Source organism: Pristiophorus japonicus, chromosome 3 (assembly GCF_044704955.1).
Source record: "Pristiophorus japonicus isolate sPriJap1 chromosome 3, sPriJap1.hap1, whole genome shotgun sequence".
Taxonomy (NCBI): Eukaryota; Metazoa; Chordata; class Chondrichthyes; family Pristiophoridae; genus Pristiophorus; species Pristiophorus japonicus.
In genome coordinates, this window is record NC_091979.1 from 196,958,100 (window position 1) to 197,030,188 (window position 72,089).

Genomic DNA, 72,089 nt, shown 5'->3' on the forward strand with positions numbered 1-72,089 from the left:
CATCAGCCATGCATCTGCCCACTCATCTAACCTGTCCAAGTCACCCTGCAGCCTCTTAGCGTCCTCCTCATAGCTCACACCGCCATCCAGCTTAGTGTCATCTGCAAACTTGGAGATATTACACTCAATTCCTTCATCTAAATCATTAATGTATATTGTAAAAACTGTGGTCCCAGCACTGAGCCCTGCGGCATCCCACTAGTCACTGCCTGCCATTCTGAAAACGACCTGTTTATCCCGACTCTCTGCTTCCTGTCTGCAAACCAGTTCTCTATCCACGTCAGTACACTACCCCCAATACCACGTGCTTTAATTTTGCACACCAATCTCTTGTGTGGGACTTTGTCAAAAGCCTTTTAAAAGTCCAAATACACCCATCCACTGGTTCTCCCTTGACCACTCTACTAATTACATCCTCAAAAAACTCTAGAAGATTTGTCAAGCATGATATCCCTTTCATAAATCCATGCTGACTTGGACCGATCCTGTCACTGTTTTCCAAATGCACTGCTATTTCATCTTTAATAATTGATTCCAACATTTTCCCCACTACTGATGTCAGGCTAACTGGTCTATAATTACCCGTTTTCTCTCTCCCTCCTTTTTTGAAAAGTGGTGTTACATTAGCTACCCTCCAGTCCATAGGAACTGATCCAGATTCGATAGACTGTTGGAAAATGATCACCAACGCATCCACTATTTCTAGGGCCACTTCCTTAAGCACACTGGGATGCAGACTATTAGACCCCAGGGATTTAATCAGCCTTCAATCCTATCAATTTCCCAAACACAATTTCCTGACTAATAAAGATTTCCTTCAGTTCCTCATTCTCACTAGACCCTCGGTCCCCTAGTATTTCCGGAAGGTTATTTGTGTCTTCATTCGTGAAGACAGAACCAAAGTTTTTGTTCAACTGGTCTGCCATTTCTTTGTTCCCCATTATAAATTCACCTGAATCTGACTGCAAGGGACCTACATTTGTTTTCACTAATCTTTTTCTCTTCACATATCTCTAGAAGTTTTTGCAGTCAGTTTTTATGTTCCCAGCAAGCTTCCTCTCATACTCTATTTTCCCCCTCCTCATTAAACTTTTTGTCCTCCTCTGCTGAATTCTAAATTTCTCTCAGTCCTCAGGTTTTCTGCTTTTTCTGGCCAATTTATATGCCTCTTCTTTGGATTTAACACTATCCTTAATTTCCCTTGTTAGCCACGGTTGAGCCACCTTCCCAGTTTTATTTTTACTCCAGACAGGGATGTACAATTGTTGAAGTTCATCCATGTGATCTTTAAATGTTTGCCATTGCCTATCCACCATCAACCCTTTAAGTATCATTCGCCAGTTTATTCTAGCCAATTCACGTCTCATACCATCGAAGTTACCTTTCCTTAAGTTTAGGTCCCTAGTCTCAGAATTAACTGTGTCACTCTTCATCTTAATAAAGAATTCTACCATATTATGATCACTCTTCCCCAAGGGGCCTCGCACAACAAGATTGCTAATTAGTCCTTTCTCATTACACATCACCCAGTCTAGGATGGCCAGTCCTCTAGTTGGTTCCTCGACATATTAATCTAGAAAACCATCCCTAATACACTCCAGGAAATCCTCCTCCACCGTATTGCTACCAGTTTGGTTAGCCCAATCTATATGTAGACTAAAGTCACCCACATTAACTGCTGTACCTTTATTACACGCATCCCTAATTTCTTGTTTGATGCTGTCCCCAACCTCACTACTACTGTTTCATGGTCTGTACACAACTCCCACTAGTGTTTTCTGCCCTTTGGTATTCCGCACTCCACCCATACAGATTCCACATCACCCAATCTAATGTCCTTCCTTACTATTGCGTTAATTTCCTCTTTAACCAGCAACGCTTCCCCACCTCCTTTTCCTTTCTGTCTATCCTTCCTGAATGTTGAATACCCCTGGATGTTGATTTCCCAGACTTGGTCACCCTGGAGTCATGTCTCCGTGATGCCAATTATATCATATTCGTTAATTGCTGCCTGCACAGTTAATTTGTCCACCTTATTACGAATACTCCTCGCATTGAGGCACAGAGCCTTCAGGCTTGTCTTTTTAATACACTTTGCCCCTTTAGAATTTTACTGTAATGTGACCCTTTTTGATTTTTGCCTTGGGTTTCTTTGCCCTCCACTTTTACTTTTCTTCTTTGATAAACCTTTTGCTAATAAACCAACTAGTTCTTAATAGCAATGTGTTGCTATGAATTCTTAAGCAAAGAACCCATGAAGCAAATACATTACATTATCACAACGAAGATGGGATTTTTTCATGGAGACATTTTTGGTGGAATTTCCCTTTATGAGCAGTCTAATGTAAGTGGAGCACAGCAAGGAGATATACCGGCAGTGTGATTCCTGAATGAGAGTCTGGTAATACCATTTTTTTTTTGTGAGTACTGAACACTGTTGAACTGACAAATAGAGTTTGTGGAAAGCCATTTCGAATCGTTGAAAAGAAATTCAAGATTACTGAGAGTGATTAATGGCTATTAAGCTAAAAAGGCAATATGGATGTGACAACGAGTTATGTCAGTAATTTGGGAGCCTTTGACAGGAATAAGGAATCATTTAGATCATAGAGTGAAAGATTTCAAATGTTTTTTAGAGCTAATGACATCAATGAAATCCCAGCAGGTGTGGCAAATTCACAAATCAGGAATCAAGTAGTGCAAAAGAAGATGAAAGATATTCTGTCAGTCATGATTGGTGCAGAGAATTATGGTATCTTCGTGAATTTGTTAACCCCGAGAAAGGTTAAGGATGCTTCATTCTCAGACATACTACAGATATTGGAGAATCATTTTGATCGACAGCTTTTAGAAATAGTGGAGAGCTATAAGTTCGCAATGAGAAACCAAAGATTTGATGAAACCATCAGTGAACACATTGTTGCCATAAGAAAATTATCTCTACATTGCAATTTTGCAGGATTCCTAGATAGGGCTGCTCGAGATCAATTTGTATATGGACTAATGGATAAACACATCCAATCAAAATTGTTAGGTATTGATGATCTCTCTTTTGAGAAAACTTGCAAGATCGCCACCTCCATGGAGATGGCACAGAAAAATATTAGGAGTTTCACCCATTACCGGCAGTAGTAGCAGTTCACAGTCACTGGACTGTAGATACGTAGAAGAGGGTGAGCCCTAGTCAGAAGGCGAGTTATGAACCCAAGAAGAATAGATGCCATAGATGTAATGGCAACCATATTGCACAACAATGTCGATTAAAGTGAGTAAGATGCTACCGGTGCCAAGTAAGGGAACACATTGCAGCCGCATGTAAATCCAAGGACAGGTCCATCAATAATCAAAGACTTCACTGGGTGGAAACCAATCAGAACAGTGTAGGTTTTGGTGTATATGCAATGAAGAGCAAGTCAAGATTTCAGAACGTTAGTACTGATTAATAATCAATGGACTAATATGACAATAGATACAGCGCCTGATAGCTCAACAATGAGTCAGGATGTGTATTACAAGATTTTCAGGGGTATACCACTAAAGGTGAGCTCAGCAGAGCTGAAAACATATTCAGGGGAAAAACTGCAAATGCTGGACAAATGGAGTGTTTCGTAAAATACCAAGGGGAACATGCAAGATTACCCATTATATAGCGAAATACGTCAATTGGCCGACACTTATGGGCAAAGATTGGCTAAGAGTATTTTGTTTGGATTGGTACAGCGTCTGTAGTACAGAAATGGTTAAGTCTCGGCTAGATACTCTGCTGGAGAAATACGCGAACATGTTTGAGAACTCATACGAGGGCATCAAGGGATACATTGCACATATTTGGATTACGTCAGATGTCAAACCTATTTTTTGTAGACCATATGCATTAAAATCGCAGATTGAGCGAGAGCTTGATAAGTTGGAGAAAAACTGAATTTTAGGCAGACAAAAGGGTACCGCTCTGTGGGGATTAAAAAATTACCCTGAATCGAACAGTTGATGATGAACAGTACCCTTTACCGTATGCAGAACCGGTGGGAGACAAAGTCTTGACAAAACTGGATCTCCTATCGTCAATGCTCAACTCAACGTTGACAAGGATAGTCAGCAGAGAACATAAGAACATAAGAAATAGGAACAGGAGTAGGCCATTTGGCCCCTGGAGCCTGCTCCGCCATTTAATAAGATCATGGCTGATCTGACAGTCAACACACACACAGGTTTATATTCACACACTAAGTTGCCCTACAGTATCAAATTCTCACCAAAGATATTTCAGGCTACCATGGATCCGATCTTACAGGGAACGAATCACTGTTTATGCAATCATGATGATGTGTTGATAGCCACCAGCACAGAGAAGGTAAACCTGGAAATCTTAGAAGTATTCAGACGGTTCAATGACCATAATCTGAAGCTGAAGAGGAGTAAATGTGCATTCATACAGCGTGAGGTGGTTTATCTGGGATTGCGGTTTGATGAAAATGGTCTCCAACCAGTTAAGGAGAAAGTACAAGCCATCATGTTGGCTCCGGAACCGAAAAACGTTACGATCTTTTTTAGGCATGGTCCAATATTATGCTTGTTTTCTTCCTGGACTAGCAACGGTGCTCGTACCACTCCATTATTTATTAAAGAAAGGAGTGTGTTGGATATGGAGCAAAGAGCAACAGAATGCATACGACACATGCAAGCGACACTGGAACAGTAGTGCTCTTCTCGTCCATTATAATCTGACTCGTGAACTAAGACTAGCATATAATGCCTCTGGGTATGGTGGGGGAGCAGTGATCAGCCATGTTATAAATGATGGGCAGGAAAAAACGGTTGCCTTTGCATCGTGTACCCTCAACAAAAGTGAACAAATAATGCCCAGATTGAGAAAGAGGTTTTGGCGATTATATTTGATATTAAAAAGTTTCATCAGTTTCTTTATCCACTTTGGTGGTAAAAACAGAGAGACAGACTATTATCTGAATGGTGACAGATTAGGAAAAGGGGAGATGCAACAAGACCTGGGTGTCATGGTACATCAGTCATTGAAAGTTGGCATACAGGTACAGCAGGCGGTTAAGAAAGCAAATGGCATGTTGGCCTTCATAGCGAGAGGATTTGAGTACAGGGGCAGGGAGGTGTTACTACAGTTGTACAGGGCCTTGGTGAGGCCACACCTGGAGTACTGTGTACAGTTTTGGTCTCCTAACTTGAAGAAGGACATTCTTGCTATTGAGGGAGTGCAGCGAAGGTTCACCAGACTGATTCACGGGATGGCGGGACTGACATATCAAGAAAGACTGGATCAACTGGGCTTGTATTCACTGGAGTTCAGAAAAATGAGAGGGGATCTCATAGAAACGTTTAAAATTCTGACGGGTTTAGACAGGTTAGATGCAGGAAGAATGTTCCCAATGTTGGGGAAGTCCAGAACCAGTGGTCACAGTCTAAGGATAAGGGGTAAGCCATTTAGGACCGAGATGAGGAGAAACCTCTTCACCCAGAGAGTGGTGAACCTGTGGAATTCTCTACCACAGAAAGTTGTTGAGGCCAATTCACTGAAGGAGTTAGATGTAGTCCTTACTACTAGGGGGATGAAGGGGTATGGCGAGAAAGCAGGAATGGGGTACTGAAGTTGCATGTTCAGCCATGAACTCATTGAATGGCGGTGTGGGCTCGAAGGGCCGAATGGCCTACTCCTGCACCTATTTTCTATGTCCATGTCTATTTAGGGATGCCAATTCAGTCTAGTAACCGATCACAAACCATTACTAGCTATTCTAAGCCCAAAGGCGGCAATTCCATCAATGGCAGCTTCCAGGATGCAAATATGGACTATTTTATTGTCTCAGTATGATTACAAAATCGAGTATCGCGCATCAAAGCAGAATGCAGTGGCGGATATCCTTTCAAGGTTGCCTCATGAAGATTCTGAAATTGGCCGCGAACAGTCAATCTTCACTCTAGATGTCACTGATGAGGGTTTCCTGGTCACTGCTTCTGTTATTGCAGAGCACACACAGAAAGATGCCATGTTACAGCGGCCTATGAGCACACCCTGCGAGGGTGGTCTGAAGATCAGACGCATTTAGATGAGGCGATAAAGCCCTTTTATCATCGTCAGCATGAATTATCATGTGAGCAGGGATGTCTAAAATGGGGCCTGAGAGTAGTCATTCCCAATGCACCACAGGCCACAGACTTGATGGAACTTCACGGTGAGCATACTGACATCATAGGCATCAAAGTGGTGGCCCGAAGTTTTGTTTATTGGCCTGGGTTGGATAAAGACTTAGAAGTATTAGTAAGTATGTGTATTATCTGTCAAGACTGCAGGACCATGACAGCTAAAACACCACTGCAAACATAGACTTTGCCAACGAGACCATTCCAATTATTACATTTTTGATTTTTGCAAGAGGGGCAGCGATAATTTTCTGGTTCTAATTGATAGTCATTACAAATGGCTGAAAGTACGGCATATAGGATCATCTACGACTACATTGGATGAGTTTTAGCATGTCATGGCCCGACCAAAGAAATGGTGTCAGATAATGGGCTGCAATTTCGGTCCATACAATTTGCGAATTTTGCCAGACACAACAGTATCAAACACACGTTGGTAGCACCATATCACCCTGCTTCGAATGGTGCAGCTGAAAGGTCAGTCAGGATTGTCAAGGAGGCTTTGCGGAAACAAGTTCTACAGACTGGATCATCGGTGAGCATGAAGCACAGCTTAGCGAATTTTCTTTTCAAATACTGAACTACGCCTCATTCTACAACAGGGGACACACCTGCTGAATTATTGATGAAGTGTAGGCTGAGGACGAGTTTCCGTTTACTGAAACCGAACTTGTCTGATAAGGTGCAGAAACGTCATTATCATCCCAGTACTAAAGAGCGGTGCTTTCAGGAGGGTGATCAGGTCAGAGTTCTCAGTCCGTCGAAAAGGGCAAATCCACGCAAATGGGACATTGGTACAATTATTCGGGTATGTGGCACCACTTGCAGTACTTGGTCAAAATTGGTGAATATATCAGGAAGGTTCATGTGGATCAAATGTTGCTAGCGAGTGATGCACCTTCAGTACCATGAGTAGATAATTATGAGCCTGACTTGGATGATGATCAGAGTCAGTTGGCAGGTATAAGTACTTAACGGACACAACGATCACAACATCCATATCCCACCAACTCAGATGCAGCCGACTGAATGTGGTTCTGCGGGTATGGGACAATCTTCCAGAGACTCTATCTTCTGGCGGGGCGGTGGAGTTGAGGTTCAGTTGAGAAGATCAACGAGGAAACGCAAACCAACTAGACAGGATATTGATAACTGGGACTATCAAGATCCTACGAAGAAAGCTAACACGAGGATGGATGTAAGGGTTCCAAGGAAACTCAAGAGGGCACAGGAAGATACAAGCTACTCGCCCCGAAAACAGTAATTCCCCAAGACAATCTCCGGAGTCAAATAAGAGTGTAGAAAATGGGCATAGCCAGCCAACTGCAAAGAAATGGAGTTCGGAGCAGGAGGAAGCTAAATGCTTACAACAAGATACACAGACTCATCAGTCGAATTTGTAAAATTGTAATCATGATAAGTAGTCCTTTGAAATATTGCATAAATACCATGCTTCTAAAAAAAAGGAAACCATTGAGCACCTGTGAGTATGCTCATCGGTGTGTCGAGGAGGCTCAAGCACGTGGGACGATCCCATCCAAACTGACTCCCGTCCGGATGGAATTCCTCATCTGCGCCAAGCCCCGAAAACTCCCTTGGGAGCCGGCGCCTCACAACTTCAGCCGCCTCGGGGAAATCCCCTCCGTGCCTTTCAGTTCTGCGCGGAGGGGTTTCTTGTACAGGCTGCTCCTGCACACTCTCCACCTTGCCATCCTCGTCTGCTGTCTGGACACGCCATAGCACACCATCTTGTCGTCCGGAGGAGGAGGGGGACCACGATGGAGTGCACTCTACGTGGGAGTCCTCCCACTATTTATTGTGGACTTGGCCTGGAGGGTGGTGCACGGAGCAGTCCCATGCAACAAATTTTTCAGTCGGTTCACGGGCTCCCAGGCCGCCTGCAATTTCTGCGGTCTGGACGAGTCCGTGTTCCATGTTTTTATAGAATGTACGAGGTTGCAGCCCCTCTTCCATTATTTAAAGGGGCTGCTCCTCAAATTCTGGTTGCACTTCAGTCCCACACTCCTGATCTTTGGGCACCATGTGTGGAGGGGAGCGGGTAGGTCCAAAGGCCTTCTCGTAGGACTGCTCCTGGGCACGGCCAAGGTGGCCATCAGCCGGTCCAGGCAGCGGGCGGTCGAGGGGGTCGTTCAGCCCGACTGCCTGCCTCTCTTCCGCGGTTACATCTGAGCCAGGGTGTCCTTGGAGATGGAGCATGCGGTGTCCATGTGGGAACTCAGGGACGCTTCCGGTGTCCCTGACGACTACGTGTGCGGGAAGTGTGTCCACCTCAAGCTCCTGACGGTCGGCGTTACGGAATTGGAGCTGAGGGTGGATTCACTCTGGAGCATCCACGATGCTGAGAATGACGTGAGTATCACGTGTAGTGAGTTGGTCTTACCGCAGGGAAAGGGTCCACAGCCAGATAGGGAATGGAAGACCAGCAGGAAGAGTAGTGCAAGGAAGGTAGTGCAGGGGTCCCCTGTGGTCATCCCCCTGCAAAACAGATACACCGTTTTGAGTACTGTTGAGGGGAATGACTCATCAGGGGAGGGCAGCAGCAGCCAAGTTCATGGCACCATGGCTGGCTCTGCTGCACAGAAGGGCAAGAAAAAGAGTGGGAGAGCAATAGTGATAGGGGATTCAATGGTGAGGGGAATAGATAGGCGTTTCTGCGGCCGCGACCGAGACTCCAGGATGGTATGTTGCCTCCCTGGTGCAAGGGTCAAGGATGTCTCGGAGCAGGTGCAGGACATTCTGAAATGGGAGGGAGAACAGCCAGTTGTCGTGGTGCACATTGGTACCAACGACATAGGTAAAAAAAGGGATGAGGTCCTACGAAACGAATTTAAGGAGCTAGGAGCTAAATTAAAAAGTAGGACCTCAAAAGTAGTAATCTCGGGATTGCTACCAGTGCCACGTGATAGTCAGAGTAGGAATCGCAGGATAGCGCAGATGAATACGTGGCTTGAGCAGTGGTGCAGCAGGGAGGGATTCAAATTCCTGGGGCATTGGGACCGGTTCTGGGGGAGGTGGGACCAGTACAAACCGGACGGTCTGCACCTGGGCAGGACCGGAACCAATGTCCTAGGGGGAGTGTTTGCTAGTGCTGTTGGGGAGGATTTAAACTAATATGGCAGGGGGATGGGAACCAATGCAGGGAGACAGAGGGAAACAAAAAGGAGGCAAAAGCAAAAGACAGAAAGGAGATGAGGAAAAGTGGAGGGCAGAGAAACCCAAGGCAAAGAACAAAAAGGGCCACTGTACAGCAAAATTCTAAAAGGACAAAGGGTGTTAAAAAAACAAGCCTGAAGGCTTTGTGTCTTAATGCAAAGAGTATCCGCAATAAGGTGGATGAATTAATTGTGCAAATAGATGTTAACAAATATGATGTGATTGGGATTACGGAGACGTGGCTCCAGGATGATCAGGGCTGGGAACTCAACATTCAGGGGTATTCAACATTCAGGAAGGATAGAATAAAAGGAAAAGGAGGTGGGGTACCATTGCTGGTTAAAGAGGAGATTAATGCAATAGTTAGGAAAGACATTAGCTTGGATGATGTGGAATCTATATGGGTAGAGCTGCAGAACACCAAAGGGCAAAAAACGTTCGTAGGAGTTGTGTACAGACCTCCAAACAGTAATAGGGATGTTGGGGAGGGCATCAAACAGGAAATTAGGGGTGCATGCAATAAAGGTGTAGCAGTTATAATGGGTGACTTTAATATGCACATAGATTGTGTGAGCCAAACTGGAAGCAATACGGTGGAGGAGGATTTCCTGGAGTGCATAAGGGATGGTTTTCTAGACCAATATGTTGAGGAACCAACTAGGTGGGAGGCCATCTTAGACTGGGTGTTGTGTAATGAGAGAGGATTAATTAGCAATCTCGTTGTGCGAGGCCCCTTGGGGAAGAGTGATCATAATAAGGTGGAATTCTGCATTAGGATGGAGAATGAAACAATAAATTCAGAGACCATGGTCCAGAACTTAAAGAAGGGTAACTTTGAAGGTATGAGGCGTGAATTGGCTAGGATAGATTGGCGAATGATACTTAAGGGGTTGACTGTGGATGGGCAATGGCAGACATTTAGAGACCGCATGGATGAATTACAACAATTGTACATTCCTGTCTGGCGTAAAAATAAAAAAGGGAAGGTGGCTCAACCATGGCTATCTAGGGAAATCAGGGATAGTATTAAAGCCAAGGAAGTGACATACAAATTGGCCAGAAATAGCAGCGAACCCGGGGACTGGGAGAAATTTAGAACTCAGCAGAGGAGGACAAAGGGTTTGATTAGGGCAGGGAAAATGGAGTACGAGAAGAAGCTTGCAGGGAACATTAAGGCGGATTGCAAAAGTTTCTATAGGTATGTAAAGAGAAAAAGGTTAGTAAAGACAAACGTAGGTCCCCTGCAGTCAGAATCAGGGGAAGTCATAACGGGGAACAAAGAAATGGCAGACCAATTGAACAAGTACTTTGGTTCGGTATTCACTAAGGAGGATACAAACAACCTTCCGGATATAAAAGGGGTCTGCATCCCAGAGTACTTAAGGAGGTGGCCTTGGAAATAGCGGATGCATTGACAGTCATTTTCTAACATTCCATTGACTCTGGATCAGTTCCTATCGAGTGGAGGGTAGCTAATGTAACCCCCCTTTTTAAAAAAGGAGGGAGAGAGAAAACAGGGAATTATAGACCGGTCAGCCTGACCTCAGTAGTGGGTAAAATGATGGAATCAATTATTAAGGATGTCATCGCAGTGCATCTGGAAAATGGTGACAGGATAGGTCCAAGTCAGCATGGATTTGTGAAAGGGAAATCATGCTTGACAAATCTTCTGGAATTTTTTGAGGATGTTTCCAGTAAAGTGGACAAAGGAGAACCAGTTGATGTGGTATATTTGGACTTTCAGAAGGCTTTCGACAAGGTCCCACACAAGAGATTAATGTGCAAAGTTAAAGCACATGGGATTGGGGGTAGTGTGCTGACGTGGATTGAGAACTGGTTGTCAGACAGGAAGCAAAGAGTAGGAGTAAACGGGTACTTTTCAGAATGGCAGGCAGTGACTAGTGGGGTGCCGCAAGGTTCTGTGCTGGGGCCCCAGATGTTTACATTGTACATTAATGATTTAGACGAGGGGATTAAATGCAGTATGTCCAAATTTGCGGATGACACTAAGTTGGGTGGCAGTGTGAGCTGCGAGGAGGATGCTATCAGGCTGCAGAGTGACTTGGATAGGTTAGGTGAGTGGGCAAATGCAAAGCAGATGAAGTATAATGTGGATAAATGTGAGGTTATCCACTTTGGTGGTAAAAACAGAGAGACAGACTATTATCTGAATGGTGACAGATTAGGAAAAGGGAAGGTGCAACGAGACCTGGGTGTCATGGTACATCAGTCATTGAAGGTTAGCATGCAGGTACAGCAGGCGGTTAAGAAAGCAAATGGCATGTTGGCCTTCATAGCGAGGGGATTTGAATATAAGGGCAGGGAGGTGTTGCTACAGTTGTACAGGGCCTTGGTGAGGCCACACCTGGAGTATTGCGTACAGTTTTGGTCTCCTAACTTGAGGAAGGACATTCTTGCTATTGAGGGAGTGCAGCGAAGATTCACCAGACTGATTCCCGGGATGGCGGGACTGACCTGTCAAGAAAGACTGGATCAACTGGGCTTGTATTCACTGGAGTTCAGAAGAATGAGAGGGGACCTCATGGAAACGTTTAAAATTCTGACGGGTTTAGACAGGTTAGATGCAGGAAGAATGTTCCCAATGTTGGGGAAGTCCAGAACCAGGGGTCACAGTCTGAGGATAAGGGGTAAGCCATTTAGGACCAAGATGAGGAGAAACATCTTCACACAGAGAGTGGTGAACCTGTGGAATTCTCTACCACAGAAAGTTGTTGAGGCCAATTCACTAAATATATTCAAAAGGGAGTTAGATGAAGTCCTTACTACTCGGGGGATCAAGGGTTATGGCGAGAAAGCAAGAAGGGGGTACTGAAGTTTCATGTTCAGCCATGAACTCATTGAATGGCGGTGCAGGCTAGAAGGGCTGAATGGCCTGGTCCTGCACCTATTTTCTATGTTTTCTATGTTTCTATGTCCACCTTCAAGGACACCCTGGCCTTCCGTGAGTGGTCGGCGCCGGTGGGACTGGAATGCATCATCAATCCCGGCAACCAAATTTTAATTTGATTTTATATGTTTTAAAGTTTAATTTGTTTTATTGCCGGGTTTTCGTGTCCTCCTCCCCATTTTAGCCAGGGGACACTTGTATAATTTGTGGTTTCAGTGCCAAAATAAAACACAAAAAAACAAAAAAAACACAAAAAAGGGTACTTGAAAACTGTTTGGCGTGTCGTTCCCCCCCCCCACCACCCGCCTTTTTAATCAGGAGGCACTTTATTTAATTGTTTATTTTGTCTTCAACTAAAAGAGTTGTAGAGCTGTTGTCCGGAGGAGGCAGGGTTCCCCAATGGAGTGCTCTCTATGCGGGAGTCCTCCCTCTATTTATTGGGGACTTGGCCTGGAGGGTGTTGCACGGAGCAGTCCTGTGCAATAAGTTCCCGTGTGTAGCCTTGGTGGCGATAGGGTCTGGGGGCTGCGCCTTAGCGCGGTTTGCTCTTTCAGGCTCGTGGCGGTTGGTACCATCGGGTGCCTGAGAGGTAGAGCTGATCGGGGGCAGGGTATCGATATTGTTGCCGTTGCCCACCTGAAATTGCTTGCTCTGCAGCTTGTATATACTAGCTGCTTGTGGCCACACATCGCACAACGTTTCATTACTTATTGTAAATTACCATTAGCTCCGATCGCAATCGCGCGACATTACCTTGCTTATTGCATGTACACAACTCTGATCATCAATTACACATTTTACATCTAACTCACAGTTGCTGTTACATTGCTTGAGAGTGTGGAATTGTCCCTTTAAGTGTGGTGAGTTGCAGGCCTCCTTTAAGAGAGCCTTGCTATCTTTACCCCAATCATCATCTTCACGTGTTGCTCCATCAGCGCTGCACCTCGTGATCCGGCCGCCGCTATCTTTTTCTTCAGCGCCTCACCTCATGGTTTGGGCGGCATCTTTTTTTTATCAGCGATGTCGACTGCTGTGATCCTCTTCTCCCCGGGTTCCTCCACGGAAGCTGGGAAATCGTCTCTGCGTCCGATTCTCTTCCTCCGGAGTTCTGCCACTGGAGCCTGGAAGGTGCGTTTGGGTCGTCTCAGTGGGAGACTTGTAGGTTACCTGTACAGGTGTGCCAACCGTAGTATAAAAGGCAGGCCACCATGTGTGATCCTCATTCTGGAGTTATATTAAATGGACTAAGGTCACTACAGTTCAAGCACAACACACTGTCTCGTCGAGTCATTATTAGAGCATCTGAAGACATAACAAGATTCATTGATGACAGTGGAGTCCTCTGATGACTGAGGGTAGGTTGGTTGGTCACTGATTGTGTCTTCCACAGACTGCTCCGGTTCATCCGTGTGCTGCAGCTTTATCTGATCAACATGTTTCCTGCATGTTTGCCCATTCTTCAGCTTAACGACAAACACTCTGTTACCCTCCTTGGCCGTAACAGTACAAGCGATCCATTTGGGACCTTGACTATAATTCAGTACATACACAGGATCATTAATAGAAATGTCGCGTGACACAGTGGCACGATCATGATACCCTTGCTGACTTTGACGTCTGTATTCAACACGATTATTCAAGTCAGGGTGGACGAGAGAGAGCCTGACCTTGAGACCTCTCTTCATCAATAGTTCAGCAGGGGAGATCCCGGTAAGCGTATGGGGTCTTGTCCTGTAACTAAGCAATATGCGTGACAAGCGAGTTTGCAGTGAACCTTGAGTTACACGTTTCATGGTTTGATGGTTTGGACCGCACACTCTGTCCATTGGATGGGGGTTTGAATGGTGCTGACCTCACATATTTGATACCATTGAGTTTCATGAACTCTTGAAACTCCACACTGGTGAAGCAAGATCCGTTGTCACTTACAACGATGTCAGGCAGACCATGCGTAGCAAACATGACACAAAGACTCTCAATGGTCGCTGTGGATTTACTGGATGACATTATTGTACACTCTATCCACTTGGAAAAGGCATCCGCTACAACTAAGAACATCTTTCCCAGGAAGGGACCTGCAAAGTCGATGTGGATCCTGGACCATGGTTTAGATGGCCACAACCCACAGATTCAGCGGCGATTCCGCTGGTGCTTTACTAAGCTGCATGCAAATGTTGCACTGACGCACACATGATTCCAGATCAGAGTCAATTCCAAGCCACCATACATGAGACCTGGCAATGGCTTTCATCATGACAATACCGCAATGTGTGCTATGTAGATCATGCACAAATTTCTCTCTGCTTTTCTTGGGCACAACAACACGATTACCCCACAGTATACAATCTGATTGAATGGATAGTTCGTCTTTGCGACGGATGTAAGGTTTGGTCTCCTCACACATTTACTTGGGTATGGCAGACCAATCACCACTAAGGATACAATGTTTCACAACCGATAATATTGCGTCCTGGCTGATCCAGATCTTAACTTGTTGGGCTGTGACAGAGGTTCCTTCACTTTCAAAAACATCCATGACTAACAGTAGGTCTGCCGGTTGAGGCTTTTCCACCTCCGGTGTGGGCAAAGGCAGACGGCTCAATGCATCAGCACAATTCTCGGTGCCAGGTCTATGGTGAATGACATAATCATAGGCAGATAACGTCAGCGCCCACCTCTGGATGCGGGACGATGCATTGGTATTGATACCTTTGTTTTCCGAAAACAATGAAATGAGTGGCTTGTGATCTGTTTCCAGTTCAAACCAAAGACCAAACAGGTATTTATGCATCTTTTTAACCCCATACACACAAGCTAATGCTTCTTTTTCTACCATGCTGTAGCTATTTCCGCCTTTGACAAACTTTTTGAAGCATAAGCAACAGGTTGTAATTTGCCCGACTCATTAGCTTGTTGGAGCACGCAACCAACTCCACAGGTCAATACTAGACACTTACACGGATCATAACGTACCAGCAGCTTGTTGCAGAAAAGCAGATTAGTAGCTTTCTCAAAACCTCTATCTTGAGATGCACCCAAACCTAGTTGTTGCCTTTTCTTAACAGCATATGCAGTGGCTCTAATTAGATGCTCAATCTAGGTTAAGAAATTATCGAAGTAGACCAAGGAATGAACGCAGCTCCGTCACATTCTGAGGCTTTGGTGCATTTTTGATGGCCTTGATTTTCGAGTCCGTAGGCCTGATACTGTCAGCAGCAATTTTCCTCCCCAGGAATTCGACTTCCGGAGACATGAAGATGCACTTCGAGTGTTTCAGTCTGAGTCCCACTTTGTCCAGACGATATAGAATCTCTTCCAGGTTATTCAGATGTTCGGCGGTGACCTGTGACCAGTATGTCATCTTGGAACATGACGGTTCTGGGGTTGGACTTCAGTAGTCTCTCCATGTTCCTCTGAAATATGGCTGCAGCTGAGCGAATTCCAAAAGGGCACCTGTTGTCGATAAACAGTCCTTTGAATGTTGATGCACGTAAGTTTCTTCGATGTGTCGACCAGCTCCTGTGTCATGTAGGCCGACGTCAAATCCAGTTTTGTGAACGACTTCCCCCCCACCTAGCAGTGCAAACAAGTCATCAGCCTTCGGTAACGGGTATTGATACTGTTTCGAAACTTGGTTGATCGTAACTTTGTAGTCTCCACAAAGCCTGACAGTGCCATTACTTTTCAGCACAGAAACAATGGGGCTGGCCCATTCGTTAAATTCGACCGGTGATATGATCCCTTCACGCTGGAGTCTGTCCAGTTTGATTTCGACCTTCTCCCTCATCATGTACGGAACTGCCCGAGCTTTATGATGGACGGGTCTTGCATCCGAGTTCACGTCGATCTGCACCTTGGCTTGAAATTGCCGATGCCTGGTTCAAACAGTGAGGGGAACTTGCTCAGAACTTAAGCGCATGGAGTATCCTCCTCCAACGATAACACTTTGATATCATTCCATTTGATTTTTTCTAACCAGTTCTTGCCGAACAGCGTTGGACCATTATGGAATAATCCATAACGGTTAATTATGAACCGCACCATCATACGACACCATGATTACTGCACTGCCAATCACCATTATGAGTTCTTTAGTGTACGTACGCAACTTGGCATTGACTGGACTCAGCTTAGGCCTCACAGCCTTCGTGTCCCACAGCCTGTCGAATGTCCTCTGGCTCATTTTTGATTGACTCGCACCCGTGTCCAATTCCATCGGCACACCATTAAGTTTTACATTAAACATTATCGGTTGGCTCTTTGTTAGCAACAAATACTGTCCATACACTTCCTCTTCTGGTATCTCGGATTGCATATGCGGATCCGCACTAGACTGATCATCATCCTCCACATGGTGTGTCACAGCACGCTTGCTCAGTTGCGGACACATGCGTTGGAGATGCCCCACTCTCGAACAGCCTTTATAAATATACTGTTTAAACTGACACTGATGATGCCGATGATATCCTCCACGACGCCAACACGGTGATATCGGATTCATTCCCATTGGCGGACTTTGAACAGCCACAGGTTTCGCGTACACAGTCGGGTAGGCCCTGCCATATGCAGCTCTGCCAAATGACGATACTATCTTGTTTACAATACTTGCTGATTTCTGATTTTTCAATGATATCTGCCTTAAGCTTTTGTCCGTCGTCATGCATGATTGGGCAATCGTGATGGCCTTGCTCAAATCCAGCAGCTCCGCCGCCAGTAGCTTACGCAGGATCACCTCGTGGTTGATGCCGATTACAAAGAAGTCCCGCGGCATGTCTGCCAACGCAGTTTCGAACTTACACGGTCCAGCTAGACGTCTTAGGTCGGCAAAGAATTCCTATACATCCTGGCCCTCCCTCAGAACGAACGTGCGTCTAGAATCGATATCTTGAGGTGATGATGCCTTCATCTGGTTTGAGATGGTCATGCACCAGAGCACACAATGTTTCATAGTCCTTGTCCGTTGGACTTAAGGGCGAGAAGAGATTCTTCATGAGTCGCTAAATTTTCGGACCACAAACCTTGAGGAGGACCGCCCGGCGTCGAACTACATCTGCCTCTTCCTCTATTTTGTTGGCCGTGAAGTACTGGTTCAAGCGGGCTACAAAATCTGCCCAATCTTCTCCCTTCACGAATCACTCCAGAATTCCAATTGTGTTCATTTTTGCATGCGAAGGTTCTTGTTACCTCGTCGCCAAATGTTGTGTATGCAATAACTCAATAGACTGAATACTGTAAACTCCGAACAGGTACAAACCTGGCTCTACTTTATTTGGGCCCAAAGTGATTACAAGATGGCTGGCCTTTTATACCTGGGCCGCACACGTGTGCGCACAGCCCAATGACCTCCGACAGCGGCACCATCTGGTGGCTAGTAAACCCAAGCATACATACATGACAGTTGGCAAGGCTCACATCCATCTCTTCTGTCAAGAGTACACGAAGGAGTCGATCAAGAGGCGGAGACCAGGGTGGGGCGCCTGGAGAAGGAGATGCTTGACGTGGTATCCCGTCTCGGTCAAGTCATCGAGGACCGGCCCTGCGGACGGTGTACGAAGAGAAGAAGGGCACGCTGAAGGACCTGCAGCTTGTTGGGTCCTGAGGCGCGTTCGTGAGGTCGCGTATCCAGTTCCTCCGGGACCTGGACCGCTGCTTCCCCTTCTTCTACACGCTGGAAAAAAGACAGGGGGTCCATAAGCAGCTCTTGACACTGCTGGCCGACGAGAGATCTCTGATCTCGGATCCGGAGGGCATCAGTAACAGGGCCCAAGACTAATACGGGGCTCTGTTCTCTCCGGATCTATCCAGTGAGGAAGCACGCAGAGTTTTGTGGGAGGACCTGTCGAAGGTCGGCCCGGAGGGCGCCGAAAATCTGGACGCTTCGCTAGGCTTGGTGGAGTTGACCAGTGCCCTCGACCAGCTCTCGAGGGGAAAGTCCCCGGGGCTGACCAAGGAGTTCAACAGGGCTTTCTGGGACTTCCTGGGGGGCAACTATGCGCGGGTCCTGGGGGAAAGTCTGGCGACCGGGGAGATGCCCCTCAGTTGGCGCAGGGCAGTCATCATCCTGCTGCCTAAGAAGGGCGATCTCCGCCTACTTAAGAACTGGCGCCCAGTCTCCCACCTCAGCACGGATTACAACATTTTTGCCAGGGCTATGTCTGCTCGCCTTGGTGCCGTGCTGGACCACATGATCCACCCCAACCAGTCCTACACGGTCCTGGGCTGGACAATCCACGATAACATCCATCTGGTCTGGGACCTGATCCACCATTCCCAGAGGGCTGGTCTGTCGGTCGCCTTCCTTTCCCTGGATCAGGAGAAGGCATTCGACAGAGTGGATCACGAGTATCTTTTTGGGACTCTGTGCGCTTTCAGGTTCGGGATGCATTTCGTCGGCCAGATCCAACTTTTGTATGCCACCGCGGAGTGTTTGATTAAGGTTAACGGGTCTTTGACGGTGCCCCTTCGCTTTGGGAGAGGGGTGCGCCAGGGATGCCCCATGTCCGGCCAGTTATATGCCATCTGTGTGGAGCTTTTCCTGCGCTTCTTGTGGAAGAGGTTGACGGGACTGGCTCTGCAAGGGCCAGGCGTAGAGGTTGTCCTCTCGGCCGATGGCGTGCTCCTCATGGCCGAGAATCCCCTTGACCTGCGGAGGATTCGTGAGTGCCAGGAGATTTATTCGGCTGCATCCTCCGACAGGATCAACTGGGAGAAATGTTCCAGACTCCTGGTGGGTCAGTGGCGGTGGATTCCCTGCCGGAGGAGTTCAGGCCTTTTGCCCGGAGCACGACCCATCTCCTCTATCTGGGAGTCTACCTTAGCTGTGATGAGGAAGCCTGGCTGACGAATTGGCAAGAGCTGGAGGCCAAAGTCACCGCTCGACTAGGGCACTGGACAGGACTGCTCTGAGTGCTGTCCTACAGGGGTCGAGCGCTAGTCATAAACCAGCTGGTGGCCGCTATGCTGTGGTACCAGTTCGTCACTTTGACCCCTCCCCTTGCGTTTGTCACCAAGATACAGAAAAAGCTGGTGGACTTCTTCTGGAACAACAGGAAGCACTGGGTCTCTGCCGCGGTCTTGAGTCTCCCGCTGAGGGAGGGCGGTCAAACGTTGGTGTGCATCAGCGCCCAGCTCGCGACTTTCCATCTTCAGACCCTGCAGAGATACCTATACATCGAGCCCCCTCCTAGATGGTGTGCGCTGGCGACATATTTCTTTCGCCAGCAGTACTGCCTCAATTACGACACGCAGCTCCTGTTTGTGAACCTGGGAGGTGTCTGGACCGCCATGCAAGGGTTTTTACCAGGAACTCGTCAGGGTCTGGAACAGAGTCGCCAAGCACAGTTCTCCCCCGTCTGGAGTAGTGGCTGTCCTTCGGGAGCTGCTGCTCAGGAATCAGTACCTCCACAAGCGCAGTTTTAGGTGGCAGGTGGATGAGAGGGCTGTGTTTGGCAAGGTGAGCAGGGTTAGGGACCTGCTCGATGATGGAGAAGCGTGCTGGATGGTGCCAGAGGAGCTGGCATGGAGCCTATCCTGGGCTGACATCCGTCACGCAGCCAATGCCATCGAGTCGCTAAAAACAGCACTGGGCCCTGACTCCATTAGGTGTGTCGAGGATGCTCAAGCACATGGAGCGATCCCATCCGAATTGACACCTGTCCAGACGTAATTCCTCATCAGCGCCAAGCCCCGAAACCTCCTTCGGGAGCTGGGACCTCACAACTTGAGCCTCCTCCGGGAAAACCCTTCCGTGCTTTTCAGTTCCGCGTGGAGATTACTTTACGGGCTGCTCTTGCACACTCTCCACTTTGCCATCCTCATCTGCCGTCCAGACACGCCATGGCGCACCATCTTGCCGTCCAGAGGAGGCGTGGTTCCCAATAGAGTGCTCTTTATGAGGGAGTCCTCCCTCTATTTATTGGGGACTTGGCCTGGAGGGTGTTGCATGGAGCAGTTCCGTGCAATAAGATTTTAAGTCGGTTCACGGACTCCCAGACTGCCTGTAATTTCTGCGGTCTAGAGGAGTCCATGTTCCATATCTATGTTGTATGTGTGAGGTTGCAGCGCTGCCTCCACTGTTTGAATGGGATGCTCCTCAAATTCTGGTTGCACTTCAGTCCCACGCTCCTGATCTTTGGGCACCCTATGCGGAGGGGAGCGGGCAGGTCGGAAGGCCTCCTCGTAGGACTGCTCGGGCATGGCCCAGGTGGCCATCAACCAGTCCAGGCACTGGGCGGTTGAGGGGGTTGTTCAGCCCGACTACCTGCCTCTCTTCTGTGGTTACATCTGAGCCAGGGTGTCCTTGGAGATGAAGTACGTGGTGTCCACCGGTATGCTTGCGGCCTTCCGCAAGAGGTGGGCACCGGAGGGACTGGAGTGCATCATCACCCCCAGCAAACAAATTTTAATTTGATTTAAAGATTCGTTAAATTTTAAAATGTTAATTTGTGCGTTGTAGTGCCCTTGCCAAAAGGGGGCATTTGATTTACGTTTGAACTAAAATAGTTGTAGAGCTGTTGAGTTGGGAGTGGTTTAGCCAGTCATGTGATGTTCACAAGGCTCAATAAAATCCCAACCTGTTGTGTTCGGGGGATCCATGATGAGGCATGCGATTGTGAGCCTGGTGGATGAACTGCTGCCACAAGAGGAGGAAGAGAAGCTGTGTTGCTGCCTGCTACCACAGAGACTGTGAGTCTCCAGGAGAAGAGCAAGGGGCCTGCTGACATCAACACCTGGGGAGAGGAGGAGAGGGAGAAGCACCTCTTTCTTATAACCAGATAATTAACTTACTGAGCAGAGGGAATGAGAGAGGGGAAGAGAAACTACCATCTGGAAAACAACATCATCTGTGTGGAACGAGGGAGAGCCATTTGCAACATCAACAGGTTGGTGTTTTGGTGCACTCTCCCAAAAGACTTTGATTTATAGATGGGGGGCAGGAAAGAAGATGAGAAGGCGGCCAGAACAATGTGGTGTGTGTGTGTGTGTAAGTGTGTGGGGTTCTTCCCAATAACTAGGCCCACACACCACTGAAGCACCTTTCCCCCATTGCCTGGCCCAGGACAGCTGGAGCGACCTGGGTGAAGTTAGCTCCCTTAAATAACATTGTTAAGACCTGGTGGAGGACGGTGCCTGGGTGGTTCCAGCTATCCCAGGTGAAGACACCTTCTCCCCCCGCCAGAAGACCATCTATAAAGATATTGTTTGTTTGCCATCAGGAGATTGCACCCCTGCGAGCACCCACCCAACACTGAGGGACGACCCTGCCCTTACAGCCTCCCTCCCTCCTCCTCTCTCTGAAAAGCACCTCTTTCTTCTAACCAGTTAATTAACTTATTGAGCAGAGGGGAAAAGGCCCCTCCCCCATTGTTAAACAAGCAGGGGAGAGGTGTGCCTCATTTAAGAGCTCCCTCTCCTCACTAAACGAGGTCAATTAAAACCGACAGGTCTGTGACTTGGGGTGAGTGTAGCCCTGAAATGGACTTGATATGGCGTCCAGCTTCACCGGTGGCAGGGCCAGCAAAGACCTATACACACGTGGCAGCCACGGCCACTGCAGCTCCTGCTGCCCTGCCACCATTTAGACTTATCACAAAAAAGAATGGGATCAAGAGCTACCCTCACCCCAACATGACCAACATGACCATCGAGGAGTGCGTGAAGGCAATGGCTGGGGTTGTCGGCCCCTCAGCCATTGTCGCCGCCTCCAAGATGTACGGGAAGGCTGTGTTCTTCCTGGGGTTGAAGTGGGCGATGTCCCTGGTCCTTAGTAAGAGGCTCACGGTGGGCGGGACGTTCCTGCCGGTGGATCCTCTCGAGGCCACCACGCAGAGTGTCGTCAAATGAACGTCCTGCCCTTTGTTCCCGGTGAACTTCTCCTCCCCCACCTACGTCAATTGGGAGAGGTGAGGTTGGAGATAACGCCGATACCACTCGCCTACAGGGAGGCTAGCCTCCATCATGTGTTCTCTTTCCGGTGCCGGCTGTTTGTTCAGCTGGCCCGGGAGGAGGTAACGGAAGGGATCTTAATGTAATACATGAGGGGACTGCCTACCTTGTCTTCTGGACGTCGGACGGTATGCAGTGCCACGCCTGTAAGGAGGTGGGGCACGTCCGCAAGAACTGCCCCACCTCCAAGGTCGCAAAAACATCTACGCCACTCCTCTGCCCACTATCATCTACGTGTCGGGAGATATAGATTTGCGGGCGACGTCGGGGGCCAATGCCATCACGGCCTCCAGCGGGGGGGGGAGGGAGAGCGTCTACACAGAAGGAAGGCACGGAACAAGATAAAACATCCAAGGGCAAGTCCCCTCAGTGGGTCAAACAGCCTCATCACTGCGCTCAACCCCAATACACCACCGGTGAGCACGGGGCCAGTGGCCACACCCGCACACGCGGAGATTTTGCTACCCGTGGTTGGGCACGGAAAGAACCAACAAAAGGAGGGAGCAGAGGTGGTGGCATCGACAGACGTGGAGATCTCCCTGCCTCTGCATCCCTCCAGACAAAAAAGGAGGCACCACTCCGGGAAAAAGAAGGAGGACCACGATCCCTCCGTGCAAGAGGAGTTGGTGCCTGGCACGTGTCTCGCGTCCCCCACCACTGGTTCCAACACGCGCCATGGGCAGGAGTCATCTGTCCCTCGGGAGGGTGAGACATCCAAGGCTGTCCAACCACTACCTCCCGGGGATGGGGACTGCAGTGCCACCAGAGACAAAACGAACAATCGTCGCCGGGTCGAGCGTTCTGGGGAGTGAGGCAGGCAAGGCCGAAGAGACTGTCATGTATTCAACTGTCATTGTAACCCATGTATAAGCTGACCTAAGTTGTACACCTTGAGAACATTGACCACAAGGGGCGAACTTGTGGGAGACACTCCTAACCTGGACTTTCAGGTATAAAGGGGGAAGCTCCACCCACCTTCATCACTTGAGGTCTTGGTAATAAAGGTAACTAGTCACAGAGTGACATTCTCTCAAGTATGGGCCTCGTGTGCATTTATACTGTATAGTAAGGACATATCATTGGCGACGAGAAACTGGGATTTAAACCACGCGAGCATGGCCACTAGCAGCACAGAAGAGAGGTACTGTGTTGGTGATGATTGGGACGACTTTATTGAGAGACTACAGCAAAGTTTTGTCACTAAGGAATGGTTGGGACAGGATTCGGCCGACAAACGCAGGGCTCATCTCCTGACGGTTTGTGGCTCCAGAACGTACTCCCTGATGAAGGACCTTCTAGCACCAGAGAAGCCGGTGAACAAGACGTTCGAAGAGCTCAGTAAGTTGATCGGGGAACACTTGAAACCGGCGAGCAGCATGTACATAGCGAGACATCGGTTTTACATGCACTGGCGGCGAGAAGGGCAAAGCGTTCCAGACTTCGTGGCAGATCTCCGGCGACTGGCGAGCCGATGTAAGTTCCCAGATGCATGCAGGGCGGAGATGCTGCGAAGCTTTTTTATTGAGGGCATCGGGCACGCTGGGGTTTTCAGGAAACTGATTCAGATCAAAGACTTGACCCTGGAAGCGGCGACTCTGATAGCCCAGACATTTATCTCAGGGGAGGAAGAGACCAGAATGATGTATGTCAAAAATCTTGGCTCAAATGCGGCAAACAACCAGGGAGTCAACATTGTTAACGCAGCACACAGTTCTCCAGGCAGACAAGGGCAATCGGACATGCCCCAGCATGTAGTCGAATCAAAAGGGGAATTCAACAGAAACAATGGCTAGCTGAACGGCGATTCATGCCATCGCAATGGACAATGCGGCTAGCAATGGGGCCATCAACACCTGTTAATGGTGTGCTTAAGGACAGTTACAGAGACAGTCAGAGACGATCGACTGGTAATGAACCTTTTGTTTCCAACAATGGGGCCTCCAGCTCATGCTGGAGGTGTGGAGGCAAACACCCAGCCACAGCTGCAGAAACTGCAAAGTCAGCAGTCACTTGACGCATATGTGCAGGAAGCTTGCAGCCAGGTTGATGTAGGAGGAGCATGGGCCCAATGTAAGCCTTACGAGGCCAAATGAATACTGGTGGAAATCGCTGGAAGCTGAATTTCAGCGAGTTCATGTGGAGCACATATACAGTTCATATACCAGGATGCCACCGATAATGATGAAAGTGCTCCTCAATGGCATCCCAGTATTAATGGAGCTTGACACGGAGGCCAGCCAGTCCCTGATGAGTATCAACCAGTTCAAAAGGTTGTGGGTGTCCAAGGCCAGGAGGCCAAAATTATTGCCGATTGACGCACAGCTACGGACATATACAAAGGAGATCATTCCGGTGCTAGGCAGCGCCACGGTAGTCGTGACCCACAAAGATTCGGAGAACAGGTTGCCACTCTGGATTGTCCCAGGGGACGGTCCTGCACGACTGGGGAGGAGTTGGCTTGCTGTCATGAACTGGAAATGGAGCGATGTCAATGCAATTTCTTCTGTGGAGCGAGTATCATGCTCACAGGTCCTGGACAAATTTGACTTATTTCAACCCGGCATCGGCACTTTCATGGGGGCCAAGGTAGTGATTCACATAAACCCGGACGCCAGACCAGTACATCACAAGGCCAGAGCAGTGCCGTACGTGATGTGGGAAAAGATAGAATGCGAATTGGACCGCCTGCTGAGGGAAGGCATCATCTTGCCAGTCGAATTCAGTGACTGGGTGAGCCCGATCCTGCCGGTGCTCAAGTCAGATGGGTCGGTCAGGATATGTGGCGATTACAAGCCCACCATCAATCGGGTGTCACTCCAAGACCAGTGCCCGCTACCGAGAGCGGAGAACCTCTTTGCAACGCTATCCGGTGGCAAACTTTTTTCTAAATTGTAACTGACCTCAGCTTACATGACCCAGGAGCTGGCGAGTGAGTCGAAGAAGCTGACCACCATCACGACACACAAGAGTTTGTTTGAGTATAACAGATGTCCGTTCGGGATTCGTTCGGCCGCCGCGATCTTTCAACGAAATATGGAAAGCCTCCTCAAGTCGATTCCAAGGACGGTGGTTTTTCAAGACGACATCCTCATCACGGGTCGCGATACTGAAGAACACCTCCACAACCTGGAGGAGGTGCTACACAGACTGGACCGGGTAGGGCTGCGACTGAACAAGGCGAAGTGCGTCTTCTTAGCTCCAGAGGTAGAATTCCTGGGGAGGAGGGTAGCAGCAGACGGGATCAGACCTACTGCATCCAAAACGGAAGCAATCCAGAGAGCACCCAGACCCTGTAACACGACGGAGCTGCATTCGTTCCTGGGGCTCCTGAACTATTTTGGTAACTTTCTTCCCAAATTGAGCATGCTGTTAGAGCCGCTACATGTGCTCCAACGCAAGGGTCGCGATTGGGTCTGGGGGACAGCCAGGAAAGTGCTTTTGATAGAGCACGCAATTTGTTATGCTCCAACAAACTGTTAACGTTATATGACCCGTGTAAGAAACTTGTTTTAACGTGCGATGCGTCGTCCTATGGAGTCAGGTGTGTGTTGCAGCATGTGAATGCCAATGGTCAGTTATGCCTCCAGAAGTCGGTCCCAGGCAGAAAGGGGCTACAGGATGGTAGAAAAGGAAGCGCTTGCATGAGTATATGCAGTAAAAAAAATGCACCAGTATCTGTTTGGCAGGAAATTTGAGCTGGAGACAGATCACAAACCCCTAACGTCCCTTTTGGCCGACAACAAGGCCATAAATGTGAATGCATCGGCCCGCATACAGAGGTGGGTACTCACGTTAGCCACCTATTACTACACAATTCAGCACAGACCGGGCTCTGAAAACTGCGCCGATGCACTCAGCAGGCTCCCACTAGCCACCACTGAGGGGGCAACCGAGCATGCTGCTGAGATGGTCATGGCTGTTGAAGCCTTCGAAAGCGAAGGCTCACCTGTGACAGCCCGTCAGATTAAAGTCTGGACAAATAAAGACCCGCTACTGTCTTTAAGAAATGTGTCCGGAATAGGGACTGGGCAGCCACGTACGCGGCATGCCGTGAGGAATTTAAACTGTTTCTTAGGTGCAAGGATGAACTCTCGATTCAGGCCGATAGCCTACTGTGGGGAAACCAAGTAGTCATGCCCCAGATGGCAGAGAGGTGTTTATCAGAGAACTTCACAATGAGCACCCGGGCATTGTCATGATGAAGGCAATTGCCAGGGATAGATGCAGACCTGGAACTTTGTGTTTGCAGGTGCAACACGTGTGCTCAGCTGGGCAAAGCACCCAGGGTAGCCCCCCTTAGCCCCTGGTCCTGGCCCGCCAAGCCATGGTCACGCATCCATGTGGACTACGCAGGTCCTTTCATGGGAAAAATGTTTTTGGTTGTAGTAGACGCCTACTCCAAATGGATTGAGTGTGCCATTTTAAATTCAAGCACATCCTCTGCCACGGTAGAAAGTCTACGGGCAATGTTCGCCGCCCATGGTCTACCGGATGTCTTGGTCAGCGACAATGGCCCGTGCTTCACAAGCACTGAATTCCAGGACTTCATGGCAGGCAATGGAATCAACCATGTCAGAATGGCACCGTTCAAGCCGGCCTCAAACGGCCAGGCAGAACGAGCAGTGCAGATAATCAAACGGGATGCTCAGAATCCAAGGGGGTTCCCTACAAATGCCTCTTGTTGGCCAATAGATCCCGACCACACTCGCTCACAGGGGTTCCACCCGCAGAGCTGCTAATGAAAAGGACGCTCAAAACCAGGTTATCCCTTATACACCCCACCATGAAAGAAATTGTTGGGGGCAGGCGTCAGTCACAATGTGACTACCATGACAGGAATGCGAGAGCACAATGTATTGATGTCAATGACCCTGTTTTGTCCTTAATTACGCTGCAGGGCCTAAATGGCTTGCAGGCACTGTGGTTGCCAAAGAGGCGAATAGGGTTTTGGTAGTTAAACTTACCAATGGACAAATCTGCCGCAAACACGTGCATCAAACGAAAAGGAAGTTCAGCAACCCCATAGAAGAAGCAGAGGAAGAACACGATGTAGAGTTTACTCCACCACAGGTGACCGAATACCAGAACCAAGTGGAGGAGAGCCCAGTCACTGTGGGCAGTCCGGACAGGCCTGAGGCACCGCAAACAGCAGACACTCAGGCCAGCACCCAACAACCGAAGCCCCAACTCAGGCGCACTACAAGGGAACGTAAACCACCAGAGAGACTTAACCTGTGATCCCAATAAGACTTTGGGGGTGAGGTGATGTCATGTATTCAACTATCATTGTAACCCATGTATAAGCTGACCTAAGTTGTACATCTTGAGAACATTGACCACAAGGGGCGAACTTATGGGCGACACTCCTAACCTGGACTTTCAGGTATAAAAGGGGAAGCTCCACCCACCTTCATCACTTGATTTATACTGTATAGTAAGGACAAATCAGAGACCAAGTCTGAGCCCGCCCAGTCAAACCTTAACATCTCCCAGGAATTGCTCGACCTGGCGGAAAAACTTTCCCAGCAACCCCCACACGCTGGGTCGGAGGGTGGTGACGGGAGGGTGAGGACCCCCTATTTATGTCTCTGACATTAGTGCCGGGTGGGTTGGAGGAACTGGAGAGATTATTCTCCCCAGTTTCTCCATGCATCCCGGTGCCTGGGGAGGAGGTGGTCCCCCGTCTACTGCCGCCTCCTGACCCGACACCCCAGGAGGAGCTCAGGGAGGATTCCTCTGCGTCGATCCTGTGGGTGGGATTATGACAGAGGTAGGGAAGGATAGTGTGGCAGGGCCGTTCGCCGCACCCTGTGTGGCCGAGCGCAGTGATGGGTCTGTTTGGCTCACTGAGGGGACTTGCCCTTAGATGTTTTGTCTTGTTCCGTACCTTCCTTCTGCGCAGACGCTCTCCCTCCGCCGGAGGAGGACGGGAACTCGGTGGTGGGTGAAGGAAGAGGATTTAGAGTCCATCGCCAGTGAGGTGGTGGATCACCCCTAGCCTGCCGCTGAGTCCCCCCTCATTACTGCCAAGTAACTCCGGGAATTTATGGCTGAATGCCAGGGTCGCAGCAATAAAGTCCAACTGGCCCTGGACAAATGGTCCGAGTCATCGTTGCTCATCAGGTCCATCCGCGCACCCGTCAAAACCATGGGCACTGACAGGGCATTATCCCAAAAAGACAGCCGTGAGCTGCGCCGGCTCAAAACGTTCCTCCCTAGTTTGCTGAGGCAGTGGAGGTAATCACACAACTCCACTCCCTCCCCACAGTAGGGTTAGGTAGAGGTTGCACTCTGCTCTTGCCATGAAGATAACCATAGCCAGCCTCAACATCAACAGCGGCAGAGAAGCACACCGCAGATTTAATAACTTTTCACTCCTTAAGGAGGGGAAATATGCGGTGTGCTTCCTGCAAGAAACACGCACCATTCCTGGAGACGAGGCCACGTGGCTCCTGGAATGTCAAGAAGAGGTCTGCTTGAGCCACCTCACCGCCACTTCTTGTGGGGTGTCTATCTTGCTGGCTCCACATTTTCAGCTGGAGATCTTGGGGGTTAAGGAGCCTGTGCCAGGCCGCTTGCTCCATGTCACGGTTCGCCTGGGGGACGTGCCGTTCCATTTAGTGAACGTGAACGCCCCTCAGCCCAGTGTGCAGTAAGTGCGCTTCTTCGAAGAAGTGTCCACTCTTTTAGGCTCCATCGACGTCGGCGACTGCATTATCCTCGGGTGGGATTTTAACTGCACCCTCGAGGCGAGGGATCGCTCCGGTGCCCCACAGAACATGGCGAAGATGGAGAAGTTGAGGGATCTGGTCGGGTCCTTTGACTTGGGGACGTCTGGCGAAATCTCCATCCTGACTCTAGCACCTTTACTTGGGTGAGGCCTGAAAGAGGATGGTCCAGAATCGACAGCCTGTACATTTCCCAGGAGTACGTCTCCTGCATTCTGGCGGCTTCCATGCAGCCGACGCCGTGCCCGGACCACCATCTGGTGTGGGCGGAGCTTGCTTCACTCCGTGCACGGGTGAGGTCCATATACTGGCATTTTAATAAATTGGAGGATGAGTGGTTCCGGAATTCGTTCCATCGGTTCTGGGTCAACTGGAGAAGGAAGCAGGGGGGCTTCCCCTCCTTGAGGCAACGGTGGATGTGGGCAAGGCTCACGTCAGTCTCTTCTGTCAAGAGTACGCGAACTTGAGCATCGTCCGGAAATCCCCTCCATGCCTTTCAGTTCTGCGCGGAGTGGATTCCTGTACAGGTTGCTTTTGCACACTCTCCATTTTGCCATCCTCGTCTGCCATCCGGACACGCCATGGTGAACCACCTTGCCGTCCGGAGGAGGTGAGGCTCCCCAATGGAGTGCTCTCTACACGGGAGTCCTCCCTTTATTTAGTGGGGATTTGACCTGGAGCAGTCCCGTGCGCTAAATTTTAAAGTCGGTTCACAGACTCCCAGGCCAATTTCTGTGGTCTAGAGGAGTCCGTGTTCCACGAGGTTGCAGCCCCTGTTCCAATATTTGAAGGGCATGCTTCTCAAATTCTGGTTGCACTTTAGTCCCATGCTCCTGATCTTTCGGCACGCTGTGCGGAGGGGAGTGGGCAGGTTGGAGGGCCTGCTCGTAGGATTGCTCCTGGGCATGGCCAAGGTGGCCATTAACCAGTCCAGGCAGCGGGCGGTCGAGGGGGTTGTTCAGCCCGACAGTGTCCAATGGTACACTCGCGGCCTTCCGCGAGAGGTGGGTGCCGGAGGGACTGGAGTGCATCATCACCCCCAGCAACCACATTTTAATTTGATTTAAGTTTACGGTCAAAAGTGTAATTATTTTATTTGTCGGTCTAGGTGCCCCTTTAATAAGGGGGCACTTGAATTATAGTTCCACCTAAAATATTGTAGAGTTGTTGAGTTGGGAGTGGCTTAGCCCGTCACGTGATGTTCACAAGACTCAATAAAACCCCAGCCAGTTGAGTTCGGGGGATCCACGATTAGGCAGGTGGTTGTGAGCCTGGCGGATGAACTGATAATGTGTAGTGTTATTGTTAAACCTTTTGCTAATAAACCAACTAATTCTTAATAGCAATGTGTTGCTATGAATTCTTAAGCAAAGAATCCATGAAGCAAATACATGACAGTCTACTAATATCGCAATCAGTAATCTCTGGGTTTCGGACTTGCCTTTATAGAGCACCTTATCTTGACTCTGAAGCATCTCAAACTGCTTCATGTACAATGAATGAATCTGACATTCAGTCACTTTTATTATATAGGCAGCCATTTCATAAATCCCATAAACCGCAATGAGATGGATGGCCAATGAATCTTTTGTCTTATGGTGTTGGTTGAGGGAGGAATGTTGGGTGGGAGATCGAATAGTGCAACTGGATTTGTAGCATCCATGTGAATTATCAGATTATGCAGACGGAATCTGGGTTTAGTGTCTTATCTGAAGGATGTCACCTCCGACAAAGCAACTCTCCCCCAGGACAACATTGGAGATTATGGGCTAGAACCTGTACATTTTTAGCATGCTTAACGGCCACTTAACGCCCATTTTACCGCTGAAATGACGTATAACGCCCAGATATCACCCATTTACCCACAAAATGGAAACTGACGGCCATTTTTTGGAAAGTTATCGCCGAGTGTTAACGCCGGGAAAAAATATTTCTGCCCGCCCACTTTTTTTGGGCAGAATCATCAGAATGGGCGAAATCAACGTCCATAATATCGCCCAGCGTTAATGTCCGCACTGAAATAATGCCGAGATTCAATATTAACGGCCACTCATTTTTTTTGTCGTGAAGAGCATATTTACTGAAACTAACGCCCAGCAGATCGGCCAGCGTCAATTTCACCACTTCGCACACATATCGCCCACAATATCGCTCGCCCAAAAAACATCCACAAAAAGTGGAACTATTCTGAACGAACGGCAGCGGTGTTGCTGGCATTTTTTAAATCCCACTCTTATGTGAGGAGCTGCTATCTGAGCGATTTGCCTGAAAGAGCGTTGATGTGAGTGACAATGCTGACACACTGCTGTGTGTGTGCAGCTCAGACGTCAATGGTGCCCATCACCTTGGTGCCAGTTAAAGTTTACGTTTATTGATAAGTTGTATTTAACCCTTTCATGTTAAGGAATCAGCAGTGTGTAACAGTGCAGCTGTCTGATACAATGCGCAACAAGGTTATGTTCAATAACAAAAATTTTATACCAACATTGGTCTGAAATCATAAGCATCACAGGCAATAACACCCAACCCCCGCCCACACCCCACTTTTTCCACCATTGACATTAAACACATGGTCAACGTGTCCAGCAATAGAGAATAGAAAGGCAAAGCAGGAGCGTAGTCCCTAGCCCCCACACATTACAACAAATTGCATACACCCAGATGGAGATATAACACAGCCATCACCTGCGCACATGCACCTCCATTTCCTTCCCCCCTGGATGGGCAGGGGATGCCGAGGGGGCAACATAAGAGCATAATAACATAATAAATAGGAGCAGGAGTAGACCATATGGCCCTTTGAGCCTGTTCCACCATTTAATAAGATCATTGCTGATCTGATCATGGACTCAGCTCCACTTCCCCGCCCACTCCCCATAACCCCTTAAACCCCTTATCATTTAAGAAACTATCTATTTCTGTCTTAAATTTATTCAAAGTCCCAGCTTCCACAGCTGTCTGAGGCAGCAAATTCCACAGAATTACAACCTTCTGAGAGAAAAAATTTCTTCTCATCTGTTTTAAGTGGGTGGCCCCTTATTCTAAGATCATGCCCTCTAGTACTAGTCTCCCCTATCAGTGGAAACATTCTCTCTGCATCCATTTTGTAAAGCCCCTTCATAATCTTATACGTTTTGATAAGATCACCTCTCATTCTTCTGAATTCCAATGAGTAGAAGCCCAACCTACTCAACCTTTCCTCATAAGTCAATCCCCTCATCCCCAGAATCAACCTAGTGAACCTTCTCTGAACTGCCTCCAAAGCAAGTATATCCTTTCGTAAATATGGAAACCAAAACTGCACGCAGTATTCCAGATGTGGCCTCACCAATACCTAATATAGCTGTCCATGCTTTTATACTTGATCTCTGTGATGTAGTTGCAGCCATGCTCTGTACCATGTAATAGCCAACAGATAGGGAAAGCCCGGGAGGCACACATTACTGCACCGCGTGCTGCCTCCCTATATAAAGCAGGCTCCCACTGCAGTGCTCACTTTTGGAGTTTACATTAAACCTAAAGGTCACAGGGTGATCAGCTCCAGCATGGGCCATGTGTGGTTTATTATAGTGATAAGCATACGTATCAATCCCCTTTGCAATAAAGGCCAAGATACCATTGGCCTTCCTGATCACTTGCTGTACTTGCATACTATACTTTTGTGTTTCATTCACAAGTACCCTCAGGTCCCACTGTACTGCAGCACTTTGCAATCTTTCTCCATTTAAATAATAACTTCCTCTTTGATTTTTTTCTCTGATGCAGAAGCAGGATCTTGGTCTTTGCTCTCATCTATCGTTCTCAGTGGTGGTGCGGAACCCAGGGGTGGAGTGCCGCGCTCGGGGACCACTGGGAGGCCTGTGGCAGCAATGTTCCTGGCTATCGCCTCCAGGGATTCCGCCATCCGTGGAATGTACTCGGTCATGGTGCCGGAGATGGTGGCCGACTGTCGGGATATGCCCCCCAAAGCTTCGATGAGCTGGTCACCAATGTCCACAGCTCCTCCTGGACAACTGTACCATCTCTCCCTTATCATGTGGCGTTCGTGGAACAGACCTGCCGCGTCAACGAGACCTTTGCAGGGTCGGCGCCGTCCTGGGGACAAATGGGATGCCCTGTGGCGAGCTGCTTGGGGCCGGTACCTCCAGAGTGGAGGCGGGAATGATTGGAGGACCACTAGATGGCCTTGGGGTGGAATGGCTTCTGGAGTGTGGCGATGCGGGTTCCTCGAAGTCCACGCTCTCATCCGTGGAGAACAGCCCCAGCAGATTGACGGGCAAGAATCGGAGCTCCTCAGTACCAGATGTAGTAGGATCGACTGCCGACTCCTGCCCTGTGCCCCCACCTTCTGGCCTCTGTGGTCTTGCCTTGGGATGTGCTGCTGGCTGAGCTGCAAAACACAAATGAGGTTATTAGAGGAGAAGGGGGTGCTAGGGTCACAAGGTGAGTCCAGCGCTACACACAGCATATGCACGACAAAAGCACCACTGCTATCAAAATCATCACAGACCTCACATTTCATGACCATCAACACATTTGCATTCCAATGATTTTCATTAGGCCAGCATTATTTCTATGACAATTTTAGAAATCATCTATCGTATATGATTGTTCGGATATGAGTCTATTGACTTTACATTACGCAATGGTGTAAGCTTTACTCACATGGCATCACTTCAGGGTCTGTAGATGCATCCGTGGCTGCCCGGGTGTGCTTCCCCACAAGTGCAAGCACCAGCAACTTCCATGTCAGTGATGTTGCTGGGGACTGGTGGCCCCCCACCCATTCGCCTCTGCACAGACCTCATCGTCGATAGCTTCTTCTGTAAAAAGGTGACAGGATGACATGGCATGAGATCATTGTGTGATATCATTGCTAGCTACTGTCACAGAGACTGATACAACACATAAACGACAGATGTAATCATGATTATTATGATAATTATCACTCTTAACCGTGACTGCAGGCTTTGAGTAAAACATTCCCGGTAAAAGTGAAAGATCTCACATCTGATGATAGTCACTCATGATTGCTACAAATCAAATTATATAAATACATAACTACATGTAAATCAATGCAATACTTACTCTTACAGAACCCACAAGGTCGTTCCATCATTTGCAGCATTGATTGCCCTCGCGCACCTCGTTCATTGCCGACGAGACCACCTCTGCTATCTCGGTCCATATCGTCTGGTATGCCTTTGGGGTTGGCTTCCCACACCCTCCCTGTGTCAAATCACCCCAGCGTAACTCGACCTCCTGCAGGAGGGAGGCATTTGCCTCGTCCGAGAACTTCCTGGCTCTTTTGCGCCCTCCAATGTGCTCCTCTCCCACCTCATGCTCTCTCCAGTGTCAGTCGCCACAGCATGCTGTGATGCCTCCTCCTCTTTCTCCATTTCGGTCAAACATGTGGCTGGTAACACCTACATTTTGTTTGCCTACTTGCTGTGACGCTCTAAAGACTCCCTCCTTCCTTTCAATGCAGCCACACCACACCCAGACACGCCTTCAGTCCCTCTGAGCTCCCTCTCTCTCTGTCTCCTCTTCTGCGCATGTCATGATGATCCTTGACCTCCAGAATTACGGGAATCGAGCGATGCCATACCGTTGCTAAGGACAGCCACACTTTACGGCAGAAGGTCAAAAAAATTTAACGCCACTGTCCATTTTATATCACTCATGGTAAAGCCCATTTTCAAAAGTGCAAACTAGGTGCTTTGAGAATGGGTGAGAAGCCGGCAATCTGAAACCCCTTTTTTAATGCCAATGGCAGAAATATCGCCCAGGCAATAACCACAAAAGTGCAGTTCTAGCCCTATGTGTTGATTTTGAACGCCCCACCTTCAAAAGTGAATGTGCTACCAGCCAAGCCAACAGTACAATTATCTACCACTTGAAACATTGAGTTTTCAACAGTGAAGGACATAAGAGAGAAAGAACTGGTTGTCAGACCTCTTTGAAACCTTAAATCCCAAAAGATGTTTACCTATAGACTCCCGCACAATTATATATGTTTTCATTATCAAATATCAAATATGTTTCTATTTATATCTTGTTCAGTGGGTTGTTTTGATGAGTTATTGTTTCAAACAATAGTGAGGCTCTTTCAGTTGGATGATAACCATGGCAACTGTTGCCACTGAAGGCAGCTGCCAGGTAACAGGCATGTGACCAAACCAGAGGCCTCATCCAACAATGAAGGAAAGGTCAGCTCTCTTTAATATCAGGCTAGACCTCACATCAGTGTATTCATAAATTCACTATGGAACAAACCAATAAAGGAAAGAAAAAAAAATCAAAGAGTTACTTACCATGCATGGAAAAGCTTTCTGACTTCAAATAGGAGATGTTGTTTTGTTTCAAATGGACTTGCAAATGGAAAGGCCCAGTTTCTATCAGACTGCTGCTAGGGTCAAATAAAGTTTGTTATTGTGGAACTGCCGAGTTTTAAGAGTTGCCCTGACAGTATCAGTAAGGCAGGTTTGACCCAAACCCTATCTCCAATCCTGCCCCTGCACTCTAGAAAGAAGTTTTAGGTTCAAGCTGGGGTTGCCAACTCTGGTTGGATGTAATCCTGGAGGTTTCATTACATGACCTGCAACTGCCCCGCCCAGTAAATCAGCCTTTTTCCCCTTAATATTTTTATAGCTAATACATTAAAGTGTTCAAAGAAAATGAAACAAATACACCATTTTTTTAATGCCCCAATGATTTTTCTCCCGTGGTACTTGCAGCAATGCCCTGTGTTATGTTTAGAATAACTCCACAAGACTGTACATCTTAAGCTCAAAGTGTTGTGACCTTGGTCTCTTTATTGTAACTCCAGAGTGAGGAAGCAGCATGGTAGACTGCCTTTTATACCTGCTTGCCCAGGGTGTGCAGGTAACCCTTGGGTCTCCCACAGATGCGCCTCCTGGTGGCAATCTTACACATTGGTAGTGTTTACATACATAACATCATTCTCCCCCAAAGTCTTATGTACAAGTTATTTACAAGTTGAGGCGATCCGGGGCTCTGCGTTCCTGGGTTGATTTCCTGAGTTGAAGTCCTGGCATGAGTGAGTCGGTCGGATCATTGCTGCACTGCGGTGTGGCCGATCTGATTGGACTGTTGGGCATGGTGGGTTCATCCTCGTGGTTAACTGCGAGGTCGATTGCTGATTGGGTGTGTGTGGGTGGATCAATGATGGTAATGTCCTCTTCAAACTGTTCTTGATTGTCAGTGAACCGCAGTTTGTTCTGATCCAAGTGCTTTCTGCCTCTTTGTCCGTTCAAAAGTTTGATAACAAACACTCTATTCCCCTCCTTGGCTAACAAAGTGCCAGCAACCCATTTGGGACCATGACCATAATTAAGAACAAACACAGGGTCATTGACCTCAATGTCACGTGATACAGCCGCGCGATCGTGGTACATGTTATGCCGGTGATGCCGGGTTTCTACATGATCATTGAGATCCGGGTGGACTAAGGAGAGCATGGTTTTGAGTGCTCTCTTCATTAGCAATTCTGCCGGGGGAACCCCGGTAAGCGAGTGGGGTCTCATGCGGTAGCTGAGCAGAATCCGAGATAACTGGGTCTGCAGGGAACCGTCCGTCACGCATTTCAAGCTCTGCCTAATGGTTTGGACTGCCTGTTCCACTTGACCATTGGATATGGGCCTAAACGGCTCAGACCTGACCTGCTTGATGCCATTGTGGGTCATGAACTTGTTAAATTCTGAGCAAGTGAAGCATGGTCAATTGTCACTAACAAGGACGTCGGGCAAACCATGGGTGGCGAACATGGCCTGGAGGCTTTCAATGGTGGCTGTGGACGTACATGATGACATTATTATACATTCAATCCATTTAGAGTAAGCGTCCACTGCTACGAGGAACATCTTTCCTAGAAAGGGGCCAGCAAAATCTACTTGGGCCCTGGACCACGGTTTGGAGGGTTATGACCACAGACTCATTGGGGCCTCCCTTGGTGCATTGCTCAACTGTGAGCAAGTGTTACATTGGTGTACCCATGACACCAATTCCGAGTCAATGTCGGGCCACCAAACGTGCGACCTGGCGATAGCCTTCATCATGACTATGCCTGGGTGGGTAGAAATATAGAAACATAGAAAATAGGTGCAGGAGCAGGCCATTCAGCCCTTCTAGCCTGCACCGCCATTCAATGAGTTCATGGCTGAACATGAAACTTCAGTACCCCCTTCCTGCTTTCTCGCCATACCCCTTGATCCCCCGAGTAGTAAGGACTTCATCTAACTCCCTTTTGAATATATTTAGTGAATTGGCCCCAACCACTTTCTGTGGCAGAGAATTCCACAGGTTCACCACTCTCTGGGTGAAGGAGTCTCTCCTCATCTCAGTCCTAAATGGCTTACCCCTTATCCTTAGACTGTGACCCCTGGTTCTGGACTTCCCCAACATTGGGAACATTCTTCCTGCATCTAACCTGTCTAAACCCGTCAGGATTTTAAACGTTTCTATGAGGTCCCCTCTCATTCTTCTGAACTCCAGTGAATACAAGCTCAGTTGATCCAGTCTTTCTTGATAGGTCAGTCCCACCATCCCGGGAATCAGTCTGGTGAATCTTCGCTGCACTCCCTCAGTAGCAAGAATGTCCTTCCTCAAGTTAGGAGACCAGAATTGTACACAATACTCCACGTGTGGCCTCACCAAGGCCCTGTACAACTGTAGCAACACCTCCCTGCCCCTGTACTCAAATCCCCTCGCTATGAAGGCCAACATGCCATTTGCTTTCTTAACCACCTGCTGTACCTGCATGCCAACCTTCAATGACTGATGTACCATGACACCCAGGTCTCGTTGCACCTTCCCTTTTCCTAATCTGTCACCATTCAGATAATAGTCTGTCTCTCTGTTTTTACCACCAAAGTGGATAACCTCACATTTATCCACATTATACTTCATCTGCCATGCATTTGCCCACTCACCTAACCTATCCAAGTCACTCTGCAGCCTCATAGCATCCTCCTCGCAGCTCACACTGCCACCCAACTTAGTGTCATCCGCAAATTTGGAGATACTACATTTAATCCCCTCGTCTAAATCATTAATGTACAATGTAAACAGCTGGGGCCCCAGCACAGAACCTTGCAGTACCCCACTAGTCACTGCCTGCCATTCTGAAAAGTACCCATTTACTCCTACTCTTTGCTTCCTGTCTGACAACCAGTTCTCAATCCACGTCAGCACACTACCCCCAATCCCATGTGCTTTAACTTTTCACATTAATCTCTTGTGTGGGACCTTGTCGAAAGCCTTCTGAAAGTCCAAATATACCACATCAACTGGTTCTCCTTTGTCCACTTTACTGGAAACATCCTCAAAAAATTCCAGAAGATTTGTCAAACATGATTTCCCCTTCACAAATCCATGCTGACTTGGACCTATCATGTCACCATTTTCCAAATGCGCTGCTATGACATCCATAATAATTGATTCCATCATTTTACCCACTACTGAGGTCAGGCTGACCGGTCTATAATTCCCTGTTTTCTCTCTCCCTCCTTTTTTAAAAAGTGGGGTTACATTGGCTACCCTCCACTCGATAGGAACTGATCCAGAGTCAATGGAATGTTAGAAAATGACTGTCAATGCATCCGCTATTTCCAAGGTCACCTCCTTAAGTACTCTGGGATGCAGTCCATCAGGCCCTGGGGATTTATCGGCCTTCAATCCCATCAATTTCCCCAACACAATTTCCCGACTAATAAAGATTTCCCTCAGTTCCTCCTTCCTACTAGACCCTCTGACCCGTTTTATATCCGGAAGGTTGTTTGTGTCCTCCTTAGTGAATACTGAACCAAAGTACTTGTTCAATTGGTCTGCCATTTCTTTGTTCCCCGTTATGACTTTCCCTGATTCTGACTGCAGGGGACCTACGTTTGTCTTTACTAACTTTTTTCTCTTTACATACCTATAGAAACTTTTGCAATCCGCCTTAATGTTCCCTGCAAGCTTCTTCTCGTACTCCATTTTCCCTGCCCTAATCACACCCTTTGTCCTCCTCTGCTGAGTTCTAAATTTCTCCCAGTCCCCAGGTTCACTGCTATTTCTGGCCAATTTGTATGCCACTTCCTTGGCTTTAATACTATCCCTGATTTCCCTTGATAGCCACGGTTGAGCCACCTTCCCTTTTTTATTTTTACGCCAGACAGGAATGTACAATTGTTGTAATTCATCCATGCGGTCTCTAAATGTCTGCCATTGCCCATCCACAGTCAACCCCTTAAGTATCATTCGCCAATCTATCCTAGCCAATTCACGCCTCATACCTTCAAAGTTACCCTTCTTTAAGTTCTGGACCATGGTCTCTGAATTAACTGTATCATTCTCCATCCTAATGCAGAATTCCACCATATTATGGTCACTCTTCCCCAAGGGGCCTCGCACAATGAGATTGCTAATTAGTCCTCTCTCATTACACAACACCCAGTCTAAGATGGCCTCCCCCCTCGTTGGTTCCTCGACATATTGGTCCAGAAAACCATCCCTTATGCACTCCAGGAAATCCTCCTCCAGCTTATTGCTTCCAGTTTGGCTAGCCCAATCTATGTGCATATTAAAGTCACCCATTATAACTGCTGCACCTTTATTGCATGCACCCCTAATTTCCTGTTTGATGCCCTCCCCAACATCACTACTGTGTAGGTCGTGTATAAACGTTTCCCTGTCTTTTTTTGGCAAAATTACACAATTCCCCCAAAGGAGGCAGTCCGAATGGATGGACATTTCATCCTTGCGTCGGTGGAATGGCTTAATTTCATCTTGCATTTCCCCTGGGACCGCCGACCAGCTCCTATTAAGAACGCAGCTTTTTAATAGTGATAGCACTGGGTCCTGGCTAGTCCATGTCCTGATCTGGCGAGCCGCGATGGGTGACCCCTCACTCTCAAAAGCATCCATTACAAGGAGCAAGTCTACGGGTTGCACCATTTCCACCCCGGTGGTGGGCAATGGTAGCCGACTGAGGACATCCGCACAGTTCTCAGTGCTTGGTCTGTGGCGGATTACATAATCATACGCAGATAATGTTAGTGCCCATCTTTGGATGCGGGACGAAGCATTGGTGTTAATATCTTTGCTTTCTGAGAACAACGAAATGAGCAGTCTGTGGTCAGCTTTGAGTTTGAACCAGAGCCCAAATAGGTATTGGTGCATTTTCTTAACCCTGTAAACGCATGCTAATGCTTCTTTCTCAACCATACTGTAGGCTCTTTCAGCCTTAGGTAAGCTTCTAGACAAATATGCAATTGGTTGCAGTTTGCCTGACAAATTGGCTTGCTGTAACACACAACCGACCCCGTACGAAGATGCATCACAAGCTAGTACTAAACATTTACATGGGTCATACAGTACAAGTAACTTGTTAGAACATTGCAGGTTTCTGGCCTTGTTAAAGGCTGTCTCTTCAGATTTACCCCAAACCCAGTCGGCACCCTTGCGTAGCAATAAATGCATTGGTTCCAGCAAAGTGCTCAACCCTGGTAGAAAGTTACCAAAATAGTTGAGGAGTCCCAGGAACAAACACAGCTCCGTCACATTCTGTGGTCTGGGTGCATTCTTGATGGCCTCCGTCTTAGAAACATAGAAACATAGAAAATAGGTGCAGGAGTAGGCCATTCGACCCTTCGAGCCTGCACCACCATTCAATATGATCATGGCTGATCATGGTACTTCAGTACCCCATTCCTGCTTTCTCTCCATACCCCTTGATTCCTTTAGCCATAAGGGCCACATCTAACTCCCTTTTGAATATATCTAATGAACTGGTCTCAACAACTTTCTGTGGTAGAGAATGCCACAGGTTCACAATTCTCTGGGTGAAGAGGTTTCTCCTCATCTCGGTCCGAAATGGCTTGCCCCTTATTCTTAGACTGTGACCCCTGGTTCTGGACTTCCCCAACATCGGGAACATTCTTCCTGCATCTAGCCTGTCCAATCCCGTCAGAATATTATATGTTTCCATGAGATCCCCTCTCATTCTTCTAAATTCCAGTGAATATAAGCCTAGTCGATCCAGTCTTTCTTCATATGTCAGTCCTACCATCCCAGGAATCAGTCTGGTGAACCTTCACTGTACTCCCTCAATAGCAAGAATGTCCTTCCTCAGATTAGAAAAATAGAAACATAGAAACATAGAAAATAGGTGCAGGAATAGGCCATTCGGCCCTTCGAGCCTGCACCGCCATTCAATAAGATCATGGCTGATCATTCCTTCAGTACCCCTTTCCTGCTTTCTCTCCATACCCTTTGATCCCCTTAGCCGTAAGGGCCATATCTAACTCTCTCTTGAATATATGCAATGAACTGGCATCAACAACTCTCTGCGGCACAGAATTCCATAGGTTAACAACTCTCTGAGTGAAGAAGTTTCTCCTCATCTCACTCCTAAATGGCCTACCCCTTATCCTAAGACTATGTCCCCTGGTTCTGGACATCCCCTACATCGGGAACATTCTTCCTGTCCAGTCCCGTCAGAATCTTATACGTTTCTATGAGATCCCCTCTCATCCTTCTAAACACCAGTGAATAAAGGCCCAGTTAATCCAGTTAGACCAAAACTGTACACAATATTCAAGGTGTGACCTCACCAAAGCCCTGTACAACTGCAGTAAGACCTCCCTGCTCCTCTACTCAAATCCTCTCGCTATGAAGGCCAACATGCCATTTGCCTTCTTCACCGCCTGCTGTACCTGCACCTCATTGCACCTCCCCTTTTCCTAATCTGTCACTATTCATATAATATTCTGCTTTCCTGTTTTTGCCACCAAAGTGGATAACCTCACATTTATCTACATTGTATTGCATCTGCCATGCATTTGCCCACTCAACTAACCAGTCCAAGTCACCCTGCAGCCTCTTAGCATCCTCCTCACAGCTCGCACTGCCACCCAGCTTAATGTCATCTGCAAACTTGGAGATATTACATTCAATTCCTTCGTCTAAATCATTAATGTATATTGTAAATAGCTGGAGTCCCAGCACTGAACCTTGTGGTATCCCACTGGTCACTGCCTGCCATTCTGAAAAGGACCCGTTTATTCCTTGGAGTCCGTGGGTCTGATGCCGTCCACTGCAATCTTTCTCCCCAGAAATTTGACCTCTGGCACCAGGAAAACACACTTGGAGCATTTCAGCCTGAATCCCACTCTGTCCAGTCTCTTGAGAAGCTCTTCTAGGTTGTGCAAATGTTTGGTGGTGTTGCGGCAAGTGATAAAGATGTCATCTTGGAACACCACGGTGCGCGGAACCGACTTCAGCAGACTCTCCATGTTCCTCTGGAAGATGGTTGCAGCGGAGCAAATCCCAAAAGGGCATCGTTGGTATATAAACAGTCCTCTGTGCGTGTTGATGCAAGTCAATTTTTTTGAAGGTTCAGCCAGCTCCTGTGTCATGTAAGCAGAGGTGGATCCAGCTTGGTGAACTACTTCCCCCCTGCTAGTGTTGCAAACAGATCATCTGCTTTGCATAGTGGGTACTGGTCCTGTAACGAGACTCGGTTGATCGTTACCTTGTAGTCCCCGCAGATTCTGACCGTCCCGTTGCTCTTCAATAATTGGACTGGCCCACTCATTGAACTCGACTGCCGATATGATCCCCTCTCGTTGAAGTCTCTCTAGCTCGATCTCGACTTTCTCTCGCATCATGTATGGGACCGCTCGGGCCTTGTGATGAACGGGTCATGCATCAGGGACTAGATGGATCTGCACTTTGGCGCCTGTGAAGTTGCCAATGCCTGGCTCGAATAACAACGGAAATTTGTTTAGCACTTGGGCACAGGAGGCGTCATCCTCCGAAGTCAGTGCTTTGATGTCATCCCAGTTCTATCGCATCTTTGCTAGCCAGCTTCTGCCAAACAGCATTGGGCCATCGCCTGGTACAAATGCATAGTGTTGAGTCATGCACAGCTCCATCATACGATACCTTCACTGCCGCACTGCCAATGACTGGTATGAGCTCTTTGGTGTAAGTGTGCAGCTTGGTGTTGATCGGACTTAGTTTCTCAAAAGCCTTCTGGCTCATAATTGACTGAATTGCCCCAGTGTCCAATTCCATGGAAACTGGAATGCCATTTAATTTGACTTTTATCATTATCGGAGGGCTTTTAGTGTTGAAGGTGTGTACACCATACACTTCCTCTTCAGCCTTGGGTTGAGTTGCCTCTCTTACTCGTTCAGCGTCATCCGCGCTGGATCGGTCATTTTCTGCCGACTCTGCCAAGTGGTGAGTCGCAGCACGTCTGCACATTCGCTGGAGGTGCCCCATTGTTTCGCAGCCCTTGCACACGTAGTGCTTGAATCGACATTGATGGGCTCAATGATTACTCCCGCAGCACCAACATGGTGCTAATGGATTTGCATTCACGCCCTGGCCTCTGCAGGCGTGTAGGCCCTGCCATGTACAGTTCTGCCTGCTGAAGGCATTATTTTATGCACAGTACTTGCCGGTGAGTTCCGATGCTGCAATGCTATTTGTTTAATGTTATCGTTCGTGGACATAAAAGCCTTGGCTATCATGATGGCCTTGCTCAGATCTAGGGATTCGGCAGACAACAGTTTGCGAAAAATGATCTTGTGGCCGATTCCAAGCACGATAAAGTCCCGCAACTCTCCCACCCCCCCCCAACAATCCAGAAAATACACACGGTCCTGCAAGACGTCTTAGGTCGGTGACATAGCTCGCCACGTCCTGGCCCTTGGAGCGGTGGTGCATATAAAAACGATACCTGGCCATCAAGATGCTCTCCTTCGGCTTGAGGTGTTCCCGAACCAGCATGCACAGCTCTTCATATGTCTTCTCCATTGGTTTCTTTGTTGCTAGCATATTTTTGATGTGGCCATATATCATTGACCCACAAACGGTGAGGAGAATCGCCCTGCGCTTGACCGCGTTTCTTCCTTTTCCAGCTCATTGGCCACGAAGTACTGGTCAAGGCGCTCAATGAAGGCTTCCCAATCATCACCCTCAACAAATTTCTCAAGAATACCAATGGCAGCCATAATTGCATTAAAGTTCATGATCTGTTACTTGTCGCCAATTGTTACGTTTAGAATAACTCAACAAGACTGTACATCTTAAGCTCAAACTGTTGTGACTTTGGTCTCTTTATTGTAACTCCAGAATGAGGAGGCAGCATGGTAGTCTGCCTTTTATACCTGCTTGCCCAGGGTGTGCAAGTGACCCTTGGGTCTCCCACAGGTATGCCTCCTGGTGGCAAGTCTTGCACATTGGTAGTGTTTACATACATAACATCATGGAGATTAATCTTCAATTCCCGGAGTCTCCAGGACAATCCTGGAGGGTTGACAACCCTAGCCCAACCCAACAACAACAACAAAAAATTTCAGCTGACTGGAAGGTCACCCTCATGATCGTGAGGCGGGAGGCTCTGGGGAATGGCTTGGAAAGCCTTTGCATAATTCTAAATTGCTGTTCCAAACTCAGGGCAATGAGAGAGGATTGAAATTGATCTGCACAAATCAGGACATCCCAATGAAATTGTGATACTTGAGAGGTATGATATTTACTGTTCTGACTGAAGAACGAATGGATTCCCACAAATCATCTAGTCAGCCTCATGTTTAATATGAATGGATATAGATAGGCTAAATGAGTGGGTAAGAACATGGCAAATGGAATATAACATAGAGAAATGTGAGGTTATCTACTTTGGTAGGAAAAATAGAAAAACAGAATATTTTTTTAAATGATAAGAGATTGAGAAATGTTGGTGTTCAGAGGGATCTGGGTGTCCTTGTACATGAATCACAGGTACAGCAAGCGATTAAGAAAGCAAGTGGGATGTTGGCCTTTATTACAAGAGGATTTGAGTATAAGAGTAAAGGGGGGCAAAATTGCTTGGGGCAGATAATTCAAATAAAATGAATATTCTCCGCCCAAATCCATGAGGTGGAGAAAAGAGGGAACCTGCCCTCGTTTGCTTGCATAATTCGTAGTGGCAGTGTTTGGGGAAGTGCTTTTGGAGCGGGACAGAAAGCAGACGGTGTCATGAGCATGTCAAAGCGATGCTTATGATGTCACAACAGTCCTCCCCTTCACTTAAAGGGGAGGGACACTGCAAGCTCTACAGCCACTTTAGTGGCGCCCACTGGGCCACCAGGGAAGGCTTCGGCTGGGCCAGTGGTCGGCATCCAAGAGGGGGAACAGGCGGCCCGGCCAAACCCATCACAGCCATTGTCGGGCCGTCTTCAGAGCCAGATGGATCAGCCTATCCGCCTGCCCCCGGCCGGATAGGCCTTACCACCCCATTACCACTTCTGAGAGATGGTAATGCACCTTAAGGAGGGGGGCAATTTCGGCCCCAAGATGTCTTACTGCAATTATATAGGGCCCTGGAGTATTATGTACAGTTTTGGTCTCCTTACCTAAGAAAATATATACTTGTCATCGAGGGAGTGCAATGAAGGTTCACCAGACTGATTCCTGGGATGGGGGGATTGTCCTATGAGGAGACTTTATTTTTAATCCAATTTCGTTCCAGATCAACTCTAACGCCAAAGATCACTTTGCGCCAATGTGTTTGATCTTAGGCCAAAAGGCCGAGAGGCGAAGTTGCACCGTTCCTGGAAATATTGCAATACCAGGTCGGTGCATGGAGTGGACGGGGCATACCCCTGGTCCAGCTCCCTGTCCAAAAATCAATTCAATATCATGTCCCCATAGGGGATATTAAACTGATAAGAACAGATATACTATACAGAGATTGAGTAGACTTGCCTATAATTTTTAGAGTTTAGAAGAATGAGAGGTGATCTCATTGAAATGTACAACATTCTTACAGAGCTTGAGGGTAGCTGTTGGGAGGATGTTTCCCCTGGCTGGGGAGTCTAGAACCAGAGGTCACAGTCTCAGAATAAGGGTTTGGCCATTTGGGACTGAGATGAGAAGGAATTTCTTCTCAGAGAGTCGTGAATTTTTGGAATTTTCTACCCCAGAGAACTGTGGAGGCTGGGTCATTGAATATATTTAATGTGGAGATAGACATATTTTTTAATGATATGGGAGTCATGGGCTATGGGCAGGGAAGTAGAGTTGAAGCCAAAATCAGATCAGCCATGATCTTATTGAATGGCGGAGCAGGCTCAAGGAGCCAAATAGCCTACTCCTGTTCCTATTCCTTATGTTCTTATATTCTTAAAAGCCTGTTACATCTCTAACTTTTTCCAGTTCTGATGAAGGGTCATCGACCTGAAACATTAATCCTGTTTCTCCACAGATGCTGCCGGACCTATTGAGTATTTCCAGCATTTTCTGTTTTTATTTCAGATTCCCGCATCCGCAGTATTTTACTTTTGTATTTCTGTCTGTAGGTTTCTGTGTAAACCAATTTAACTGCTCACGCTCTACAGAGTGACAGGACAATAAGACCTTTCAGTCCCATTGGACTGTCTAAAATATGGGCTATAGAAATTGCTAAAATTATGGCTCATTACACATCACTCGCCCAGCAGTAACTATGCAGTTGGGAGCGGGCTGTCCTATGCTTGTTGCCATACGCATTCACTTGGACTCCCTACACTGCTAATAAATGTTGAGTCTAACACTGCCTGGATTAGGAAGTAAATTCTTTGCGCTCTCCCCCTCACCATACATGCCTCAATCAGCTCCATTAATGACTGAACAACAAACAATAACTTGCATTTATATAGCGCCTTTAACTTAGTAAAACATCCCAAGGTGCTTCACTGGAGTGTCATCAAACAAAATTTAACACCGAGCCAAATAAGGAGATATTAGGAAAAATGGTCAAAGAGGTAGGTTTTAAGGACCTTCTTAAGAGGAGAGGGGGATAGAGTGGCAGAGAGATTTAGGGAGGGAATTCCGGAGCTTAGGGCCTAGGCAGCTACAGCCGCCAATGGTGGAGCAATTAAAATAGGGGATGCGCAAGAGGCCAGAATTAGAGGAGTGCAGAGACCTCGGAGGATTGTACAGCTGGTGATAGGGAGGGGCGAGGCCAAGGAGTGATTTGAGAACAAAGATGGGAATTTTAAAATCGAAGTGTTGCCAACGTAGATCAGCGAGCACAGTGTTGATGGGTCAACAGGAGTTGGTTTGAGATAGAATATGGGCAACAGAGTTTTGGATGAGCTCAAGTTTATAGAGGGTAGAAGATGGGAGGCTGGCAGGAAAGCATTGGAATAGTCAAGCTGGAGGTAACAAAGGCATGGATGAAGGATTCAGCAGCAGATGAGCTGAGGCATGGCGGAGTCAGGTGAAGTTCTAGAGCTGGAATTAGGCGATCTTGGTAATGATGCGGAAATGTGGTCGGAAGCTCGTCTCGGGGTCAAATACAACACCAAGGTTGCAAAAGGTCTAGTCCTGCCTGAATCAGTTGCTAGGGAGAGGGCTGGAGTCAGTAGCTAGGGAACAGAGTTTGTGGCGGGGATCGAAGACAATGGAGTCGAAATTCGGTACCGCCGATTTTGAGGCGGTGACACCGCTTGAAGGGTGATTTTACCGCCAGGTGGTAATCACCGCCTCAAATTGCCAAATTCAGTATTTTTCCCCAAAGATGAGAGAGCAGCGCTAAAAGAGGCATTGCACACTCATCCTCGAGCGGCAACGAAGCGGTAGCTCAGGAGGCCGACTCCATTTCCCAACTGTCGGCATCCTAGCGAAGAAAACCAAATGGTTTTTTAAAATTTCTTTCACCCAAACCCACACTTCCCCACTGGAGCCATTAATAAATATATGCTGAAAAAATGTAAGTTAACAACTTACCTTGATCTCTGGATGTTACTGCTCCGGGATCCCCGATGTACCAACAGCTTGTCCAGTCCAAACGCCTGCCGGTGAAGCTGCCAAACCTACCTAATATCGCAGCTGCGGCACCAAGAGGGCATTGTATGCGTGATGACATCAGCACGTGGGTGGCGGTAGAGCACTCAGCGGTACCTCTTGGCACCGCCCCCATCACCCAACTAAATTTCTCGGGAGGTGAGGAACCCGGCCAGCTGCCACGGTTAGTCCTTAGCCGTCCATTAGACACCCCTCTCGGCACTAATGGGTGGCATTACAAACCGAATTTCGAACCCAATGGCTTCCGTCTTCCCAATATTTAATAGGAGGAAATTTCCGCTCACCCAGTACTAGATGTCGGATAAGCAGTCTGACAATTTAGAGACTGTGGAGGGGTCGAGAGAGGCGTTGAGGTAGAGCTGGGTATCATCAGCAGACATGTGGAATCTGATGTTGCGTTTTCGGATGACGTTGCCGAGGGGCAGCATGTAGATGAGAAATAGGAGGGGGCCAAAGATAGACAGGTCGAGAAGAACTGTTAGTTTATCATGGTCACGGTCACATAGGAAGTGATTTGTGACTTTAATCAGGGCAGTTTCAGTACTGTGGTGGGGCACAAACCTGATTGGAGGGATTCAAACATGGAGTTCTTGGAAAGATGGGCACAGGTTTGGGAGGTGACACTACGTTCAAGGATTTTCAGAGGAAAGGGAGGGTAGAAATGAGGCGGCAGTTTGCAAGGACAGAGGGGTCAAAGGTGTGTTTTTGAGGAGAGGGGTGATGATGGCAGATTTGAAGAGAAGGAACAGTACCTGAGGAAAGATAACTGTTAATAATATTAGCTAACATGGGGGCCAGGAAGGGAAGTTGGGTGGTCAGCAGATCAGGTGGGTATAGGGGCAAGGGAGCAGGACGTGTTTCATGGATAAGATGAGCACAGGGAGGGCATGAGGGGAGATAGCAGAGAAACTAGAGAAATATTCAAGATCAGGACTAGGGCAGGGGGGGAAACCAATTTGACCTGGTGGGCTAGGAGAAAGTAGGGAAGTGGCAGAGGCAGCTGAAAGGTTGGTCCCAATCTTAGTGCCATCAAAATCCATGAGCACCTCGCACTTGTTGTTGGAGGTGAGGATGGAGGAGGCAGGGGAGAGTGGTTTAAGAAGACAGTTTGTAGAGGAGAAGAGAAACCGAGGGTTATCTTTGAATTCCAGGATGATCCTGGAATAGTGAGCAGTTTTAGCAGAGGAGAGCAGGACTTGATAGTGCTTTAAGTGATCCAGCTAGATCTGGCGATGAATGGCTAAACCAGTTGTCTGCCATAAACGTTCACGTCTGCATCCCTAGGACTTAAGGGAGTGAAGATGAGGGCATACCAGGGGGAATGACCAGGGTGAGAGAAAGTAATGGTTTTAATGGGGACTAGGGCATTAAAGGTTGTGAAGGGGATGTAATTGTACAGATCAGTAGACATTGTGTGGTGAATGGAGGGCCAAAGGCTGGAGAGTTGGGAATATGAAGGTGCAGTTATGAGACTTGAGGGAGAGTTTTTTCCAGGGGTTGACATAGAAGGGAGTGGGGTTGGAAAGGGGAAGGAGGATGTGGGTGGAGAGTGATAGAAAGAAGTGATCAGATATGGTCTTAACTGTGATTGACACAATGAGAGATGGCAAGGTCGAGGGGGTGGCCGTGAATATAGAGAGGGGAATTTATATGGAGGGAGGGATTAAAGGTGGATAGGAGGGAAGTGAACTCAGAGGAGAGAAGGCATGATGAGTTGAGATGATGGTTGAAATCACTGAGGATGAGAAGTCGCTCGGTGCAGGGGCTGAGGGAGGATATGTCAATGAGAAAGTTGGTGTGGTACTTAGGTGGGTGGCAGAGAATGAGGATTTTAAATGAGGGGCGAGAGGGGTGGAATAAGGTGAGATGCTCAAAGGAGGAGGAGGTGCTGGAGGAGTAGGGAGACAGAGCACGGTGTAATTTAGTGACTTTTTGAACAGTGCAAGTGGTGGAAGGTCAGTGAAGGCAGGGAGGCTTCAGCTAGGGGGAAGGTGTCACCAGCCCTCAGCCAGGTTTCCGTCAAGGCCATGATGTCGATGCAATCATCCACAATGAGCTTATGGCTGGCAAGAGCCTTGTTCACAAATGGACAAACAATCTGGAGGGAGATATGGAGAGGGGCAGTGATGGCTAATCTGCTAACAGAGTCTACTGGGTCAGCATTGGAGGAGTGAATGAGACGGGAAGTGAGGTAGGAAAGATTCACCCCCAGTGGGCACGCTGGGTGGGGAGGTCGGAGAGAGAGCAAGATGGAGCAGTTGGGGTTGCTTCTCCTAAGGAGGCAGTGCCGAGTGCCTCGATGGGACCTGCGGAGAATGCCAAGAGAGACACAGAGGACAGCTGTAGGATTATGTAAGAGGGAGTCGAGCCAGAGATGGCAGCAGGAGAGTAGAAAGATTGAGCAGTGCTGAAGGGTTGAGGTAGGGATTTGGGAGGGCAGAGTACCTGAGAGGGAAGAAATGAAAGCAGGCATAACTACAGGAAAGAGGGGTCTAAGAGGAGTAAAGGGAAAAGAAGAAAATAGGTGGAGAAAAGTGGAAATAGAAGTGATGGGCTTGGGTCTGGAGCAGCAACCAAAACATACTGAGAAAAGAACTTGTATAGCGCTATTAACAACCTCAGGACATCCCAAAGTGTTTTACAGCCAATGAAGTATTCTTGTAGTGTAGTCACTGTTGTAATGTAGGAAGTGCAGCAGCCAATTTGCTCACAGCAAGGTTCCAAGAACAGCACGACCAGAGAATTGTTTTTTCGTGATCTTGGTTGAGCGATAAACTGTTATATTTGTAAACTTGTATTTGCTCTGTACAGCCATCAGAGGGCTAATCACCTTGGGAGCACAGGTATTTAAAGAGGCCTCACAGGTTGGAGAGGCACTCTGGAGACCTGCAATAAAAGACTACGGTCACACTTTACTTTGAGCTCAGTGTTCAGTCTGACTCTTTCGCCATACATAACATATGCATTGTCCAGGACACCAATGTGGAGATCTCTCCTGCTGCTCTTTGAAATAATGCTGCGGGTCCACCTTTGAGGGCAGATGGTGCCTTAATTTAACATCTCATCCAAAAGACAGTGCAGCACTCCCTCAGTACTGCACTGGGGTATCGGACGCCAACGGAGCGGGTGCTGCTTCAGGACAACAGAATGCCAAGATTTTGTGCTCAAGTCTCTGGAGTGGGATTTGAACCCACGACCTTCTAACTCAGAGTTGAGAGTGCTACCATCAAGCCACAGCTTAGTGGCTACATATCAGAATGAATTGCCAGGGTTTTGAGGGCTGGACTGCCCGGGCTCGGGGCCACGGGTTCGACCATCAGAAATACTGGTTAGAAGCTAAAGTTATAAACGAGACGAGAGTGCTACCGACCAAGCCATGGCTGACATGTTAATAAATTCTCATGCCATCTGTACAGTGCAGCAAATTAACAGTAATTAAGTAAAAGTACTATCAGTCTCGTCTGTTTAAAAGTACAAAATGAGCTGCGGCCATCTCCAGTGAACGATGCATCTATAGCCACCATTTCTCTCTTGTTTGCCTCTCTAGTCTTTCTCTAGCAGCAAGCACACATTCTCCTTTTGAAGGACAATGGTGCACGAGTACCTAAGAGCCTGAATTTCCAGAGAGAGGGGAGCACTTAGAGAAACGCGCAGGTCCGCCATCAAAAGGAACCTGAAGAGGCTGGGGTCCTTTTTGTGATGAGGCAAACAAGGGCAGATGAAAGGACGGAGCACATTGCACTGCTGCCCCACTTAGCAATCAATGAGATAGGTGTACAATCAGAGCTGCAACAAAGAGGGAACAAGGACGGTGAGACCAGGTGTTGCTTCAGGACAGCAGAATGCCAAGAGCCTTCCAGGCAATCTTACCTCATTTTTATTTTTCCAATCATATTCTCTGTGCTGTGGGTCTATTACAGTAAAAAGAACACTGGCTCTCATTGTACACTCTGCTATTTATTCCATGTGTAATGCATTGGAAAATTGCCGGGTTTGTTACAACAGACAGCTGATTAAAAGCAGAGCGCATCAAAGGTACAGCCAGACTCCATTATTTCACCATTCCTCGATGAACCCGCTCGAGGAGCGACATCTGAGCCCATGGTGGGAAGTGTTCTTGGTGTTAGGCTATGGCTCAGTGGGAACACTCTCACCTCTTCAACCCCACTCCAAAGCCTTAAGCATAAAATCTCGGCCAACACCTCAGTGCAGTACTGAGGGAGAGCTGCACTATCGGAGGTGCGATCTTTCAGATGCGAAGTTAAACTGAGGCCCCGTCTGCTCTTTCAGGAGGATGTAAACGATCCCACGGCATCATTTTGAAAAAGAACCGGGAGTTCTCCCCAGTATCATGGCCAATATTTATCCCTCAACTAACATCACTAAATCAGGTAATCTGGTCATTATCACATTGCTGTATGTGGGAGCTTGCTGTGCTGCTGCGTTTCCTACATTAGCTGTAATGCGCATTAAGATGTCCTGAAATGCTCCATATGGATGAAAATCTTTCTTTTCTTATCTTTGTAATCTCTTCCAGCCCTACAACCTCCTGAGATCTCTGCGCTCCTAAAATTCTGGCCTCTTTTGCATCCCCGATTTTCATCGCTCCTCCATTGGTAGCCACACCTTAAATTCTGGAATTCCATCCTTTATTCTCTCCGCCTCCCTAATTCCCTCTCCTCCTCCAGAGGATCCTTAAAACCTACCTCTTGTCTGTCCTAACATCTCCTTGTGTGGCTCGGTCTAAAATTGTGTCAGATAATGCTCCTGTGAAGCCACTTGGGACATTTTACTATGTTAAATACGTTATATAAATACAAGTTGTTGTTGAAAGAGGGTAATTATCTCATCTGAGTTGACATGGTTCAGTATTTGAAATGATTTGAATAGGCTCACATTGGCCCAGGCCAGGGTCCAGGCTGCTGGAAGGGGCAGGTTACCCAGTGCAGCTGATAGCTGGCAACATTTAAAGGGCTATGGCTATTTAGAATGAAGTGGGGGGTGGGGCCAAAAACAATTATAGACATTTAGAAGAATTGAATATGGTTATTAAATATGGGGGTGAGAGGGGAGAAGGGAAAGAAGTGGCAGGTCAAAAACCATGGGAAGGGTGTGAAGAAGAGTAGGTGTGAAAGAGGGCAAGTGTGAAGAAGGACAGATGTGAAGGAGAGCAGGTGTAAAGCAAAGAAGGTGTGAAGAAGGAACAATGTGAAGGAGGACAGATGTGAAGGAGAGCAGGTGTGAAGAGGGAGTGTGTAAAGAGGATGTGAAGCAAGACAGGTGTAAAGGTGTGAAGGACATCAGATGTGAAGGAGGGAGAGAATGAAGGAGGGAGGGTGTGCAGGAGGGAAGGTGTGAAGGAGAGCAGGTGTGAAGGAGAGAGGGAATGAAGGAGGGAAGGTGTGAAGGAGAGCAGGTGTGAAGGAGGGAGGGTGTGAAGGAGTGGAGACAGAGCCTTGGTTTACCGTCCATGCAAAAATCGCACCTCCGGCCGTGCAGCACTCCTTCAATACTGCACTGGAGTGTTAATCTAGATACAAGGGATTGAAAGACTTCGGCTGCTTCTGCAATGCAGTAATACTTGGGCTGGTGGCACTGGCCCCAATAGATGGGTGTGGGCTGCAGTTTTCCAGGAATGCCTATGGCTGGTGACTGGGAAGACCCCATTATTACCGGCGAGGTCCTTACAGAATCAAGGCTGGGTTTGCTTTGGGTCGCGGTTGGCTACACACCAAGCGCTGACATTGCTGGGCCTACGCACGATATAAAGGCTGGAGAGAGGCAAAGCTACACAGGAGCTAAATGAGAGAGTCCCGCAGTGAAAGAGAAAGAAACGTAGGGAGAGGAGGCGGCCATTCAGCCTTTCAATTCTCCACCATTCAATTAGATCATGGCTGATCTGTAGCTTAACTCCATTTACTCTCCTCGGTCCATATCCCTTAATACCCTTACCTAACAAAAATCTTTCAATCTCACTTTTGAAATTTTCAATTGACCCCCAACCAGAACAGCTTTTTGAGGGAGAGAGTTCCAGATTTCCACTACCCAGTGTGTGAAGAATTGCTTCCTGGCATCACCCCTGAGCAGCCTAGCTCTAATTTTAAAGTTCTTCTCCCTTGTTCTGGGCTCCTCCACAAGAGAAAATTGTTTCTCTCTATCTACTCTCATCATCTTAAACACGTCAATTAGATTACCTCTCAAACTTTCATACTTAAGGGAATATAAGCCTAGTCTATGCAACCTGTCATCATAATTTAACCCTTTTAGCCCCGATATAATTCTGGTGAATCTGTGCTGCACCCCCTCCAAGGCCAATATATCCTTCCTGAGGCATGGTGCCCAGAACAATACGCAGTACTCCAGACGGAATCTAGCCAGCGCTGTGTACAGTTGTAACATACAGAACATAAGTCTGACCTCTTGTTCGAGGACTGATTGAGGGAGCAGCATGCGGTGGCCTGGCCCGGAAATCGGCGCGGTCCTGGCTTGCAAGACCATCAGCAGGCCGGGGCCATTCGAGGGAGCAGCGTGCGATGGCGGGCCACTGCAGGAAGCAGCGCGTGCTACTTCAGGAGGGCGACGGCTGACTGCAGTGCGGTCAGGTACAGCAGGAGTGGCGAGGTCGGGGAGAAGGAGCGGCAAGGGTTAGTAGATGGATGTAATCCTATGATGATGATGACAGACAAGCATGCAGAACAAGAGGAAATAAGATTCAAACATGTTGCCAGAAAAGTGTCAAAGCTTGAATACTAGATTTGAGTCACAACCTCAATGCAAGCAAGCAGCTCTAAAAGCTTCCTAGTTATCCCGCGAAAGGCCTCAAGTCCCAACTATGAAAATCACATTGCTTATTTAGACCCATTAGTTAAGCCCCCATTAGCAGCCCCATTGAAACAAATACAGACAATGGAGAGAGATGTACTTGTCAACAGGGCTGTGATAATTGCTCTGCCTCCTCTGTGAGGTATGAATAATGTTTGAATAATGTTTCTCTTTCTGTGGGGCTCGGACAATGCTCTCCAGAGCCAGTATCAGCGATGCCAATCCCATTAGTGGAGAATGCCTGTGCTTTGGCTTCAGTGGGAACTTGGGCCCGAGCATCACCCTGTTTCCACTGAGCTGTGTGTTTGGGTAAACGTCCACTTCAATCACAATCGCTCCAATGAAGTGACTCAGGCCCGAGTGGCTTGAGAGCATTTGCAGAATTGGCAGAGCATGTCGTAATGGGCTGTTAGTGCGTTTAGTATTCACAGAAGAGAAACAAGAAAACAAGGGGGAGGAGAGTGGAATGATGTACAAACTTTAACCCTTTGCAAGGTTCCTCTGCTCTGTGGTCTCCAATCACCGCATTGTCCCAGAGAGTTTTTAAATCAATTTTCTCCCCATGTCAGCTGTGGCCAGTGCTAGCACTCTTGCCTCTGGGTAAAATGGTCATGGATTCAAGCCCCACCCTTAGAGCACATCATCTAGCTGACACTCCAGTGCTTTACTGAGGGAGTGCTGCACTGTCAAAGGTGCCGTCTTTCAGATGAGACGTTAAACCGAACCCCGTCTGCATTTTCAGGCGGACTTAAAAGATTCCATGGCACTATTCGCCCCAGTGCCCTGGCCAATATTTATCCCTCAACCAACATCACTAAAACAGATTATCACATTGCTGTTTGTGGGACCTTGCTATATCTAAATTGACTGCTACATTTCCTACATTACAACAGTGACTACACTTCAAAAGTACTTCATTGGCTGTTAAGTGCTTTGAGACGTTGTGAAAGATGCTATATGAATGCAAGTTTTCTCTCTTGAAAGTCTTAACAAATGATTGAGTGTAGTTCCACAAAATGCCAGCAGCCCTCCAGTACCTTGCCCAAAGGGACTTTCATTACGCGGCAGCACAGTGAGGGTCGGCAGGCAGTGGGAGCATTCCTGCCAAGCCTAATCATGCTCATGCCCATTCCCATGCCCAACATCTTTATCCGGAAACTTGCCAATGGGGAGTCAATGGATTGCAATGAGGAGCGGGAACTCTCGTTGATATTATTCCTACTTCCCTGAACCACAGGCGCTAAGACCATTTGCAGTGCTCCTACTGCCGTCCTACAGTTGCAATAAACTAACTCAGACTAATAACCAATACCTGGTACTATCGGATAATAGAAAGAAAGAATTGCATTTATATAGCGCATTTCACGACCTTAGAATGTCCCAAAGTGCCTTCCAGCCAATGAAGTACTTTGGAAGTGTAGTCACTGTTGTAATGTAGGAAAATACCAGCACATACAGCAATGTGATAATGACCAAATAATCTGTTTTAGTGATGTTGGTGAGCGATAAATATTGGCCAGGTCGCTGGGGCGAACTCCCCTGCTCTTCTTCGAATAGTGCCATGGAATCTTTTGCGTGCTCATGAGAGAGCAGACAGGTTTAACATCAGTTTAACATCTCATCTGAAAGATGGCATCTCCGTCAGTGCAACACTCCCCTAGCACTGTACCGGAGTGTCAGCTAGATTTTGTGCTCAAGTCTCTGCATTGGGACTTGAACCCATAACTTTCTGACTCAGAGACGAGAGTGCTACCACTAAGCCGCAGCTGACAATATAATGGAACTCAAATAGTTGCAATTTTATGGGCAACAGGACTGATTTAGAAACATAGATCAGCTACCTACCAAAGCATTCATTAATAAGTTTAAAATGAAGCCCCATAATGAATAACCATGCCCCAAGGCTGATGTTATATCCAAGTTAATCCTAGGCTGTTTCTTTATCAATTGAGTGCTTGCTCTTTGTCTTTTATAATCTCTTGAACACTCTTGAACACTTAGTTCAACTTAACTCTATTTATTGGGAGATCTCAGTCAGCCATGGGGAACTTTAAAAAAAAATGTATTTCAAAATATACTTTATTCATATAAAAATTTATACAGTACATTCAGAAGCAGTTCAGTACATTTAGCTGCGGTCAGCAATCCCATACACTACATTTGGGTGCTGACGGCAGTTCTGTTCGATACATTTCCTTGCTTTTCAGTTCAAGTACAATTCGGTACAATACGGAATACATTGTAGTACATTCAACAAATTACATTACATAAGTCACTACACGGAATGGGTGACGGTACATTTACATTTTTCTTTTCAACGTGCATTACGAAACAGACCTTGCATTGTACATGGCACTACATAGGTGTTTACAGATCATGGTGCTCCATGTACACAAAAAAGAAGTTACAAGTACAGCCCGAGGGGAGTTGTGTACTGATTCCTGCCCCCGGGTTTACCGTGGCAGAAGGGCTTTAAACTGTGGCCCTTCCCCACCGTGCCTTTGCGGCGAATGCACCAATTTTAAGTGCGTCCCTCAGAACTTAAAATGGCGTTCCTTCACAGACTCTCTCTCTCAATACAGCTCCCTATACCTCCTAGCTAGAGGGCACTATACAGTATCTTATTACACCTTTCCTTTCCTAAGAAACAAAAATAAAAAAGTTAGCTTCAATATAAACTAGTAATTAACCTCTTATGAAACAACTACAAGTTTAACAAACAACAACAAAACTTTGTCTTATTGATTCTTTATCCAATTGTTGCATGTTTCACACTTTGAAACACAGTCTTTTATATAACTATTCAGTCCTGGCCAGTAAATGGATTCTCTGTCACGTCGAAGAGTGCTCTCAACGCCAGTGTGAGCAGCATGAAGTCGCTACTGAATGTCGGATCTCAGGGATTTTGGTATGACACAGCGATAGCCTTTGAAGACTATGCCATCCTGTGTTGTGAGTTCGTCACGAACTTTGAAGTATGCATGCGTTTCAGGCAGGCATTCATGTGTCGTTTCTGGCCATCCTGTTATGATTTGTTGTATGACCAGTTGAAGTGTGGAGTCGCTTGCAGTTGCGTGTTGTATGTTAGTCAGTCCTTGTTTGGAGAGTGGGAGAAAGTCCACCATGTGGATGCATTCCACGCAATTTCTGTCGGTGATCTCTCCACGTTTGTGAGGTATCTGAGTGAGAGGGTGTCTGCTAGGTACATTTCTTTTCCCGGTTGATACTTTATTTCAATGTCGTATTGGTTGAGCCAAATGAGCAGACTTCGTAGTCGCTTGGGTGCTGCAGATAATGGCTTCCGTCGTATAGCAACCAAAGACTTACGGTCTGCCCATAGCGTGATCTTGCGACCATATACATATTGATGGTTTTGTTCCATTCCGAAGACTTGAGCAAGGAGCTCCTTTTTAATTTGAGAGTATCACGTTTCTGCTGGAGTGAGCACTCGGCTCGTGTGTGGAATTGGTTGTCCCTGTTGCAGAAGGACGAACCCAAGACCCTTGCTCGAAGCATCTCCTTGACCTTCGGTTGCAAGTGTGGTCAAAGTACTTAAGCACACTTAAGTGCATGTGTGAGAATCTGTCACACATTGTTTGATAGCTTCAAACACTTTGTCTTGTTCTTCAGTCAATTTCCAGGCTGTGTCTTTATGAGTAAGCCATCACAGAGGTTCGCTGAAGTCTGAAAGATCTCCAAAAGAACCATTGATAAGTCACAACCTCCCTCAGAGATCATGGGAAAAGATTGGTTGTGACATATTCACACTCGATGGCAAAGACTATTTATGTATATGTGATATATTCACAGAGCACAGCACACACAGCTCCTAACATGGCAGGCAGCTCTGTCGGAAGCCTCCGGGAACAGCCTGGTTTTGTTTATTATTAACCCTGTACTTGCAGTACACAATCCGTCCACATCCAGTGTGGAGCTACAAACATTACAAGCTTACAGACATTATACTTCTCCCTCCTTAATGAAGAAGTTATTATAACAAACATCATACATAACTTTCATTTTTATACATAACACAGGACATAGACTTATTTTTTTCCATATTTACAAATTTAATCTTACCGCTTGTTTTCGGTTTCGAAGAGGATACCTTCGCTCTCGAACAGAACCTTCCAAACATGGTGTCGATTTCACACTCATTCGAGGCTCATCCTGAGGAACGTTTTCCTCCACGAAATTTCCTTGATTTTCATTTGAATTCACTCTAACTTCAGGCTCTTTGTTTTCCTGACTTGGACTCAGACTTTCATTCTGATTCTCTCCTGGATTTGTTTCCAGTACATTGGATTTAGGATTTGCCACTGGTGTATCAAAACTATCCGATGGGTCAGAAATAATTGAATCATTCCCACCTTCAACTCCTTCCATGTCTGTAGGTAAAATATAATCAAAATGAACAAACCTAACCTGTCCATTATCAAACATCTTTACCAAATATGTGCGAGGACCACATATCTTCACCACTCTTCCTGGTAACCACTTGAACCATTTATGGTGGTGGTTCTTCACTCTCACCTTCTGGGTTAATTTCACACTTCTCTCTTTTTACTCTACTATTAGAGGCAAGTTCTGAATTTAATCTTTATATTTCACCGGTACGGTGATACGACCTACCACAGGAATTTTCTCTCCCGAGTAGCCTCGCAGCTCTATCTTGGATTTCTCCAGTTGGAAATCATGCAATTTGTCAAGGTACAGCGATTCCGGTACTATACTCACGGATGCACCCGTGTCGATTTCCATTGGTATCTTGAATCCCACAACAGCTATTTGGATTTTGATACTTTCCAAATCGCTGTCCGTTAACCTCGTGCTCCTGATGACGTATAACTCTAACATCTCATCATCCTGTTGTTGTTCTTCTATACTATGTAGTCTCTTTGGATTTCTACTCATAGTTTTGAACGCTGGACTCACAGCTTTAAAAGCTGGTTTACCCTTCAGTCGGCATGCCTTCGCAAGATGCCCAGTCTTTCTGCAGAAGAAACACTCTGCCTTCACGAATGGACAACTTTGAACAATGTGTTGTCCCAGGCACCTATAGCACGACTTCGACTCTCTGTTAGAATTTCCAGTTTCTGAGACTTTGGGCCCCCACCGTCTTTTACTTTGAACCTGCAGGTGATTTACCTCGGTTGACTGCCGATCGTAATTATTATTTAATTCTCAGGAATATTCTTCAGCCATTCCCTTCGACCTCGCTGTCTGACAAGAAATCTCAAAAGTCAAGTTATCCGTCGTCAATAACTTCCTTCTGATCGCATCATTTTTCACCCCACAAACAAAACGATCCCATAATGCTCGGTTTTGAAAGTTTCCAAAATTACAGTGCATCGATAGCTTTTTTAATGCTACAATGTAATCACTGATACTTTCATTCGTCTTTTGATTCTGAATCCTGAAACGATAGCTTTCAGAATTTAGAAACATAAAAACATAGAAAATAGGTGCAGGAGTAGGCCATTCGGCCCTTCGAGCCTGCACCACCATTCGATAAGATCATGGCTGATCATTCCCTCAGTACCTCTTTCCTGCTTTCTCTCCATGCCCCTTGATCCCTTTAGCCGTAAGGGCCATATCTAACTCCTTCTTGAATATGTCCAATGAACTGGCATCAACAACTAAAGCTTAAATTTTGTTGGTGAAGGATTCAGCCAGTCGACAGAGAGACTTTGGAAGTTTGTGCCTTTGGCAAAAGCTACAAAAATCCGAGGTAAAATACAGCACACAGTGTGAACAGCTAGAGATTAAAATGACAGGTGTAATGGGAATCAAAAATGATTTTGTTTGCCGCAACTTGTCGCATATGCTGGGCATTTAGTTTTTGACAGCTCATGACTTTTGCCACAATATCTGCAATTGTTTGTGAACTCTTTGGCTTGTCAAGCACAAGCAGATTTACCAGAGTTTCATACAATGCCGGACCTGCCTCCGATAAGTCACAGATAGATAGATTTTTAACCAATAAGGGAATTAAGGGTTATGGGGAGTGGGCGGGTCAGTGGAGCTGAGTCCACGGCCAGATCAGCCATGATCTTTTTGAATGGCGGAGCAGGCTCGAGGGGCTAGATGGCCTACTCCTGTTCCTAATTCTTATGTTCTAAGAAGATCGCCCTCTTACGTTACAACACAGCCCGGTTCTGGACTGCATTGTCTGGAACTTCGATTATGTTATTTGCAGTGAAATACATTTCTAGTCGATTCACATATGCTTTAGAACATTTCCGGTCATGCCTATATTCACCCAAATGTCCCATTACACCTGCCATTTTAATCTCTAGCTGTTCACACTGTGTGCTGTATTTTACCTTGGATTTTTGTAGCTTTTGCCAAAGGCACAAACTTCCAAAGTCTCTCTGTCGGCTGGCTGAATCCTTCACCAACAAAATTTAAGCTTTAAACCATCCGAAAAATCCCATCTCATTGCCAAATGTGATATATTCACAGAGTACAGCACACACAGCTCCTAACATGGCAGGCAGCTCTGTTGGAAGCCTCCAGGACAGCCTGGTTCTGTTTTTTATTAACTCTGCAGTTGCAGTACACAATCCGTCCACATCCACAGTGTGGAGCTACAAACATTACAAGCTTACAGACATTCCACAGTGGACTACTACGTGGACTATTTTGAGATAGACAATCTATTCGGAAAGAAAGATGTTACTGTCATCATCCAGTACCTCAAGAAACACTTCTCTAATGATGATATTCCAGACAAGGTTCACTCCAACGATGGACCTCCCTTCAACTCACAATAGTTCACAAACTTTGCCACAGAATATAGATTCGATCATGCAACAAGCTCACCAGAATATCCACAAAGTAACGGAAAGGTTGAGAATGCGGATAAGCTCGCAAAGCAGTTAATCAAGAAGACAAAGAAAGAATGTGGTGACTTCTATATGAACCTTCCCATCTGGCAAAACACACCAACTGAAGGCCTTGATAGCTCACTAACATAATGCTTGTTCGGTCGCCTCATAAACACAAACATCCCAATCGCAAATGAACTACTCAAACCAAGAATCATACACAACATTGTTTAATAGCTTCAAATGCTTTGTCTTGTTATTCAGTCCATTTCCAGGCTGTGTCTTTATGACTAAGCCGTCGCAGAAGCTTGCTGAGGTCTGAAAGATCTGGCAAGAATTTTGCGAGATATTTTGTCATGCCGACAAATCATTGTACCCCTGCGACATCCTGCGGTTTCTGCATTTCATTGATTGCGACCACTTTGCTTGGGTCGGCTTTGAGTCCATCACTAGACAGAATCTGTCCCATTTATTTCACTTGGGTGCTCTTCTATTCAAACTTATCAAAGTTTAGTTTGATGTTTCACTCTTTGCATCTCTGCATGAATTTGCACAAGTTTGCGTCATGATCGTGATTGGCTTCTTTAAGTGTCTCACCGCATCCAATGATCAAGATATCATCTGCAATCTTGTAGACTCCATCTAGACCCTCGAGGTTCTGGTCTAGCTTCTGCTGGAAGATTTCTGGGGCAGGACTGATGCCAAATGGCATTCTATTATATCGATATCATCCCCATGGAGTCTGGAAGATCGTGAGGTAAGAGGACTTTGTGTCTAGTTCACATTGCAAGAAACCCTCCTTGCAGTCTGTTTTAGTGTAGATCTTTACATTTGACATCTGTGGCAGGATGTCATCGATCACAGGAAGTGGATAGTGTCCACATTTCAGGGCATTGTTCAGATGTTGAGGGTCGATACATACTCATATCTTTCCATTTGGTTTTTGTACAGTCACTAGACTGGATACCCAGTCCGTTGGTTCAACAACTTTTGTGATGATTTGTCGATTTTCCAAACGATCGAGTTCCTCTTTCAGCATTTGTTTGATCGCTGTTGGCACCTGTCTGGGTGGCATTACCGCTGCGGTCGTTGATTCATTAAGTTCAAGGTGAACTGTCCCTGGCATGTGTCCAAGTTAAACACATTTGGATACGCATTGTTGACATCAGTTTTTGATGGTAGCAAGATGTTTGCCTTGTTCGTAGTTTGCAATTCGCGTGGTTCATTTACCACCACGATATTCAAATGCTGCACTTTTATCAGTTGTAGCTGTTGAGCAGTGCGTGAGCCAATCAGTGGTGCACTTTGACCCTCAATGATCACAAAGGGCACAATGTACTTTTGCTTGTTCTTTGTATTTCCCAGTGGCATATTACAAGTCCCTACCACAGGAATGGTTGCCTGGTTGTCATATAGTGATGGTATTGGCTTAGATTCTTTTATCTTTAAGCCTTTTGGTAAGTATAAGAGGTAGCACATTGCATGTGGCCCCACAATCTATTTGCATTTTTACCATTTGGAGAAGGTAGCCATAATCTTGTTAGGATACTTTCTGTCAGCTTTGTCCTTGAGTGCACGATCAACTTTACCAAGCATCTTTACAGTCATGACTTCAAAATCAGAATCATAACTCTCTTCATATAGTGCATGAACTTTTGGCTTGCCCTTATATTTAGGGTTATGTGTAAACATCTGTTTTGATCCATTCTGCCTACACTTTTGATTTTGTTTGCTGCAACTTGTGCAGGTCTTCCCATATGCTGGGCATTTAGTTTTTGACAGCTGATGACTTTTGCCACAATATCTGCAATTGTTTGTGAACTCTTTGTCTGTGAATTCTTTCTTTGTGGGTCAGGGTTTCTGTCTGACAGCTTTGACATCTTCAGAGTCTGTTTTAGTGAGTTTCATGGATTTCATTTGCGCAACTGTGGCCTCTGTAACTTTACAGAACATCACACATTTATCGAGTGTTAGACTTGATTCTTGCAACAGCCTCTTACGCAGAGTGTTTCAGATATTCCGCAGACTACGCGATCTCTGATGAAATCATCCCTCAAATTGACGAAATCACATGATGATGCTAGCTCTCTCACTTTCACGGGATATCTGTCAAACCGCTCGTCCCCTTGTACACAGTTGTTAAACTGGTACCGTCCATAGATGATGTTGGTTTTACCTTTACAGTGCTCTTCTCAGAGCTTCAAAATAATCCCAAATTCCTGCTTGTCTTCCTCTGATTTGTAGGGAAGATTGTGGCTATCTAGGGCATCACTGCCAATGGCAGTGATAAGAACATATGAACATAAGAAATAGGAGCAGGAGTAGGCCATATGACCCTTCGAGCCTGCTCCACCATTTAATATGATCATGGCTGATCCGATCATGGACTCAGCTCCACTTCCCTGCCCGCTCCCCATAATCCCTTATCATTTAAGAAACTGTCTCTTTCTGTCTTAAATTTATTCAATGTCCCAGCTTCCACAGCTCTCGGAGGCAGTGAATTCCACAGATTTACAACCCTCTGAGAGAAGAAATTTCTCCTCATCTCAGTTTTAAATGGGCGGCCCCTTATTCTAAGATCATGCCCTCTAGTTTTAGTCTCCCCTATCAGTGGGAACATCTCTGCATCCACCTTGTCAAGCCCCCTCATAATCTTATACGTTTCGATAAGATCACCTCTCATTCTTCTGAATTCCATTGAGTAGAGGCCCAACCTACTCAACCTTTTCTCATAAGTCAACTCCTTCATCTCCGGAATCAACCTAGTGAACCTTCTCTGAACTGCCTCCAAAGCAAGTATATCCTTTTGTAAATATGGAAAACTGTACACAGCATTCCAGGTGTGGCCTTACCAATGCCCTGTATAACTGTAGCAAAACTTCCCTGCTTTTATACTCCATCCCCACTTGCTTTACCTACATACTATCCTTTTGTGTTTCATGCACAAGTACCCCCAGGTCCCACTGTAGTGTAGCACTTTGCAATCTTTCTCCATTTAAATAATAACTTGCTCTTTGATTTTTTTTCTGCCAAAGTGCATGACCTCACACTTTCCAACATTATACTCCATCGGCCAAATTTTTGCCCACTCACTTAGCCTGTCTATGTCCTTTTGCAGATTTTTTTGTTCTCCTCACACATTGCTTTTCCTCCCATCTTTGTATCATCAGCAAACGTTGCATGTCTGACACCTGGGAGTCCCTGGCCAAAGACCGCCCTAAGTGGAGGAAATACATCCGGGAGGGCGCTGAGCACCTCGAGTCTCATCACCGAGAGCTTGCAGAAATCAAGCACAGGCAGCAGAAGGATCATGCGGCAAACCTGTCCCACCCTCCCTTACCCTCAACGGCTATCTGTCCCACCTGTGACAGGGATTGTGGTTCTCGTATTGGACTGTTCAGCCAACTAAGGACTCATTTTTAGAGTGGAAGCAAGTCTTCCTCGATGATGATGAAGAAGTTGCATGTTCAGCCATGAACTCATTGAATGGCGGTGCAGGCTAGAAGGGCTGAATGGCCTACTCCTGCACCTATTTTCTATGTTTCTATGTTTCAACATTGCAACCCTAATTCTATCTGGCTTTTCCACAATATTCGTGATAATTTCATTGCTGTCCACAGCTGTTTGAATTGTTTCCAGTTGGCTTTCAAATTGCCAGTCACCTGCAATGGAGGTAGGAGAGGAATGTGTGCCGGAGTTGGCACTGTGGTGGTGGTGTTTAGGGCTTTGAGTTTGTCACATACATGTATACAGTTCATGTTGTGTATAGAAGAATTCCATGAGGCTGAGTACTGTGAGCTAAACCTAGTGTGACCTTCGTCTTCTTTATTACAACTCCAGAGTGCCTAAACAACATGGCAGCCAACCTTTTATACTGGCCCTGCATGTGTGTGCAGGTGACCATTAGGACTCCAACAGTCACGCCCTCTGGTGGCAAGTATTACATAGTCACATACATAACATCACTCCCCCAAAAGTCTTCGGTACAAGTTATTTACAAGTTGAGGTGATCCGCAGCCCTTCGCTCCCTGGTTGATCGTCTAAGTTTGAACCCTGGCGTGTGTGAGTTGGCCGGACCACTGCTGCCGGACTGTCAGGTACGGTGGGTTCATCCTCATGATTGACAGAGAGGTCGATTGCTGGTTGGGTGTGTGTGTGGATCGTCGATGGTGATGTCCTCTTCAAGTTGTTCCTGATTGTCAGTAAATCGCAATTTGGTCTGATCTAAAACTTTCTGCACGTTTGGCCATTTAACAGTTTGATTACAAACACCCTATTCTCTTCCTTGGCCAAAGCAGTGCCAGCAACCCACTTGGGACCATGACCGTAATTCAGGACAAACACAGGGTCGTTATCAATGTCACGTGAAACAGCCGCGCGATCGTGGTACATGTTCTGCCGGTGTCACCAGGTTTCCATGTGATCATTAAGATCCAGGTGGACTAGGGAGAGCCTGGTTTTGAGGGCTCTCTTCATTAACAATTCTGCCGGGGGAACCCCGGTGAGCGAGTGGGGTCGCATCCGGTAATGGAGCAGGATGCGAGACAAGCGGGTCCATCATGCGTTTCATGCTCTGCTTGATTGTTTGGACTGCCTGCTCCGCTTGACTGTTAGACGCGTGCTTAAACGGAGCAGACCTGACATGCTTGATGCCATTGCGGGTCATAAACTCATTGAATTCCGAGCTGGTGAAACACGGTCCATTGTCACTGACAAGGATGTCGGGCAAGCCATGGGTGGCGAACATAGCCCGGAGGCTTTCAATGGTGGCTGTGGATGTGCTGGATGACATGATTACACATTCAATCCATTTGCAGTAAGCATCCACAACTACTAAAAACATCTTTCCTAGAAAGGGGCCGGCAAAATCTACGTGGATCCTGGACCACGGTTTGGAGGGCTATGGCAACAACTCAGTGGAGCCTCCCTTGGTGCATTGCTCAGTTGCAAGCAAGTGTTGCACTGATGCACACATGACTCCAAGCCCGAGTCAATGCCGGGCCACCAAACACATTGCCCTCATCATGACAATGCCTGGGTGGGTACTGTGTAGGTCGCATATAAATGTTTCCCTGCCTTTTTTAGGCAAAACCACATGATTACCCCATAAGAGACAATCCGACTGGATGGACATTTCATCTTTGCATCGGTGAAATGGCTTAATTTCATCTTGCATTTCCCCAGGAGCGGCCAACCAGTTCCCATTTAGGATGCAACCCTTTACTAATGATAGAACAGGATCCTGGCTGGTCCAGGTCCTGATCTGGCGAGCTGTGACGGGTGATCCCTTGCTCTCAAAAGCATCCATGACCAGTAGCAAGTCTGCGAGCTGTGCTATTTCAACCCCAGTGGTAGGTAATGGTAGCCGGCTGAGAGCATCAGCACAGTTTTCAGTGCCTGGTCTGTGGCGGATAACATAGTCATAAGCGGATAATGTTAGTGCCCATCTTTGGATGCGGGACAAAGCATTGGTATTTATAACTTTGCTCTCTGAAAACAGCAAAATAAGCAGCTTGTGGTCAGTTTCAAGCTCAAACCGAAGTCCAAATAGGTATTGGTGCATTTTCTTAACCACATATACACATGCTAACGCCTCTTTCTCGACCATACTATAGGCTCTCTCCGCCTTAGACAGACTTCTAGAGCATATGCAAGCAGTTGGCTTGCTGTAACACATAGCCGACCCTGTATGATGAGACGTCACAAGCTAGCACTAAACGTTTACATGGGTCATAGTGTATAAGTAACCTATTTGAACATAGCAGGTTCATGGCCTTCTCAAAGGCTGTGCCTTAAGTTTTGCCCCAAACCCAGTCTTCACCCTTACGTAGCAACATGTGCAAAGGCTCTAACAACATGCTCAACCCAGGTAGAAAGTTACCGAAATAGTTGAGGAGTCCCAGAAACGAATGCAGCTCCGGCACATTCTGTGGTCTGGGTATATTCTTGATGGCCTCTGTCTTTGAGTCCGTGGGTCTGATGCCGTCTGCCGCAATCTTTCGCCCCAAATAATCCACTTCTGGTACCAGGAAAACACACTTGGAGCGTTTCAGCCTGAGTCCCATTTTGTCTATGCGACTTAGAACCTCTTCAAGGTTGTGTAGATGTTCGATGGTGTCACGACTAGTGATCAGGATGTTGTCTTGAAACACAACGGGTCACGGAACAGATTTCAGCAAACTCTCCATGTTTCTCTGGAAAATGGCTGCAACCGAGCGAATCCCGAAAGGGCACCTGTGGTATATAAATAGCCCTTTGTGTGTGTTGATGCACGTCAGTCTTTTTGAAGATTCAGCCAGCTCTTGTGTCATGTAGGCGGAGGTTAGGTCCAACTTGGTGAACGACTTCCCCCCCTGCTAACGTTGCAAACAGGTCATCCGCCTTGGGCAGCAGGTATTGGTTCTGTAGTGAGACTCGGTTAAATCGTTACCTTGTAGTCTCCGCAGATTCTGACCATGCCATTGCTTTTCAACACCGGAACAATTGGACTGGCCCACTCGTTGAACTCGACTGGCAATATGATTCCTTTGTATTGGAGTCTGTCTAGTTCGATCTCGACTTTCTCCCTCATCATGTACGGAACTGCCCGAGCCTTGTGATGGATGGGCCTTGCATCGGGGCCTAGATGGATCTGTCCCTTGGCATCTGTGAAGTTGCCGATGCCTGGTTCGAATAGCGAGGGAAACTTGCTCAGCACTTGAGCACACGAGGCATCATCCACTGAAGATAGTGCTTTGATGTTGTTCCAATTTCATCTAATCTTTTCTAGCCAGCTTCTGCCGAACAGCACTGGGCCATTGCCTAGAACAATCCACAATAACAGGTCATGCACAACTCCATCATGCGATACCTTCACTGCCGTACTTCCAATGACTGGTATGAGCTCTTTGGTGTAGGTACACAGCTTTGCATTAATCGGGCTCAGTTTGGGCCTTTGTGCTTTATTGCCCCACAGTTTCTCGAAAGCCTTCTGGCTCATTATTGACTGACTCGCACCTGTGTCCAATTCCATGGATACTGGAACTCCATTTAATTTGACTTTCAGCATTACAGAAGGGCTCTTGGTGGTGAAGGTATGTACCCTATATACGTCTTCCTCGGGTTGAGTTGCCTGTGCTGCGTAATCCACGCTGCATCGATCATCCTCTGCCACATGGTATGTCGCAGCACGTTTGCACATTCGCTGGTGGTGCCCCATTGTTGAGCAGTCTTTGCACACGTAGTGCTTGAATCGACATTGATGAACCCAATGATTACCCCCACAGCGCCAACATGGTGTTAATGGATTCACATTCACCCCAGATGGCGGACTCTGAGTCATCACAGGTTTTGCAGCCGCAGATGTATAGGCCCTGCCATATGCAATTCGACCTGCTCGCGACGTCATTTTATGCACTGTACTTGCCGGTGAGCTTCCATGTTGAGAAGATATCTGTTTGGTGTTATCATCCGTGGCCATGCATGCCTGGGCGATCGCGATGGCCCTGCTCAGGTCTAGGGTTTCAGCAGCCAGCAGTTTTCGAAGAATGACCTCGTGGCTGATGCCCAGCACAAAAAAGTCCCACAGCATTTGTCCCAACGCAGTTCCAAAATCGCAAGGTCCCGTGAGGCGTCTCAGGTCGGCGATATAATCCGCCACGTCCTGGCCCCCGGAACGATGGTGCGTATAAAAACGATATCTGGCCATGAGGATACTCTCCTTCGGCTGGAGGTGGTTCCGAACCAGCGTGCACAACTCTGAATATTCCTTCTACGTTGATTTTGTTGGTGCGAGCAGATTCTTGATGAGGCTGTATATTTTAGGCCCACAGATGGTGAGGAGAACCTCCCTGCACTTGGCCGCGTTAGTGTCTCCTTCCAGCTCATTGGCCACGAAGTACTGGTCGAGTCTAATCGATGAAGGCTTCCCAATCATCACCCTCTAAGAATCTCTCTAATAGTCCAATGGCAGCTATGGTTGCGTGAAGGTTTGTATTCTGTTACTCGTCGCCAATTGTTGTGTATAGAAGAACTCCACGAGGCTGAGTACTGTGAGCTAAACTTAGTGTGACCTTAGTCTTCTTTATTACAACTCCAGAGTGCCTAAACCACATGGCAGGCAAACTTTTATACTGGCCCTGCACATGTGTGCAGGTGACCATTAGTGATAAGCTCACAATAAAGGATGAAACTGAGTACTGTGTACAATGAGCAAGTGTGACCTTAGCTCCTTTAATGAGACTCCAGAGTGCAGGTACCTCGTGGGTGGCCTGCTTATATACCGTGCTCCCAAGGGAGGCTGGGATCCCTTGGGACTTCAACAGGTGGGCCCTCTGGTAGTAGTATAATACAGGTTGCAAGAGATTAAATACGTAACATCACTCCCCCGTGAAGTCAATAGTACACTTCTTTACAGGGTGAGACGATCTGGGGCTTTTCGCTCCCTTGTCGATCGTCTCGGTACAAATGCGTGTGTGGGTGAGTTGGTTGGTTCTTCACTGGGCTGTTGGGCAGCTGACCTTGTCGAGCTGCTGGGGATGGTGAGTTTGGCTTCGTGGTCAACCATGATGTCAGTTGCCACTTGTGTGTGTGTTGGAGGGTCAAAGTTGGTGGTGTCTTCTTTGGTTTGTTCGTAGCTGTTGGTGAACCGCAATTTGATTTGGTCCAAATGTTTTCTGTACGTTAGTCCATTGGCCAATTTGACCTGAAACACCCTATTTCTCTCTTTGGCTATGACCGTGCCAGTAAGCCATTTGGGACCATTTCCATAATTGAGTACAAACACAGGATCATTGACCTCAATATCACATGACAAATTTGCACGGTCAGGGTACACACTTTGTTAATGCCGCCTGCCCTCCACGTGATCATGGAGATCAGGGTGGACAAGAGAGAGCCTTGTTTTGAGCACTCTTTTCATGAGCAGCTCAGCTGGGGGAATCCCGGTGAGTGAGTGGGGTCTGGTGCGGTAGCTGAGTAGCAGTCGGGACAGCCGGGTCTGCAGGGAGCCTTCCGACACGCGTTTCAAGCTTTGTTTGATGGTCTGAACTGCCTGTTCTGCCTGGCCGTTGGCTGTGGGCTTGAACGGGGCAGATGTGATGTGCTGGATCCCATTGCGGGTCATGAATTCCTTGAATTCAGTGCTGGTGAAACACGGCCCATTGTCACTGACTAGGACATCAGGCAGGTCGTGCATGGCAAACATGGCTCGTAGGCTTTCAATGGTGGCCGTGGACATGCTTACAGACATTATCGCACATTCAATCCATTTTGAGTAAGCATCCACGACAGCCAAAAACATTTTGCCCAGAAATTGGCCCGCATAGTCCATGTGGATCCTCGACCACGGTTTGGAGGGTCATGACCACAAACTTAGTGGTGCCTCTCTGGGTGCATTGCTCAGCTGAGAGCAAGTGTTGCACTGATGCACGCATGACTTTAAATCTGAGTCGATGCCAGGCCACCATACATGGGATCTGGCTGTGGCTTTCATCTTTACAATGCCTGGGTGGGTGCTGTGCAGTTCACAAATGAATGTATCTCTGCCTTTCTTGGGCAAGACCATGCGATTGCCCCTCAACAGACAATCCGCCTGCAGGGACATTTCATCTTTGCGCCTGTGGAACGGCTTAATCACCTCCTTCATCTCCGCTGGGACGCTGGACCAGCTCCCATGAAGGACACAATTTTTTTACCAAGGACAGTCAACGATCCTGGCTGGTCCAGGTCCTGATCTGGTGGGCCGTGACGGGGGACATTTCATTCTCAAATGCCTCCATTACCATGAGCAAGTCTGCTGGCTGTGCCATTTCCACCCCGGTGGTGGGCAATGGTAGCCGACTGAGAGCATCTGCGCAGTTCTCTGTGTCCGGTCTGTGGCGGATTACATAGTTGTAAGCCGACAGCATGAGCGACCATCTTTGGATGCGGGCAGAGGCATTGGTGTTAATCCCTTTCCTTTGCTCTCAGAGAACAGCGATATGAGCGGCTTGTGGTCAGTTTCAAGCTCAAACTTGAGGCCAAGTAAATACTGGTGCATTTGTTTTACCCCATAAACACACGCCAGAACCTCGTTTTCAATCATGCTGTAGGCCCTTTCGGCCTTGGACAAACTCCTGGTCGCATAAGCGACCGGTTGCAAAACCCCTGATTCGTTAGCCTGTTCTTACACACACCCGATCCCGTATGACGACGCATCGCAAGCTAAAACTAATCGTTTACAAGGGTTATAAAGGACAAGCAGTTTGTTTGAACACAACAAATTTCTGGCTTTCTTAAAGGTAGTCTCTTGTGAATTCCCCCATACCCAGTCGTCTCCCTTGCGCAGTAGCGCATGTAGGGGTTCTAGCAGGGTGCTTAACCCAGGTCGGAAATTATCAAAATAATTAAGGAGTCCCTGGAACGACCACAGCTCCGTCACATTCTGTGGTCTCGGCGCGTTCTTGATGGCCTCCGTCTTGGCGTCGTCTGCTGCGCTTCTTCTTCCCAAGAACTCGACCTCCTGCGCCAGGAAAACACACTTGGAGCGTTTCAACCTGAGCCCCACGCGATCCAACCGACTAAGAACCTCGTCCAGGTTCTGCAAGTGTTCGATGGTGTCCCGACCTGTAATCAGTATGTAGTCCTGGAAAACCACGGTGCGAGGAACCAACTTTAGCAGGCTCTCCATGTTCTGTTGGAAGATTGCCGCAG

At 47.3% G+C, this 72,089-nt stretch overlaps 1 pseudogene; it reads right to left on the reverse strand.

Moving 5' to 3' along the window:
• Nucleotides 1-45,514: 45,514 nt before the first annotated feature.
• LOC139260499 (U2 spliceosomal RNA) lies at nt 45,515-45,695 on the reverse strand (annotated as a pseudogene).
• Between the last annotated feature and the right edge of the window lie 26,394 nt (nt 45,696-72,089).